Here is a 72,089-nt window from a genome sequence, read left to right as displayed (position 1 = left end):
TTCTAGACACCTGAAGGATGTTGTGTTGCTGACGGCCATTGTCCAGGTTCTCAGCTGCTTTTCACTCTACATCTGGTATTTCTGGCTGCTGGTGAGTTCTGCAGTTGTGCAGCTTCACATTTCATCGCACCGTACATGTCACTTGCTCTTTAACTTGTAGTAACTCTAATAAATTGGATCCAAGTACAGAAATAATAAATATGTAATAAACTTCACAAATCGGACTATTATGTCAGGGAATTGTAATATAACATATGCCATTTCACCAAGAAGTTTTCATGTCTCCTTAAATTTGTTGGTATATATAGGTTATCTTTAACATCCTGACCTCTTTCTAATCTAAGACACAATGGCCAGATTCATCAATCTGTCTCATGAGGGTGGGAAAAAAAAAACTGTATGATTTTCCCATAGCAACCAATCAGAGCTCAGCTTTCATTTTACCAGAGCATTCTGAGAAATGAAAGCCGGGCTCAAACGTTTGCTGAGTACTGTAAATTTTCCATCTCTCTTTCAAGCATGCTACGCCTTTTTCCCCCCTGCTATTGGTAGCTAGGTCCACAGCACACACAAAGCATAACCTAACACCCCTATAAATATAGGGTGACACACTTATGTATAGAGGCATAAAATACAATTTATTATTTATTGTATAAAAAATGGTGTATATGAATCATAAAGAAAGAGCCAAGACACCGAACAGGAGGTAGACTCTGAAAGGCAATGGCAATACACCTATCAGCCTTAACAAAAAAAGGCTTAATTCATATGTAGGGGGTCATATGACTCGTTCATGGCAACACTGCTTACATTTTACTGAAAATGTCCTCGCTTTGTTATGCGGTTGTAGGCCTTGTGGTTTCTTCAAGGGAATACAGCTGTTTAACATATTTCACTGGTAAAACACTGATTATTATCTTGTCAGTGGCACTTCTCAAAGGAGAGTAATATATTACAGAAAAGTCTGGTAGTATGTTACCAGTCTATATTGATATTTACCAAAAGTGGTCCAAGGATTGACCAGTGAACTGGTAACAAGGTCATGGACACAATGAAGGCTAGCTATTGTACTACTACTCCAATCATGGAAGAGTATGTTCCATGTTGAGGGTAGTAGTACAGGGGCTGAGGGATTGATCGCATCGGGTTTCACTTCTGAGACCCACTGCGATCATAAGTTATTAAACAGGGGAGCAGGAGGCATGCCACTCCACTTAGAACTTCATATTCAAATACCTCACCGGGAGCCCTGAATGGCCAGCACCAAGTGGCCATTCACGGCTCTCAGCGGGATTTTTAAAATGATACAGTGCGGCTCAGTGATTTTATAGAGTCGGCCAGGGAATACAGCGCAATGCCGTCCGCTTCCCCGGCAGGAGCCACCCCTTCAGTGTCTGTTCCATGATGGGACCAATAGTAGGAGGGACGGCTCCTGCCAGGGAAGTGGGCGGCATTGCTCTGTGCTCCCCAGCTCTATGTAAAATCACTAAGCTGCACTGTAGAATTTAAAAAACCCAGCTGAGAGCCGTGAATGGCCACTCTATGCTTCCCAGGATATTTGCATATGAAGTTTTGAGTTGAAATATACATCGGGGGGAGCGGAGTGGCATGCCGCCCGCTCTCCTGGTTAATAACTTTTGATCGCATCGGGTCTCAGAAGTGAGACCCGATTCGATCAATCCCTCAGCCCCTGTACTACTACACCTAACATGGAACAGACTCTGTTCCATGATGGGAGTAGTAGCACAAGTGCTACTGTAGTCTCCTCAGCGGAACGCAGACTCCCGCAGCCAGTGGAGCCTACTACTCACATCATGGAAACAAGTCTTTTGTAGTAGTACTGCAGCACTGCAGGAGTCCAGGGCAGCTGCGGAGAAAACTGTAAAAATATGTTCAGAACTGTGCAACTGTGAAAACCATGGCAGACTACAGTTTTGTGCTCGTGTAAAATAAACGCAAAAAAACCCCAAAACGTACATGTACAAAAACACAACCGGATACATCTAGTTTTTGTATGGTAGGTCAGTGTATACAGTTTTCTATAAGGTTTCAAATTGAGAATGTATACTGCAATATCGTGATGTGAATGCACCTTTAAAGTAGCAATTATTACTGAAAACATAGATAGAAAGCTAAAAGAAAACGTGCTGCTCACCACAGCCAACATAGGGAAATCAGGGTTATACGAGATAGCAAAAGAATAATCAGGAGATCCATACATTGTATAAAGAGACAATTGTAGTAGTCTTAAAAAAGCAATTCCTAATTTATTTGATTGAAAATATTACATAAATAAATGGATAAATTGAACTGAACTAGCTAGTAAAATAGTTCAAGGGTCAACCCATTTGTACCTCAGGGCCCTTTTGGATAAAGATTCATGACTGTTGCAGTATATAGGATAGATACAAATAAGGATAAACAGCAATAAAATTATAGATCAGATATCTGCCATTTCAGTTAAATACTATTGTAACGCATCCATGCTGCTTCCTAGATCACACTAATGCTACTTATAAAGTCCAAATGGTATCAAAATCACTCAGTTCATATTTGATATTTTTGGCCCAGAGTAGGTTGTAGTTTGTGGCTGTATATAGATATGTATATATTGTGAGAATGGTTCAAGTCTTTATCCTTAAGTAGATATATAGAAATAATATGTTTCTAAATGATGCTGGTGGTGATCATATTGTTCAATAATAATCCAGGTATTATAGGCAATTAATGGGTGCTATGCACATTTTAGAGAGATAATGATAGTTGTATAGAACATAATGTGGTGCTATAATTATTTCTACTGAAGAAGGGGCCGCTGCCAGCAGGAGACACACCAGACCCCTCTTCAAATCCTTCACCCGTCCCGATATCATAGACAGCCGTAACGCCTGGGGAGAAAGTGTGGCAGAGCATTCCAGCCATATATGAGTAATGGTCACCCGGAGCCGAGCGGCAGCTCAAACACCTTCAACATGGTCGAGTAAAATCGGTGCAACAGGGACCCGATCCCATCTAGACAGGATCTTATAATTGGTCTCTTGTAACTTGACTGAGACAGAGGATTTAGGATTTACTAGTAGTGAAGGAAAGGTCCTGCTTCCAGGACCAGCATTTTTGGTAGGCAAGGGAATCAGTCAAGAGCCACTCGGCAGAAGGATAGCGTAAATCACAGACACCAGGAGGGGGGGCTTTTATCTATACAAAGACTCTCGAAGGGGAGGGGGTCCCTATGCAGATCCAGGTTCTGTTTCCAAGTTTGATAAAAATGGGTAAGCTGGGTAAACTGCCAGGATTGTGCTACAGTGGGGGCAGAGCCCCACAACTCTTAAGACAGGACACCTGGAGGACCCGAGAGAACCCAAATCTCTCAGCGCGCCCTCCCCAGGAAGGTTCCAGCATTTTATCTTCATATGTATTTATCCTATATACAATACTCTCTCCAGCTGACTGAAATAAATAGTCACAATCCTTATTTCACAAGGGCCCTGTGGCCCAAAAGGATTGACCCAGTAATTACCTGCCAGATTAGCTCGATTTACCTCTTCATTTATTTTTTATTTATTAATTTTTTTTAACAAATGTCGAATTGCTTTTTTGAACAATACCTCAGTTTCGTCTTAATATAACATAGATATCTCCTAGAGCACTCGTCTTCTTTTACTTCTACAATAGAAAGCAGTCAAAACACGAGGAGAGATTTATCAGAACCTGTGTAGAGGAAGGGTGATGCTGTTGCCCATAGCAACCAATCTGATTGCTTCTTTCATTTTTCACGGGCCTCTTTAAAAATGAAAGCAGCAATCTGGTTGCCATTGGCAACTACACCACTCTTCCTCTGCACGGTTTTTCATAACTCTCCCCCATAGTACATTGTAGATTGCTGCGTATGGGGCCTTCGTAGCTAAATGCCCATCACCTCTCTAAACCTTTTTTCTGTAGACCAAGTACTTTCCTTGATGGTGGTCTTGTTCAGATGGATACTGCCCCATGCAAAAATTGTTTAGGGATTGTTAGAACATGATAAAGCAGTCATTGAATTTACTTGGCCTTCACATCTCAGTCTGATCAAATATCTGTGTCATGTGATGAAAAAACAATGGATTTTTATGAAATACGTCCTAAGCTATTGAAGTGTTCCCCTATAGGGATGGATGAGAAATGAACTTTTAGTAAGTGGATAGCACTACAGGGGGTCAGGAGTTGTGACATGACTTTGTGCAGCCATTGGCATTGACCCTTTTCCCCTTATTTTACAGGCACCAGGACGAGCTTTTTATTTGCTGTGGGTGAATGTTCTTGGGCCATGGTTCTCAGCAGATTCAGCCGCCCCTGCTGCTCCACAAGAACAGAATGAAAAGCGACAGCGACGACAGGAAAGGCGGCAGATGAAACGCTTCTGAAAACACGAGGAAAAGTGTTAAATAGACAATGTCAGGTTCTGCTCATCATGTTTGAGCTGGTGTGGTGGTTTTTCTATGCAAGACTTCCAGTGGTTATTGGGCGAATCATGAATACACACAGTTCCTGGGAAAAAAAACAAAAAACTACATTTTTGTTGTAATATCTATACATCGGTGATGCTATTCTATGCTGGTGATAATAAAGTGTTAACAACACAGCTCCAAGTGTACATAGTAACCATCTCTGATGTCTTAAGATACAGTTTTTGGGTGCTAACTGTACAAGAAAAAGGGGTCAACAGCACTCTTATCTTTTGGGGGCTAGAGAAGAGAACTTTGGTAATGTTCCACTTTTTTTTTTTTTTTCTTTTTTAGAAAAAGTAATAGGAGGGTAAACATCAAGATCCTTATCAGTAGTACATATTCAATGTGAACCACACAAGAGCAATATAATAAACATGAAAGGCACAAAAAACACTGTCCCATTAAAGTGGTACTCCGCTGAAAAACGTATTTTTTTTTTTTTAATCAACTGGTGCCAGAAAGTTAAACAGATTTGTAAATTATTTAGAAAAATTCACTAGCGCTGAATGGATTTGGATGTGATCAGTGGCTGGACTGCTGCTTGGCCAATAGATGTGCTCTCCTGATAATGCACACCGATATATAATGGATATAACAAAACGTATTATTGAATTGGCAAGCGCTGTCTCAGACACATATCTATTAAAGCTAGGTGGTGGGGACTAACCTGATGCTGCTGTAGGAGGAGGGAAGGATCCTGATGGTATGGAAGAAACTGTAGGTGGTGTGAGGAAGTGCTCACCTGATGACCGAAAAATGGGAATACAGTGACTGGATTACATAAAGATATGCATGTCAATTTGAATGAGCTCTATCTATAAAACATGGTCTACCTTTAAATGATCGGTCGCGCTGCTGCGAGCGATGGTGGTTTGAATGGCTGATGTGGTAAGCTGAAGGGGTGATTTTCCTATGGTATAAAACGGATTAAACAATCTGGTTATGGTGAAAAGAATGATGAATACTTTCAGCAGAGTCGTTCTTATTAATACCTGTTCAAGAGCTGTATTACTGATTCTGTATGGGTATTGTAGAGGAAAATGCTTGATGCTGTGGGCTCTCCCTGAGGGTACTCCAGAGGTTGAAAAAAATGCGAATGAAGCCCCTTTATACCGTTCAACTCTGTATAATTTATAATAATAATATAGTCACAACAGAGTATTGTAAGCTAATGGAATGTCCACAAAGCATAGGAGTATTTTTATAAGTAGATGATTACTATTAAATCACTTAGTGGCGTACCTGGTAAAGCTCCCGCAGGTACCTGTTGCGCGGTCAGCACTGTTGCGGGCCCTCAATGAAGGTATTCCTGGATTAATAAACAGGTGTAGAGTTGGTTGTAATCCGGTTAGTTAAAGGGAGCGTTTGGCGGCAGTGGGAGTGCGCCTATCGACCTTCCAGACGAAGGAAGCCGACAGCCTTCCGAAACGCGTCGATAGGTTTGTGGACCATAGAGGATACCGTAGTGACGTCACTTAGATCCAAATCACCTCCACCTGATTCACCTAACAGCGAGCGGGCAGGTAGGTCGAGACGCCACCGGCCGGGGCGCACTCCCACTGCCGCCAAACGCTCCCTTTAACTAACCGGATTACAACCAACGATTTCCCGGACTGAACTCCAACTCTACACCTGTTTATTAATCCAGGAATACCTTCATTGAGGGCCCGCAACAGTGCTGACCGCGCAACAGGTACGCCACTAAGTGATTTAATAGTAATCATCTACTTATAAAAATACTCCTATGCTTTGTGGACATTCCATTAGCTTACAATACTCTGTTGTGACTATATTATTATTATAAATTATACAGAGTTGAACGGTATAAAGGGGCTTCATTCGCATTTTTTTCAACCTCTGGAGTACCCTCAGGGAGAGCCCACAGCATCAAGCATTTTCCTCTACAATACCCATACAGAATCAGTAATACAGCTCTTGAACAGGTATTAATAAGAACGACTCTGCTGAAAGTATTCATCATTCTTTTCACCATAACCAGATTGTTTAATCAGTTTTATACCATAGGAAAATCACCCCTTCAGCTTACCACATCAGCCATTCAAACCACCATCGCTCGCACCAGCGCGACCGATCATTTAAAGGTAGACCATGTTTTATAGATAGAGCTCATTCAAATTGACATGCATATCTTTATGTAATCCAGTCACTGTATTCCCATTTTTCGGTCATCAGGTGAGCACTTCCTCACACCACCTAAAGTTTCTTCCATACCATCAGGATCCTTCCCTCCTCCTACAGCAGCATCAGGTTAGTCCCCACCACCTAGCTTTAATAGATATGTGTCTGAGACAGCGCTTGCCAATTCAATAATAAGATTTGTAAATTACTTCTATTAAAAAAATCTTAATCCTTCCTGTACTTATTAGCTGCTGAATACTACAGCGGAAATTCTTTTTTTTTGTAAACACAGTTCTCTGCTGACATCATGAGCACAGTGCTCTCTGCTGACATCTCTGTCCATTTTAGGAACTGTCCAGAACAGAATGTTTGCTATGGGGATTTCCTTTTACCCTGGACAGTTCCTAAAATGGACAGAGATGTCAGCAGAGAGCACTGTGCTCATGATGTCAGCAGAGAACTCTGTGTTTACAAAAAAAAAGAATTTCCGCTGTAGTATTCAGCAGCTAATAAGTACAGGAAGGATTAAGATTTTTTAATAGAAGTGATTTACAAATCTGTTTAACTTTCTAGCACCAGTTGATTTAAAAAAAAAAAGTGTTTCACTGGAGTACCCCTTTAAAAAAAAAAAAAAAAAAAAAAAATTAGAAAAAGGGAGGGGGAAAGACATGTCACCACATCCCGGTGTACCAACTGATATTTATTACAAAATAGATGACACACACAGGAAAAAGAAGGGGGGAAATAGGAGGGATGCCCTGACCCCACGGTAAAGAGCTGGACGTGACATTTACGTGGAGAAAGAGGCATGCCACAAGAGAGACGTCTAGTCTGGTGAATCTTTGAATTCCAGCTACTAAAACCATGTCCGAGAAAGCAAATATAAGAGTCCTGGAGTGTGGAGGACAAATTCTCCATGTGCATGATAGCATTGTCTTTAGCAATCTATAGGGAGATCCAGCTGACAGAGCAATGATGTCATGCCTCCAGGCAGTATAGTGCTGAGAGCAAGAAGACAGTCCACTTTCTTTTTTTTTTTAACTAGATAATTCAAATGATATGAGTCTTCCATTAAAACACTCGGGATATGAAAAAAAATTGTGCATTAACCCCTTCCTGTATAATTACGTACCTGGTACGTAGGAAAAGCAAGTGATTTACTGCAACCTTACGGTGAAACCAGCTCAGGAGCAGTGTATGTGTCAGTGTTTCCCAACCAGGGTGCCTCCAGCTGTTGCAAAACAACCCCCAGCATGCTCGGACAGCCAAAGGCTGTCCGAGCATGCTGGGAGTTGTTTTGCAACAGCTGGAGGCACTCTGGCTGGGAAACACTAGTCTGTGTCATCCCTGGCAGGAGCTAGTTGTCACATATTACTTGGTTCTTCTGGAACGGACAAGTGCATTGCTGTTCTATGGTCAGTGCAGCTACAGCACAAAGGAAGAGGGCTCCCTCAATCAGCACATGCGGGGTACTGATGGTAGCCATGGCAACAGGAAATCTCCGAATGGCCTCTGGTCTACTGGCTACAGAAGCCAATCTGACTGTCTATGACGTTTATTAGAAGCAGCATTGCTCTTAATAAATGTGGCGTGTTTGAAACAGAAAATCAAATCTCTGCATACAATGGAGATATTCTCCACTTTTTTTTAGGCTGTCCTCTTTAGAAATTTGACAAAAACTGTGTCTTTTTAGAGCATGTGACTTTTACTAGTGCAGTTTTAACTAAAAAGACTGGCCTAAGCTACTATAGTAAATGTGACTAATATCTCAGTAAACTAATCATGGCTGCTATTAGGCACACATGGTGTCACACAGCGACTTAACCCCTTAAGGACTCAGACCATTTTGGCCTTAAGGACTCAGACAATTTAATTTTTACGTTTTCATTTTTTCCTCCTCGCCTTCTAAAAATCATAACTCTTTTATATTTTCATCCACAGACTAGTATGAGGACTTGTTTTTTGCGCGACCAGTTGTCCTTTGTAATGACATCACTCATTATATCATAAAATGTATGGCGCAACCAAAAAACACTATTTTTGTGGGGAAATTAAAACGAAAAACGCAATTTTGCTAATTTTGGAAGGTTTTGTTTTCATGCCGTACAATTTATGGTAAAAATGACGTGTGTTCTTTATTCTGAGGGTCAATACAATTAAAATGATACCCATTATTATATACTTTTATATTATTGTTGCGCTTAAAAAAAATCACAAACTTTTTAACCAAATTAGTACGTTTATAATCCCTTTATTTTGATGACCTATAACTTTTTTATTTTTCCGTATAAGCAGCGGTATGGGGGCTCATTTTTTGCGCCACGATCTGTACTTTTTTTTGATACCACATTTGCATATAAAAAACTTTTAATACATTTTTTATAATTTTTTTTTTAATAAAATGTATTTAAAAAGTAGGAATTTTGGACTTTTGGACTTGGACTTTTTTTTCGTTCACGCCGTTAACCGTACGGGATCATTAACATTTTATTTTAATAGTTCGGAACTTTACGCACCCGGCGATACCAAATATGTCTATAAAAAAATTTTTTACGCTTTTTGGGGGTAAAATAGGAAAAAACGGACGTTTTACTTTTTTATTGGGGGAGGGTATTTTTCACTTTTTTTTAACTTTTACTTTTACATTTTTTTACATTTTTTTTTACACTTGAATAGTCCCCATAGGGGACTATTCATAGCAATACCATGATTGCTAATACTGATCTGTTCTATGTATAGGACATAGAACAGATCAGTATTATCGGTCATCTTCTGCTCTGGTCTGCTCGATCACAGACCAGAGCAGGAGATGCCGGGAGCCGCACGGAGGAAGGAGAGGGGACCTCCGTGCGGCGTTATGAATGATCGGATCCCCGCAGCAGCGCTGCGGGCGATCCGATCATTCATTTAAATCGCGAACTGCCGCAGATGCCGGGATCTGTATTGATCCCGGCACCTGAGGGGTTAATGGCGGACGCCCGCGAGATCGCGGGCGTCAGCCATTGCCGGCGGGTCCCTGGCTGCGATCAGCAGCCGGGATCAGCCGCGCATGACACGGGCATCGCTCCGATGCCCGCGGTTATGCTTAGGACGTAAATGTACGTCCTGGTGCGTTAAGTACCACCACACCAGGACGTACATTTACGTCCTGCGTCCTTAAGGGGTTAAAGGGGTACTCCGGTGAAAACCTTTTTTCTTTTAAATCAACTGGTGGCAGAAAGTTAAACATATTTGTAAATTACTTCTATTAAAAAATCTTAATCCTTCCAGTACTTATTAGCTGCTGAATGCTACAGAGGAAATTCCTTTCTTTTTGGAACACTGATCACATCACGAGCACAGTGCTCTCTGCTGACATCTCTGTCCATTTTAGGAACCATGCATAGCAGATGTATGCTAAGGGCAGCATGGTGGCTCAGTGGTTAGCACTGCTGCCTTGCAGTGCTAGGGCCTTGGGTTCAAATCCCACTAAGGACAACAATAAATAAAGAGTTATTATTATTATAATAACGTCAGCAGAGAGCACTGTGCTCGTGATGTCATCAGAGAGCATTCCAAAAAGAAAAGAATTTCCTCTGTAGTATTTAGCAGCTAATAAGTACAGGAAGGATTAAGATTTTTTAATAGAAGTAATTTACAAATATGTTTAACTTTCTGCCACCAGTTGATTTAAAAGAAAAAAGGTTTTCACCGGAGTACCCCTTTAACCCCTTAAGGACGCAGGACGTAAATGTACGTCCTGGTGCGGTGGTACTTAACGCACCAGGACGTACATTTACGTCCTGTGCATAACCGCGGGCATCGGAGCGATGCCAGTGTCATGCGCGGCTGATCCCGGCTGCAGATCGCAGCCAGGGACCCGCCGGCAATGGCCGACGCAAGCGATCTCGCGGGCGTCCGCCATTAACCCCTCAGGTGCCGGGATCAATACAGATCCCGGCATCTGCGGCAGTGCACGATTTGAATGAATGATCGGATCGCCCGCAGCGCTGCTGCGGGGATCCGATCATTCATAACGCCGCACGGAGGTCCCCTCTCCATCCTCCGTCCGGCTCCCGGCGTCTCCTGCTCTGGTCTGTGATCGAGCAGACCAGAGCAGAAGATCACCGAAAACACTGATCTGTTCTATGTCCTATACATAGAACAGATCAGTATTAGCAATCATGGTATTGCTATGAATAGTCCCCTATGGGGACCATTCAAGTGTAAAAAAAAATGTAAAAGTAAAAGTAAAAAAAAAGTGAAAAATCCACTCCCCCAATAAAAAAGTAAAACGTCCGTTTTTTCCTATTTTACCCCCAAAAAGCGTAAATTTTTTTTTTATAGACATATTTGGTATCGCCGCGTGCGTAAATATCCGAACTATTAAAATAAAATGTTAATGATCCCGTACGGTGAACGGCGTGAACGAAAAAAAAAAAAAGTCCAAAATTCCTACTTTTTTAATACATTTTATTAACATTTTTTTTATAAAAAATGTATTAAAAGTTTTTTATATGCAAATGTGGTATCAAAAAAAAGTACAGATCATGGCGCAAAAAATGAGCCCCCATACCGCCGCTTATACGGAAAAATAAAAAAGTTATAGGTCATCAAAATAAAGGGATTATAAACGTACTAATTTGGTTCAAAAGTTTGTGATTTTTTTTAAGCGCAACAATAATAGAAAAGTACGTAATAATGGGTATCATTTTAATCGTATTGACCCTCAGAATAAAGAACACACGTCATTTTTACCATAAATTGTACGGTGTGAAAACGAACCCTTCCAAAATTAGCAAAATTGCGTTTTTCGTTTTAATTTCCCCACAAAAATAGTGTTTTTTGGTTGCGCCATACATTTTATGATATAATGAGTAATGTCATTACAAAGGACAACTGGTCGCGCAAAAAACAAGCCCTCATACTAGTCTGTGGATGAAAATATAAAAGAGTTATGATTTTTAGAAGGCGAGGAGGAAAAAATGAAAACGTAAAATTTAAATAGTCTGAGTCCTTAAGGCCAAAATGGGCTGAGTCCTTAAGGGGTTAAACAGCGTTTTAATGGGTATATTTCTTGAATCTGGAATCGGAATTAAAAGTAAAGAGTTTGTGTTTTATGAGACAGTGGATTGTCTATTTCTGCATGTATATTTGGAATGGTATGGTTATGAGACAGTGGATTGTCTTTCTGCATGTACAGCTGCAAGAAAAAGTATGTGAACCCTTTGGAATTATATGGATTTCTGCACAAATTGGTCATAAAATGTGATCTGATCTTCATCTAAGTCACAACAATAGACAATCACAGTCTGATTAAACTAATAACACACACACAGAATTAAATGTTACCATGTTTTTAGTGAACACACCATGTAAACATTCACAGTGCAGGTGGAAAAAGTATGTGAACCCTTGGATTTAATAACTGGTTGTACCTCCTTTGGCAGCAATAACTTCAACCAAACATTTAATGTAGTATCAGATCAGACGTACACAACGGTCGGGAGTAATTCTTGAACATTAGATAGAGCGATATGCGGTATATATTTAATAGATTTTTATATAGATAAAACATTGTTTATGATAAATTACCACTCTGGTGCTTGCTTTATGGATGATTTTGGAATGTCTTCACAGATCCATGAGCAGGATACTACACTTGGTTAAACAAAATCACAGATATATACCAAGGGGCTTTGCAGCTTCAGAGATTTTTTTCCTAAATAGATGTATACAGTGACCCCCCCCCCCCGACATACGATCATTTCAAGATATGGTGGTCTCTCAGAGACCATTGCATGTTGAAGGCAGCATCAACATACGATGCTTTTGTATGTCGAGGCCATCGCATAAACCGCTATCCGGCAGCGCAGACTACTTCAGCTGCTGCCGGATAGCCATTTACGGTGCGCCATGTGCCCCGACGATCACTTACATGTCCTCGGGGCTCCGGCGCATCCTCTTCGGGGTCCCCTGCATCGTCGGCGCTCTCCATCGTCGTCATCACGTCTTCGCGCACGCCGTCCCGTCATCCAATAGGAGCGGCGTGATGGCGGCGACGGAGAGTGAGGATCCCGGGCAGCAGAGACGTTCCGGAGCGACTGGGACACCCCGGTGACACGGCTACAGCGATGGAGGGCCGATATCCAGGGCAGCGGTGACGGGTCTGGAGCGGTGGGGACACGTGAGTATTACCTCCTATGCTTTACATTGCACGGATCCCTCAACATACGATGGTTTCAACAAACGATGGTTCATTTGGAATGGATTACCATCATATGTTGAGGGACCACTGTACATAGATATGAGATGAATAAATAAATATGAGAGATATATATAGATATTTTAAAGATTAAAATTATATCTAGTTATAATATACATTGCGAGATCTATAGCATATGCAAAATATATTTGCATAACATATAACACACTTTTTTTTGTGGGGGGGGGGGAGAATAATTGACAACTCTGTGACCAATATCCTGTACATGTCAGAATTATCTCCTGAGAGGTTTTGAAGCATCCTTTAAAAAAAATAATAAATCTGGTCTCTCCACATTCGCTGCCCACATTGATGTGGACTACGTGCCCTGTTGCGTCCTTGCTACCCCCTCCTCAGCGCAAGTCACTCTGTACGCCCTTTCTCTGTGGCGTCAGGTGAGAGTTAAGTTCCGTATGCAGTCGGTGCCTTCACCTCTTCTACCCTTTCTTTCCAATCCTTCTTTTCCCCCTGGCTTTAATTCTACTTCCTTTCACTGGTGGCTGAGTAAGGGATTGAGGTACCTGCATCATTTTTTAGTAGGCCAAATGTTGCCGTCCTTAGATTCCCTGTGCTTACGACATGAAGTTCCACCGAGGGAGAGGTTCTGGGCCTGTCAGATCGTCTCTTTCTATAAGTCCCATATTCATCGTAATTCTTCAGTTATACCTACCCCGTTTGAGAGACATATGTTATACTCCTCTAACGCACCAGGTCTCCTCTCAATACTTTATTCACACTTTAACGCTCCTCCCCCGGATAAAAAGTTAAAATACATGATTGAATGGGAAGGGGACATTCACTCCACGCTTTCTGCCTCACAATGGAGAGACTGCTGCACTACTATTAGTAAGGGTGGTTGGCAGATCTCCTTGTTGGAAACATCTCTGAAGATACTTCACCGTACCTATAAGGTCCCTACTAGACTCCATCGAATATATCCTTCAGTTTCCCCTCTGTGCTTTAGGGGCTGTGGGGCTAGAGGTACGATGTTTCACACCTGGTGGAGTTGCCCCACTGTATCCGTGTTATGGACTCAAATTTTGGACATACTGACCTCGATGCTGGAGGTCGGGGTGCCTCGTACCCCTGCCTTTTGCCTCTTGAGCCTCAAACCATCGAGGATGCCGTTTAGGGTCTTTAAGTTGTCCCATTATATTCTAATGGCGACAAGGATACATGTTGCAGCGCAGTGGAAACAGCCTGTCCTATCTCTCTCGGTGGTGATAGATAGAATCAATGCCATTATGTTGAATGAAAAGTTGACGGCAATCCGTGAAGACTTGGTAGATAGATTTAACTTAGTATGGGAACCCTGGCTTACTTCCCCACACTGCCCTAATATGACGCATAATTTCTCCTTGTACTGATATTCGGGATGACGGGAGGTGGGGGGGGGGGGAGGGGGGTTGGTTAGTGGGTTGGGGGGGGGGGGTTTCTACTGGGTATGGATAATTTGGTATTCCTGTCTTACGTTGTATGGCTATTACCGCTACATGTATTTTATCTGCATGGATCTCTTTTGTTGATACTTACCTTTTTCCCTTTTTTTTATGTGACCTACTTGTTACTGTTATTCTGAGGTTTTCGAACCTTCTGTTTATATTTTTATGTGCTGATTTTGCCTGTTTCTTTGAGCAATCAATAAAGCTTCATTGTTTGATGGTTAAAAAAAATAATAAAACAAAGATATGATATATCAAATATATTACGGGGGAGAATTATCAAAACCTGTCCAGAGGAAAAGTTGCCCTGTTGCCTGTAACTTTTATTTTGAACAAGGCCTCTGAAAAATTAAAGAAACAATCTGATTGGTTGCTATGGGCAACTTGACAAATTTTAAAAAGAACAGGCTTTGATAAATCTCCCCCTAAATGCAGGGACAAGAAATAACAATAGAGGGCCACAGGCTAAATGTTAGACTAATATATATATATATATATATATATATATATATATATATAAAGATGGCAGCGGAGAGGAGTCCAGCGGGGATCATTGCTAATTTGTTAGGTAGTGCTTGTCCCAGCTTGCGGACTAAAATGTGCAGCGGTGGTGGGGCAGTGACCCGGGCGGACCCTTGTTCGGTGATAAACTTACAAAATAAATTTGTCAACCCACCTTTGGATAGTGAAATAAAGAAACTTACATGCGGAACATCAGGCAGCCAAAGGAAAAAGGTTGTGTGAAAAGAACTTCACTCACTGGCTACACAGCGGCAAACAGTCACATGACAAATGTCTTGCGTACAATACACATGAAATAGAAACCAGTATAAAGGAGCTGAGATGGGCTGGATTCTATTACTGCACTTGATTTACAGAGACTCGTGCGCTAGTTTAGTAAATTCTGTGCAGCAAAATGACAAATACACACAGCAGAAAGGGGTAAAAAACCTCCACCATACTCTGATCTTGATGAATCTCCCCCCTAGTGCTGTGTGTTTCTTCCAAACAACTCAACTTTGGTTTAATCTGTCCACAGAATATTTTGCCAGTACTGCCGTGGAACATCCAGGTGCTCTTGTGCAAACTGTATCATGCAGCAATGTTTTTTTTGGACAGCAGTGGCTTCCTCTGTGGTATCCCCCCATGAAATCCATTCTTGTTTAGTGCTTTATGTATCGTAGATTCGCTATCGGGGATGTTAGCATGTGCCAGAGACTTTTGTAAGTCTTTAGCAGACAATCTAGGATGATTCTTCACCTCATTGAGCAGTCTGCGCTGTGCTCTTGCAGTCATCCTTACAGGATGGCCACTCCTAGGGAGAGTAGCAGCAGTGCTGAACATTCTCCATTTATAGACAATTTGTCTTACCGTGGACTGATGAACAGCAAGGCTTTTGGAGATACTTTTATAACCCTTACCAGCTTTATGCAAGTCAACAATTCTTAATCGTTGGTCTTCTGAGACCTCTTTTGTGCAAGGCATCATTCACATCAGGCAATGCTTCCTGTGAAAAGCAAACCCAGAACTGGTGGTGTTTTTTTTTATAGGGCAGGGCAGCTGTAACCAACACCTCCAATCTCATCTCATTGATTGGACTCCAGTTGGATGACACCTCACTCCAATTAGCTCTTGGAGATGTCATTAGTCTAGGGTTCACATACTTTTTCCAACTGCACTGTGAGTGTTTACATGGTGTGTTCAATAAAAACGTGGTAACGACTTCCGGTTCTGGCGCGGGCATGTAGGCAGCGAGGGGATGGAGCTCCTCACATCCCGGATCCCCTACCCGCACCGAACACCGACCCGGCCACGGTCATCAGCCTGACCCACTCTGAGGTGATCCCGGGAGGTCTCGCGGCAGCTCCGGAGCCCCGACAGGCGCGTCGCAGACACACGCAGCTCCGATATACAGCGCGGCTCCCGCGAGTTAGCGCAGTGCGGCCGCCATCTTCGGCACTGCAGAGGGGACGGAGCACGGACCTGCTGGCCACTCACGGCACGGTGAGCCACCAACAACTACTTCAGTAGGGGGCTGGATTAATCCCCCATTTAGGCAGCAGGTCTGAGGGGCGCAGGGCCTGGAGATAAGGTCATACAGTGGGCAGCAGTGATCCCCACACCTCACTAGTGACTGCCCCCATCTTCTATCATAAGGAGGACACGGCTGAGAGGGGAAAGGACAGGGGAGAGGACTGTTCATTTACTTACCAGCACCTTGTTAACTCCTGCAACACAGGGACAGCATATTATACTCATCCCCCATCAGCTTCATTACCAACACCTGATCGGACGGTGCCTCTTGACCAGGATTGTGTCCATATTACATGTGGTCCCACCCAAACTGTATGGTGCAACCCCTGTGACCGTCTCTCTTCGTCATCCATTACAATGGACAAATTCCTCAATAAGAAAGCCACGAAGCAGAACCAGTCAGCAGGATCCCAGGTCTCTGCTGGGGATCAGACCCATCCTCCGGCACAGCACCCACTGACTGATAATACTCTCATGGCAGACATGGAAATATCGGGGAGCCAACCTCTGTTCACACAAGATGCTGTTCCTCCTCCTGTGCAGCCAGCGACAGCTCCACAGCCGCAGAATCCGGTGGCTAATGTTTCCTTCTCCAATCCTACAGATTTACAGTCACTTGCAATGGCCTTGGTTCAACTAATTACCCCTAAAATCCAACAGACTTTGGAAACCACTATGTACTCCACGCTCACCCGTATACAAACCGAACTCGGTTCACATGCTGTAAGGCTGAAGGAAGCTGAGAAACGGATACTAGCCTTAGAGGATGAAAACAGTGATCTGGCAACTAGATTGAGACGGTCGGAGACGGATGCGATCACCGTCAGCGACAAGCTGGATGATCTGGAAAACCGCTCGCGACGCAATAATCTTCGCCTGGTGGGCTTCAGTGAACTGATTCCAGCGGCTGATTTACAGGAATTTTGCGAAAGCGACCTCCCAAAGGCTCTGGGTCTCCCCCACAAATGCAGGGTGGAAAGGGCACACAGGCTCGGCCGGGTACAAACTACTGATCCCCGCTCCAGTGCTACCTCAGCTAACAGACCGCGCCAAGTAATTTTTAAGCTACAATGACAAGATAGCCATCCTCAAAGCCTTTAGAAAACGCACAACGCCTCTCACATATCGCAATACGAAGATCTTGATATTTGAAGATTTTTCAGCTGAACTTTCGAAAAAAAGGCGAGCTTACGGAAAGATATGTACTGATCTGTTTAAAGCGAAGAGGAGATTTCAGCTGCAATATCCGGCTACCTTAAAGGTTTTTCGGGATGATGGGACTTTTGTGACCTACTAGACTCCGGCTGCTGCGGAGGCTGCCCTCAGAGACACCCTGAAAGAACGCGATTGTCCATCTAGAGTTCGCTCACCGGTGCACAGTGCAGCCTCTCCGCGACCAAGAGGAGAATTGCCCCCGAGACGCAGAGAGGATCTGGAATCCGATAAACGACGTAGAAGCAGGAGCAGCAGATCTTCTTCGCCAGATTGAGTATTATACTAATTTCTTTTTTTTTCCTACAGGGGGGACCTGCTTGAGTCCTGCTAGAGACACTGCTCTGCCTAATAGTAATTGAGACTTTTTGAGAAAGGAGACTAAAATGGAGCGGAGGCTATTCAGTTGTTTTTCCTATAGTTAGTTGGGAAATGTTGTAGTTGATCACAAAGCAGGGGGGCAGAGCAGAGAATTCTATGGTGGCCGAGGTCTCTCTGATATAGCCGCTACTCTGGGATCCGGGAGGGGGGCCCTGGTTCTGCTATGTGCCCGAAAAAAGAGAAGTCACCAACACAAGAGACGGTCTCCTCTCTCCCATCATAGAGACTGTTATGTTCTGATGTTTACTGCTGTTTTTTTTTCTTTTTTACTTTTTCTGTTATTGGTTTGGGGAATTTCCTCACATTGTTTTTGATGGCTGTGTTTCGGAGAGGCCGTAATGTCGCTATGCAATATGCAGGGTTGTTCTCGGAGTCGCATAGACCTCAATATTTGTACGAATCCGTGATTCTCTTAACAATATTGCTTTTACAGCTTACATTCTCCTTCTCCTCTTTCCTACATGCTCTTACCCCTCCCCCCCCCCTCCATGGCCCTCTCTGTTTCCTAGTATCCTTTTCGCTTCCACCCTCCCTTCTATGGGACATATCTACTAGTATGTGTAAAGTTATTACATGGAATGTGAAGGGGCTAAAATCACCACATAAAAGGATGAAAATTTTGCGATTTTTGAAACGTTTGCGGCCTGATGTGGTTCTTCTTCAAGAGACTCACCTTGAGGCAGCGGACTTTTCCAGAATGCAAAAGCTGTGGGTGGGGAAAGTATTGGGCTCACCTGCGGTGGACGGTAAGGCAGGAGTGATGACATTGCTACATAAATCCTTTGCTTGCAAAATTCTTTCTCATGAAGCTGACACGAGTGGTAGGCTGTCTCAATTGCAACTGGAACACAATGGAGATACTTTCAGTATATATAATGTTTATGCCCCGAATACAGATAATCACCCTTTTTTTGCTTCCTTGACAGATATAGTACAACAGACGGCGGGATCCCTCACAATCCTGGGTGGTGACCTCAACTCCGTGGGTGACCCGTCAGTTGACCATAAAGGTACCTCTCACAGGCTCTTATCCACAAGACATAGTGACAAAAAGCTTCCATCTTTTCTTACCAATACTGGACTGACAGATGCTTGGAGACATATGCACCCTGACGATCGTGACTTCACACATTTTTCTCACGTACATAACTCATGGTCCCGTATTGATTATTTCTTGACCAGCCCACTTGTATGTGCCAGACTGAAGTTGACTGATATACTGGACATGGTAATATCTGACCACTCCCCGGTGGTTCTAGAACTCCTGCCGTCATCCCCCAAGGGCACTGACTTTTTATGGCGTTTCCCGTCCTTTTTAACCAAGGATGAATCTTTCCTGGGCCTATTGAGGGGATGGTGGCTGGAGTTTGAGGTGGACAATGCCCAACACAAGTGCGACCCGAAGCTGTATTGGGGGACGGCGAAAGTTGTCTTGCGGGGTAAAATTCTGGCATACACTAGTTCCTTAAAATGCAAGACTTTAGAAGGCCATGCCAGGGCTAGTGCGACCCTGTCAGAAGCTTATGCTGCCTTTCTTGCTTCTCCAACCCCCGCTCATAAACTAAAATGGCAGGAGGCACGTTCCGCCTATGAGTTGTGGTTGGATAGGAGGGAACGCATGTATCGATCGCATTTTGAAGCAGACCTTTTTAGACATGGAAATAAATCAGGGAGACTACTGGCCAGACTAGCGAAGGGAGCGTACACCCCGATGCATGTATTTGAGGGATGACCAGGGACGCTCCTGTACGGATCCTCATACTGTTAACGAGGTTCTTGGATCCTATTACACCAAGTTATACTCGGCTGATCCTGACGCGACGAGGGAAGGGACGGTCTTCTTAACGGGTTTGGAACTCCCTAGTCTGACAGACGAGCAACGTCAGGTGCTAAATGCTGATGTGATGGAGGAGGAGGTGCGGGCGACTATTTGCTCCTTATCTAATGGGAAGGCCCCGGGCCCGGATGGCTATTCTAGCAAATTTTTTAAACCCCTGGTTGAACAGATAGTTCCCACGCTCACAGGATTCTTTAATGCCATCTTACAGTCAGGCACGCTTCCTTCGGCAGCGAAGATAGCGTACATAAAAGTTCTTCCTAAACCAGGGAAGGATCCAATGGATCCTGGCTCCTATAGACCAATCTCCCTCATCGATCAAGACGTGAAACTGCTGTAGAAAATTCTGGCGGATAGGCTGGCCATATTATTACCCATGCTAGTTGGAGATCATCAAGTAGGCTTTGTGAAGTCGTGCTCGGCGGTCACCAATATCCGTAAAGTCCTAGCGGTGATGGATAGTGTTGGCTCTTGCTCTGCTTCCTGTCCTGCACTGCTGACACTTGACGCCGAAAAGGCTTTCGACAATGTGAGATGGGAATGGCTGGACCAGGTGCTAACTAAATTTGGCATTACTGGCTGTTTCGCAGCTTATATCCGAGGCATGTATCAGGACCTGGTAGCGAGGGTTTACACGCCTGGCATTCTCTCCCGACAGATACCAGTCATGAAAGGTACGAGACAGGGGTGTCCGTTGTCACCCTTATTATTTGACCTTGCGATTGAACCCTTGGCGCGTTTTCTGATCTCGTCTAATTTGTATAAAGGCATCATGGTGGGTGGTGAGGAACTTAAATTGTCGTTGTTTGCTGATGATGCCCTCCTTTACCTTAGTAATCCGAGGGAGGAGGTGCCAAGGGTTCTCGATAGCTTATCTAGAATAGGCGACTTCACAGGCTACAGAATAAATGCCTCCAAGAGCGTTTTGTTGCCCCTAGGGCCATCACCTATTAGGGATCGAGAGTCCCTAGGAGGCGGGAGGGTGGAGGTATCTATCACTCACATCACTTATTTGGGCATTAAAATGGGACGTACCCCTGACACACTTTATTCTCTCAATTATATGCCCCTGTTTCACAAAATTATAACTGAGCTGAAGCGTTGAGAAAATCTGCCCTTATCCTTTTTGGGGCGCTGCCACTTGATAAAAATGATAAGTTTCCCGCGCCTGTTGTACCCCTTGCAAACACTCCCTATCTTGCTCAAGCATGTGGATGTGAAAAGACTGTCTTCGGCCTTTACACGTTTTATATGGCAGGGTAAACGCCCAAGGATTGCTCTACAAAAACTGATGTTAGGCAAAACAGAGGGGGGGGGGTGAATTTCCCTAATATTCGGGGATACAATCTGACATGTATTTTTCGACATGTCATGGATTGGCTGCATGATACCACTTATTATTCCAATCTTGTTGTTGAAAAGGCTTTAGCTGCACCATGGTCTCTCCCAGCGCTCCTTCACACTGCTTATGCCAAATTACCTTCTGAAGTGAAAGGCTCGATTATTCCCATGGATACCATTGTTGCCTGGAAAGAAATACGGAAGCTGTTTGGTCTTCCCTTCTTACTCTCGAAGCATATGCCGCTTCTTAATCAACTGGTAACTGGTTACGCCACTGGGGAGACAAAGAGATAAAGACGATAGCATCTTTACTAGATGCTGAGGGACGGAGGTGGTTGACGCCTGACGAAATACTTACCAGACATGGTCTCCCCCGCTCTCACGTGCTGTATGCTAACCAAACTTATACCTTTTGTATGTCGAGACTTAGAGATCCGTCCACGGAAGCGTCCTCTCACGCTTTTGATGACATAGTAGGTGCTGATCCGAGGAGGGCATCTATATCCTCCTTATATCTAGCTTTTCGTTCCCGCTTCTCAAAAATTCATCCTAATGCAGTGTTCAGTACGTGGGAGCAATGGACTAATGACGCTGACATTGCTGCTAAGATCCTGTCGGGATGGGAGGCGGTGCGCAAAAATGTTATTAACGAACGATGGCGGGAGACCTATTTTAAAATGGCTCATGCAGCCATCTATGGCTTTAACATACTCCCCTTGCTGACCTTTCCTGATAGGATCACTCACTGCCCAAAATGCCAGACACCACTTACGAACTTCTACCATGGGGTATGGGACTGTACATTTACTGCGACTTATTGGCGCACTATTTGCTCCTATGTGCATGATCATTGGAAAGTACGACTTCAATTCACTCCACAAACGTTGCTCTTTCATCAACTACGCCCACCGGAGGGGGGAGCTGAGGAGGGGGGAGCTGAGGAGGGGGGGAGGGAGGGGAGAACACCCCAATTTATCCACATTGTGCTTCTGGTTGTATTGAGATGCCTATTACTGACATGGCTCGAATCACATATCCCTGATTTACCTTTACTCATGACACAGTTGAAACATTTTATGGGTATAGACAGAATTGATGCAGAAAATCATATGGACTCAGGGACCAAGAAATTTTTCAAAAAATGGCGAACTTTTATGATATCTCATCTTACTCCTTCAGAGATAATAGCTGTTGTACGCCCATTTAGACACACTTCTTGGTATAACACTGAGATGTTGAAAGGCACACTTGGAGCCCTGCGTTTGCCAGATGAGAATTGAGGATATAATATGTTCTGATACTTGCTGTTCATACGTATTCTTAAATACATTCTGTATCTAACTTGGTTACGAGGTCTGGCCCAGGGCTAGTTATTCTATAGGTTGGATGAAGTATGTACCCTGTGATGATATATTTAATGTATCGGAGAAATATGATGTTGCCTCTCTGTTCTTTTACATGTATCACTTATGTTTTATATGTATAGTTTGAAATGCTTTAATAAAAACTATATTTGAAAAACGTGGTAACATTTAATTCTTTGTGTGTTATTAGTTTAAGCAGACTGTGATTGTCTATTGTTGTGACTTAGATGAAGATCAGATCACATTTTATGATTAATTTGTGCAGAAATCCATATATAATAAAAAAGGGTTCACATACTTTTTCTTGGAACTGTATATGGCTTACTGATGCCCATCCTGGTGATCATGTGATCACTGGGTGTCAGGTAGCTGCAGTGACCTGCTGAGTCTTAGCAGATCCAGATCAGCACAGCAGTGAGTGAGAGGACTGTATTCTCCTTGTTACTAGGGCTAATATGTCATGGGTGAAATCTGCAATAGAAAGAAATGCATTGTACTATCAAATGACCCCCAAAGGCCTATTATGACCTAATACAGTATATAAAAGTAAATAACAAACTAACGTACTTGAATAACCGAAAAAGAAGAAACATATAGCTTTTATTGTATCACTAGGTGAGTACCTGGCGTTACCCGATTTTTCCTACCTTATCCTTGTGGGGGAGATAAAGCAACAAAGGAGGAAGCTTTTTTCCTCATATCCCCATCTCATATCCCGACCCCAAATCCCCTCCTCTTATTTTGTTCTCATATCTCGACCCCTTATCCCAACCTCATATGCCGTCTTCATATCCCTTCCCCATAGCTAATCCTCATATCCCATCCTCAGGTGGGGCTGCGTTGTAGTAAAGATATTGTAAACTGAAAGTAAAAGGGGCGTGGTTTAAAAGGTGGGCATGTCTTTGTGAGATGGGACATGGCATGCAGGGAGGGTGTGGCTTACCAGCCGGATTCATGCATTCACCAGGAGATGCAGAGCGGAGCTTGTGGAGTAAGGCACCAGAAGTCCTATATACTTGCATGGGACTTGAAACAAAAACCCCATCCTTCACATATGGGGGCAGGTTAGGGGTTAATTTAACTATTATATATTTTTATTTGACATATAAGTAACATATTTTATCGAAATATCTCCAGCCGTTTGGAAGTTATGCAGTAACATATATTTCCCATAGACTTGTATGGGACTTTAAATAAAAACCCCAACTCTCGCAAATGGGGGTGAGTAAGGGTTAAATCACCTATCCTATGTTTGTTGTTGACATAACGAACATGTGTGCCAAGTTTCATGTTAATATCTTTAGCAGTTTGGACGTGATGCTGGAACATACAAACTCATATACACACATTGAGTTATATATCTATCTATCTATCTATCTATATATATATATATATATAGATTTATAGCTTTTACATTTTTATGTAGTAAAACAATGAAAATCTGTCTGGTAAGGAAGGAGGGTAATGACCCCGGTTAAAACTTATGGGTATATATCAGTGTTTCCCAACAAGGGTGCCTCCATGTTGCAAAACTACAACTCTTTCGGCTGTCCAGGCATGCTGGGAGTTGTAGTTTTGCAACACCTGGATGCACCCTTGTTGGGAAACACTGATATATACACTCTCTGGTCACTTTATTAGGTACTCCTGTCCAATTCCTAAACGGAAAGAGCTAATTAGCCAATCAAATGGCAGCAACTTGATCCATATAAATGTGGTCAAGATAACTTGCTGAAGTTCAGAAAGAGCATCAGAACTGGGAAGAAAGGTGATTTAAGTTACTTTGAACCCGACATGGTCTGAGTATTTCAGAAACTGCTGATCTACCGGCATTCACGCACACACAACCATCTCTAGGGTTTACAGAGAACGGTTCTAAAAAAAAAATATTCAGTGAAAGGCACAATCACCTTTTGATATTGTACCCCATATAAATATGGGAGGAGTGTGTCACTTGCTTATGCTTGAAAAAGACCGTGGTGACGGTCGAAACGTTGTATCTTACCTTGAGGTAATAAACCTATTTTGATCACTACTGGAGTGCTGCGGGACACTTTATTCTACTATACAACACTGCTGCTGCCAGTGACCCGGGCTGCGATTGGGCCCGCTTGCACCCGCTACACCTTTGCATCCCTGGTGTGCTGCTCCTCCTTGCTATCTGGATATATTGAAGGGGTCTTGGAGCCTGCACCCCATATCCATCTGGACTCCTTTCCAAAGGACAAGGATGGAACATTCAACTTCTTCACATGCCTCTCCAGAGCCTCAGGTATTTGCTTATACTGAGAGTGAGATCGGCAGGATCATTGGAGCTGTGGATGAGGACGCTTCTTTCCTACATGCTCCCTCAGCCCTGGATCTCCAGAGGCAATACGAAACAGAGACTAAGAGACTATTATCTTTGAAACTTCACCTCTCTACATTAAGCGAGTACTACAAATCCCAGCGGATCCCCAGAGGCATGCGGGTGGTCCCACCGGACAACGCATACAAAGGGGACAAGGATTTCCGCACCAAGTTTGAACATATAGCTAACAAATACGCTGCCGATGTGATTATTTTGAACATTGAATTTCTTCAAAGAGACATTGCTGCTACAAGTGACAAAGTAAAGACACTGGAATCTACCTTGGAAACAATACTGTCTAGCGATGATTACACCAAATTATGTTCCAAACAATCTTCCTTCTTGGCAAAACTCAAAACAGAACAAGAAAACATCAAACGTCACAAATGGTACCGTGATGTGCAAGACTACCAAAATGGCCGCATATACAATTGGGGCGACTTGTCCACCAACATCAGGAGGACAAGACGTTTGAAGGACCAACCGGGGACCTCACGCCAGAACGCTCGTCCTACTGAACCAGCATCCAGTTCACCTACTGCCCCCCAGGATTTTTTAGGGGCACGCCAGACTCATACCAGCGACCCACCAGAAGGGGAGGTCACAAATGGAAACGATCCCTCAAGAACCAGAAGCCGGGGCGTGAGGACGACACAGTTGAAGACCAAACCACCAAAAAAATAGTGGTAAATATATCTTCTACCCCTTTATCTGATTCACAATGTTTATTACTTGCTAGGGGCTTGAACTTTTGTCCTATTAACCATACTAATTGGTTCCAGCTTGAATTGGACTTTATTCAGTTCTTTAGAAAATTGAAACTTAAAATGTGGTTTATGAACAATTCTAGTTCGTCTAATGTTGACACTAATGTTAATAATGTACAATTTCGTGCCTGTAACTATGACATTAGTGTGCCCAGCAATTTTTCTCCACAGGTACACGTACCTGCCATCGATACATTTTGTACTCTTGTTAAAAATGATACTGACAAACTGCGCACCTCTGGAAGTGTTAGTGCAGCTCACAACATTTCACAGAAACAATTGAGAGCAATCAATGATTTGGTCCATGATCACAGCCTGATCATAAAACCCGCTGACAAAGGGGGATCGGTTGTGATCATGGACCGCTCAAAATACATTGCTGAGGCTATGAGACAATTGGGGGATGCCTCTACATATACACTACTGAACAAAGACCCTAAATTTGACATACAAAGGAAGATCAATATAGTCTTGGTAGATGCCCTGACTATGGAGATCATTGACCGCCCTCTCTTTAATTTTTTGACTGTCCTGTGTCCTTCAACACCCATGATATATTTCCTTCCCAAGGTACATAAAGATTTGGTGAACCCTCCCGGGAGACCAATTGTCTCCGGGAGAGACTCACTCACGAGCCATATATCCGTATTTTTGGACCAAATACTACGTCCTTATGTACACAGGGCCAAATCCTACATCCAAGACACCTCGGACTTCCTCAAAAAAATCGAACAAGTCACACTTCCAAAGAACAGTATATTGGCATCCCTAGATGTCACCAGTTTATACACCTCAATTCCACACGAGCTAGGCATTCAGACCATTCGCAGAACGATCTCTACAGATTTTTCTCCTGTGCAAACTTCATTCATTATCCAACTTCTTGAATTAGTCCTACAATGTAACTACTTTCTATTCAATGACAAATTTTACCTACAAACAGCTGGGACCGCTATGGGGACCAACGTGGCGCCCAGCTACGCCAATTTGGTCATGACAGAGATTGAGGAGGGGTCTGTCTATGTATCCCACCATGCCAGTCATGTACTGGCATGGTGGCGATACATAGATGATATCTTCCTCATCTGGACAGGCACGGTCATTCAACTACACGAATTTCTGACATTCCTCAACAACATAAATGACCATATAAAATTCACTCTCACTCATTCTACAGAATCAGTCCAGTTCTTAGACACATTAGTCATTTCACAAAATGGTAAACTACATACAGACCTTTATACCAAGCCCACTGATAGCAACTCCATGCTACGCTATAACAGTCACCATCCTCGCCCCATGGTTAGATCCCTACCCAAAAGCCAGATGCTCAGAGCACGACGGATAGTTAGCCTTGACGAAAGAGTAGAACCTGCACTCGACAAAATGGCCAAGAACTTCATACAGAGGGGATACCCCAAATCATTGGTTGAGAGAAGTAAACAGGAGACACTTACTCTCAGACGACAGTCACTATTGCACCAGACAAAAGTAGCCCAATCCAACAAACGCATTAGTTTTGTGTCAACATACTGTGACAGATCCACAACAATTGCCAGAATTATCAAACGACACTGGCATATTCTCCGAGACAGTTTTCCACAGGTAGAGGAATTCCAAAACAACCCCATTATGGCTTACCGGCGCCCCCCGAACTTGAGAGACAAACTTGTGAAAACAGATGTCTCTACAAGTTTAGGGGGCCAACAAAGATACCTCACTGTACAAAATAAAGGCAGCTACCCATGTCGGAACTGCATTAACTGCACCCGCATGGACAAGGGCCCACACTTTAAACATCCAACCACGAACAGACAATACAGGATAAGATGGTACCTGACCTGTACATCTGAATTTGTGGTGTATGTTCTCACATGCCCTTGCCAACTGCTATATGTAGGCGAAACCACATTGGAGTTCCGAACGAGGTTCAACCAACACAGGTACTCAATCCGTAAGAAGCGCCTGGACCTACCCGTAGCTAAACATTTTACGGAATCTGGACATCATGAAAATGACCTCAGATTTACTTTGCTAGATCATGTTCCCATATCTAAGAAAGGCGGCGACCGAGTTAGCATACTCAAAAGGTGCGAATTGCGTTGGATCCATGAGTTGGGCACACTACGCCCCCATGGACTTAACGTAGATTTCACTGTAACCACAGGTATCTACAAATTATCCCGATGACTTGACCTGCCAGTTGAACTTGATTGTATATATAAATTGTGACACACACACTGAGCAGTATACTAACTCATCTATCATTCACTGTATATGAATCCTAATGATCAATTCTATACCGTGTTCTTCTTTCAACATGCTAATTATTCTTGCTTTGTTTTTATGCAGATGATCAGGGGACACGTCGGTCAAACACCACTGACCATCATCTATCTGACCACTCTACCAGTTCTAGACCCTTACCACCCGAGTGCAGCCAACCAAGAATGAAATTGCTCTCATCTACGTTTATTTTATTTTATTCCTCTATACACATCTTTATGTGAGCCAGATCAACTGACAAACACAGCTATACACTGATGCATGTGTATACATACGTGCATGTACAAAATCATGTTCCTATGTATATACTATACAGGTGCTTCACACAGCTTGCCTTCACAGCCACACCTTGCCACCACCCTCACACCTACATATGTATACCCGTACACTTCTTACATTCTTATTTTTTCTTTTTTTCTTATTTTCATTTGTATCTGTAATTCCCCATTTTTAATTTCCTTATATACTAAGGATTCATTCACTCATGCACATCCATCTCCCGTTATTCACTCACACACCTATCATTTTCTACATACACTCCTGTTTTCACCACACCAATACACATTTCTCATCTTCCGTAGTTACTTACATACATTCATCCACATTATTATATTACATATGTTTTGACAGATCAAGTACGGGAACTTTGCCCGCACTACACATGGCTTCATTGACAACTACACACATCTATACGCATGCGCCAAACAGGACACTACTTTCCCTGAAGTGTCATGGCACCCGCGGCATCCGGAAGCACAGTGAGTGTGCGCGGACCGCGAGCTACAGTCGTTGCCTAGCAACGCGCGACGCCCCCTTGTGATTGGCTGTACTCCGGCTGGTCTGCGGAATTCCCTAGAGCCGTGTGCACACACGGCGTCAGGGAATGGCCGCCATTACCACAGATGGGTGAGTGTTTGACCTCGTGGCATGTTACCCTGATTACTTTTAATGTCCACACACCTGTACACTAATTGTCACTTACACATGATGCGATATATGTCAGGTTGTATATACTGTACAGCACTAATTACACTGTCTTGTTAAAAGTATGCATTTTTTTCATGTATCATTATGTTCCTCTTCTAAACAATTGTCACATTATTCACTGTAATACATGTTTTTTCTTTATTGAGCACAATCACCTTTTGATATTGTACCCCATATAAATATGGGAGGAGTGTGTCACTTGCTTATGCTTGAAAAAGACCGTGGTGACGGTCGAAACGTTGTATCTTACCTTGAGGTAATAAACCTATTTTGATCACTACTGGAGTGCTGCGGGACACTTTATTCTACTATACAACACTGCTGCTGCCAGTGACCCGGGCTGCGATTGGGCCCGCTTGCACCCGCTACACCTTTGCATCCCTGGTGTGCTGCTCCTCCTTGCTATCTGGATATATCTATCTATCTATCTATCTATATATATATATATATATATATATATATATAGATTTATAGCTTTTACATTTTTATGTAGTAAAACAATGAAAATCTGTCTGGTAAGGAAGGAGGGTAATGACCCCGGTTAAAACTTATGGGTATATATCAGTGTTTCCCAACAAGGGTGCCTCCATGTTGCAAAACTACAACTCTTTCGGCTGTCCAGGCATGCTGGGAGTTGTAGTTTTGCAACACCTGGATGCACCCTTGTTGGGAAACACTGATATATACACTCTCTGGTCACTTTATTAGGTACTCCTGTCCAATTCCTAAACGGAAAGAGCTAATTAGCCAATCAAATGGCAGCAACTTGATCCATATAAATGTGGTCAAGATAACTTGCTGAAGTTCAGAAAGAGCATCAGAACTGGGAAGAAAGGTGATTTAAGTTACTTTGAACCCGACATGGTCTGAGTATTTCAGAAACTGCTGATCTACCGGCATTCACGCACACACAACCATCTCTAGGGTTTACAGAGAACGGTTCTAAAAAAAAAATATTCAGTGAAAGGCAATTGCGTGGACAAAAATGCCTTGTGGATGTCAGAGCTCAGAGGAGATTGGGCAAACTGGTTTAGGATGACAGAAAGGCAACAGTAATTCAAGTAATTCAAATAACCTCTCATGACAACCAAAGTATTCAGAATACCATCTTTAAATGCACAATGCATCAAACCTTGAAGCAGATGGGCTACAACAACCAGAAAATCGCCTCATCTCAGTGTTAAGGGGGGGTTTTGGAGGTAGTACACAGCAGACAAGAGTATGGAGACTTGGGTGAGCATACATGGAGGGGCTCATACATGTTGCAGGAAGGAAGGAAGGAAGACACAAGGTAGCTTGCAGAGGAGAATCATATACAGTCATGGTCGTAAATGTTGGCACCCCTGAAATTTTTCTAGAAAACGAAGTATTTCTCACAGGAAAGGATTGCAGTAACACATGTTTTGCTATACACTTGTTTATTCCCTTTGTGTGTATTGGAACTAAACAAAAAAGGGAGGAAAAAAAGAAAATTGGACATAATGTCACACCAAACTCCAAAAATGGGCTGGAGAAAATTATTGGCACCCTTAACTTAATATTTGGTAGCACACCCTTTGGAGAAACTAACTGAAATCAATCGCTTCCTATAACCATCAATAAGCTTCTTACACCTCTCAGCCGGCAAGTTGGACCACTCTTCCTTTGCAAACTGCTCCAGTTCTCTCTTAGGGTGCGTTCACACTGAGGAATAGGAGAGGAATCGTCACGTAAAAATTCTGCCGCGGAATTTACGTTTCCGCTGAGATTTTCCACGCGGAATATAGGAGGAAACTTTTTTTTTTTTTCTTGCTGGACTACAACCACCAATTGGAATTTCCCTTTTTATTTATCATTTTTTGCGTGCGGAATTTCCATACAAATTCCATGCGAATTCAGTGCGGAAACGATTTCAAGCGGAATTTTTTTTTACCATTGATTTCAATGGCCTTCTGCTCATGTATTCCGCAAGAATAATGAACATGTTCTTTCAAACCCAAAATCCATTGGTAATCCTCAGATTTCATGATGCCTTGCACACATTCAAGGCACCCAGTGCCAGAGGCAGCAAAACAACCCCAAAACATCATTGAACCTTCACCATATTTCACTGTAGGTACTGTGTTCTTTTCTTTGTAGGCCTCATTTCGTTTTCAGTAAACAATAGAAAGATGTGCTTTACCAAAAAGCTCTATCTTGGTCTCATCTGTCCACAAGACATTTTCCCAGAAGGATTTTGGCTTACTCAAGTTCATTTTGGCAAAATGTAGTCTTGCTTTTTTATGTCTCTGTGTCAGCAGTGGGGTCCTCCCGGGTCTCCTGCCATAGCGGTTCATTTCATTTAAATGTCGACGGATAGTTCGCGCTGACACTGATGCTCCCTGCTCATCCATGAGTTGCAAACTTCTGGATGATGTTGCGCATTGTGGGCAAAGGCAAATCTAGATCTCTGGAGATGGACTTGTAACCTTGAGATTGTTGATATTTTTCCACAATTTTGGTTCTCAAGTCCTCAGACAGTTCTCCTCTTTTTGTTGTCCATGCTTAGGGTGGCACACACAGACACACAATGCAAAGACTAAGTGAACATCTCTCCTTTTTATCTACTTTCAGGTGTGATTTTTATATTGCCCACACCTGTTATTTGTCCCATGTGAGTTTAAAGGAGCATCACATTCTTGAAACAATCTTATTTTTCCAATTTTGAAAGGGTGCCAATAATTTTGTCCAGACCATTTTTTGGACCTCATACCCAGCATGTATATCAGGGTGAAAATGCCCAAATAACAATCTGAAGCAAGGCACAGTCTGCAAACGTGGTGCCACATTTGTAACTCAAGGTAACTCCTAAAATGTCTTTTTCATGATTAAGGTCTCCATGACCTGTAACCTTTTCATGGCCAGGTCCAGTTATAATTCGTGTTACTGTGACTTTCAAAAAAAATGTTGACATGTCAAATGTTTAGATTGGTTGGGGTTGTTTTAATCAATAAGCCCATAATGCAGACATTAAAAAATTAAAAGGGGTATTCCAGGAAAAACTTTTTTATATATATCAACTGGTTCCAGAAAGTTAAACAGATTTGTAAATTACTTCTATTAAAAAGTCTTAATCCTTTCAGTACTTATGAGCTTCTGAAGTTAAGGTTGTTCTTTTCTGTCTAAGTAATCTCTGATGACACGTGTCTCGGGAAACGCCCAGTTTAGAAGCAAATTCCCATAGCAAACCTCTTCTAAACTGGGCGGTTCCCGAGACACGTGTCATCAGAGAGCACTTAGACAGAAAAGAACAACCTAAACTTCAGAAGCTCATAAGTACTGAAAGGATTAAGATTTTTTAATAGAAGTAATTTACAAATCTGTTTAACTTTCTGGAGCCAGTTGATATATATAAAAAAGTTTTTTCCTGGATAACCCCTTTAAATCACAACTTACCTCCTGCCACTTCCCTGGTTCCTTGGCCTAATATGTCATGAGAAACGCGTCCGGCGACCCCCCTAAGAGACGTATGAGACCACTTGTTTAACCATCACTATTTGCAGTCCATAGAAACCACCAGCTATCACAAGGACATTTCTTGAGCGCACGGTCAGAGACCGGGAGCGCGCGCTACCTGCACGAGGACGCCACCTGGAATACCTGCCTTTGCAAGCGCTGCAGCCCGTGTACATTGCCCACCATCCAATAGCACCGCGTAAATAGGAGTCGGCAGAGACTCCAGCGGTGCTCTCTCACTGCAGCCCCTGTGTACATTGCCCACCATCCGATAGCACCGCTTAAATAGGAGTCGGCAGAGACTCCAGCGGTGCGCTCTCAGGCCAGAGAGCGGGCACAGACGGCTGCCTAACATTGCTGAGGATAAGCAAGGAGCGGTAACTATACATCCGAAAATTGCATCCGGACCGGTGAGATAAATCCACTTTAATACTATGCGCATAGTTTGAATGAATTGCCGGTATTTGAGTATACTAACCAGTGCTACTGAACTAAAGAATACAGTATCCTACAATTGCTCTGTATGATATACAGAGCAGTATCAAAGTCTGAGGTCACAGACACCTGAGTATTACACAATTGCCACTTAACTGTTACAATCAAAAGGACATTCTATAAGTGTGAAAGACTGTGATGTTCTTCTAGGACTGCAATGGCACTTTAATGGACATTTACCTATAACCAATTGCTATCCAGAGTGCCGATTTGAATTAGCTGCTACCATTTCCAGTGGTCTTATACATATATATTTTTTTATTTCTATATTTATGAACTTCTATATATGAATTTTTTTATGATTTTATATGTCATATTTATATCTAAATATATCTGACTCCATGGACTTACAAGGGCCCTGTGATCCCGGATTGTCAGTTTGATATAAATTAATTAATAAATATCTGATATTAACAAACAAGTGTATTCCTTATCCAGAGACCTTGAGCCTCAACTATCTTTATTGTTTAGATTTGTAAATTACTTCTATTAAAAAATCTTAATCCTTTCAGTACTTATGAGCTTCTGAAGTTGAGTTGTTCTTTTCTGTCTAAGGGCTCTCTGATGACACGTGTCTCGGGAACCGCCCAGTTTAGAAGCAAATCCCCATAGCAAACCTCTTCTAAACTGGGTGGTTCCCGAGACACGTGTCATCAGAGAGCACTTAGACAGAAAAGAACAACTCAACTTCAGAAGCTCATAAGTACTGAAAGGATTAAAAAAAATTAATAGAAGTAATTTACAAATCTGTTTAACTTTCTGGAGCCAGTTGATATTAAAAAAAGTTATGGATAACCCCTTTAACGATGAAAAAAGTTTTGGCCCGGAGTACCCCTTTACGTGACGATAAGCTTCTGCTTTTTCCTGGTTCTGGTGGTGGGCCAAAGGCTGTCCGGGCATACTGGGAATTGTAGTTTTGCAACAGCTGGAGGCACCCTGGTTGGGAGACACTGTATTAGATATTTATGGTATAGCATTTGGATTATACCCCTGTAAGGCTGGGTTCACATCACGTTTTGTCCCATACGGGACCGCATACGGCAGTGGCAGCTGAAAACCTGCGCTCCCGTATGCCTTCGTGTGTGGTCCCGTATGTAATTCATTTCAATGTGCCGGCCGGAGTGAAACGCTGACTCCGGTTAGCTCATTTTTGCCCTGTATGCGGTTTTCCACCGGACCTAAAATCGTAGTTAACCACGATTTTAGGTGCGGTGGGAAAACCGCATACGGGGCAATAATGAGCTAACCGGAGTCAGCGTTTCACTCCGGCCGGCACATTGAAATGAATTACATACGGGACCGCATACAAGAGCGCAAGTTTTCAGCTGCCACTGCCGTATGCGGTCCCGTATGGGACAAAACATGATGGGAACCCAGCCTAAGGCTGGGTTCACATCACGTTTTTCCCCATACGGGAGCGCATACGGCAGGGGAGAGCTAAAAACTTGCGCTCCTATATCCTGCTGTATGCGGTCCCGTATGTAATTCATTTCAATGACCCGGCCGGAGTGAACTGGTCAGCTCATTTTTCCCCGTATGCTGTTTTCTACCGGACCTAAAACCGAGGTTGACTACGGGGAAAAATAAGCCGACCGGTTACATCCCGTATGGAGAAAAACATGATGTGAACCAAGCCTAAGGCTGGGCTGGTTCACATTAATACCACAGCAGTTCATAGTTTTTCATATTAACAAAACAAAACGTATACAGTCCTATACAGATGTATACGTTTTACCAGAAACTATAAAAACGTATGTGACATTGCACCAAATTGGCCTTGTTTTGGTACATACGTTTGTGGTATACATGAGACATATGTGTGTGGTACCAGCCTCGGCCTGAGGCACATGACCACTCCGTATAGACCCTGAACTCTCATACTTATTTAGTGTTTCCCAATCAGGGTGCTATGAGCTGTTGCAAAACTACAACTCCCAGCATGCCCAGTCGGACTGCTTTTGGCTGTTTGGGCATTCAGGAATTTGTAATTTTGCAACAGCTGGAGGCACGCTGGCAGTTCGTAGTTTTGTAACAGGTAGAAGCACCCCGGTTGGGAAACACTGCTCTAGATGTTTGCATTTAAAATAGCTGGCGCTACCTCCCATGATGCCTTGCACAACGGACACTCTCTTTCCCATAGCGATCATGTGACAATGGTATGATTTCAATGTGACAACGACCCACCCTTCACGTTGCTCACATGTTAACTCAATCGACGCCGTTAAACTCTCAATACGCATGCGCCTTGAGCTCCACCTCCACTTAGACGGCGAACTCCAGTTGGTCACAAAACAAGAAAAACGAGGTGTTGGCGGAAGTGACGTGGCATGAGCCCTACTCCTGGCGGAAGGGCCCGGTGTTAGGCGGAAGTACCGAGTGCTCTTGTCGTTCCTGAGGATGGAAGAAGAGAGTCTGGAAGCCAGGATCAGTAAGTGCAGGGGTTGAAAGCTGCGGACATGGAGCGGAACACTTCAGCCGAAACATGACACTGTGCTATAACTTTGACACAGTTGTTTCGTCAGAGGATCTTCATCATATCTGTTATGACATCATTAAACTATATATCGTGACATCACACTGCATTGACAGGGTAGGAAATGTAAATATAGCACAGTATAATGACAGGGTAGATCATGGGTCAGTGACAGATGGGTTTAATAGTCTGTGTCACACAACAACCATGAAGGGTGACAGGTCTTTGGTACAGTATCACAAAACAGTGAGTGATCTATATCGTGATATTACAGAGCAGTGACAGGTCTATGGTACAGTATCACAGGGCCAGTGACAGGTCTATATCGTGATATCACAGAGCAGTGACAGATCTGTGTCACATGATCACATAGCAGTGACAGGTCTATAGTACAGTATTACAGATCAGTGTCAGGTCTACGGTACAGTATCACAGATCAGTGACAGGTCTATGGTACAGTATCACAGATCAGTGACAGGTCTATGGTACAGTATCACAGATCAGTGACAGGTCTATGGTACAGTATCACAGATCAGTGACAGGTCTATGGTACAGTATCAGAGATCAGTGACAGGTCTATGGTACAGTATCACAGCTGTGACAGGTCTATGGTACAGTATTACAGATCAGTGTCAGGTCTACGGTACAGTATCACAGATCAGTGACAGATCTATGGTACAGTATCACAGCTGTGACAGGTCTATGGTACAGTATCACAGCTGTGACAGGTCTATGGTACAGTATCACAGATCAGTGACAGGTCTATGGTACAGTATCACAGCTGTGACAGGTCTATGGTACAGTATCACAGATCAGTGACAGGTCTATGGTACAGTATCACAGCTGTGACAGGTCTATAGTACAGTATCACAGCTGTGACAGGTCTATGGTACAGTATCACAGATCAGTGACAGGTCTATAGTACAGTATCACAGATCAGTGACAGGTCTATAGTACAGTATCACAGATCGGTGACAGGTCTATAGTACAGTATCACAGCTGTGACAGGTCTTTGGTACAGTATCACAGATCAGTGACAGGTCTATAGTACAGTATCACAGATCAGTGACAGGTCTATAGTACAGTATCACAGATCAGTGACAGGTCTATGGTACAGTATCACAGATCAGTGACAGGTCTATGGTACAGTATCACAGATCAGTGACAGGTCTATGGTACAGTATCACAGATCAGTGACAGGTCTATGGTACAGTATCAGAGATCAGTGACAGGTCTATGGTACAGTATCACAGCTGTGACAGGTCTATGGTACAGTATTACAGATCAGTGTCAGGTCTACGGTACAGTATCACAGATCAGTGACAGATCTATGGTACAGTATCACAGCTGTGACAGGTCTATGGTACAGTATCACAGCTGTGACAGGTCTATGGTACAGTATCACAGATCAGTGACAGGTCTATGGTACAGTATCACAGCTGTGACAGGTCTATGGTACAGTATCACAGATCAGTGACAGGTCTATGGTACAGTATCACAGCTGTGACAGGTCTATAGTACAGTATCACAGCTGTGACAGGTCTATGGTACAGTATCACAGATCAGTGACAGGTCTATAGTACAGTATCACAGATCAGTGACAGGTCTATAGTACAGTATCACAGATCGGTGACAGGTCTATAGTACAGTATCACAGCTGTGACAGGTCTTTGGTACAGTATCACAGATCAGTGACAGGTCTATAGTACAGTATCACAGATCAGTGACAGGTCTATGGTACAGTATCACAGATCAGTGACAGGTCTATAGTACAGTATCACAGATCAGTGACAGGTCTATAGTACAGTATCACAAATCAGTGACAGGTCTATGGTACAGTATCACAGCTGTGACAGGTCTATGGTACAGTATCACAGATCAGTGACAGGTCTATGGTACAGTATCACAGCTGTGACAGGTCTATGGTACAGTATCACAGATCAGTGACAGGTCTATGGTACAGTATCACAGCTGTGACAGGTCTATAGTACAGTATCACAGCTGTGACAGGTCTATGGTACAGTATCACAGATCAGTGACAGGTCTATAGTACAGTATCACAGATCAGTGACAGGTCTATAGTACAGTATCACAGATCGGTGACAGGTCTATAGTACAGTATCACAGCTGTGACAGGTCTTTGGTACAGTATCACAGATCAGTGACAGGTCTATAGTACAGTATCACAGATCAGTGACAGGTCTATGGTACAGTATCACAGATCAGTGACAGGTCTATAGTACAGTATCACAGATCAGTGACAGGTCTATAGTACAGTATCACAAATCAGTGACAGGTCTATGGTACAGTATCACAGCTGTGACAGGTCTATAGTACAGTATCACAGATCGGTGACAGGTCTATGGTACAGTATCACAGATCGGTGACAGGTCTATGGTACAGTATCACAGATCGGTGACAGGTCTATGGTACAATAAATTGCTCAATAACAATGACAGAGTTTATAAGACATTGGGGGAGATGTATCAAAACCTGTGTAGAGCAAGAGTGATGCAGTTGCCAATAACAACAAATTAGATTGCTTTTTTAAGGGCTTTTTAAAAATGAAAGAAGCAATCTGATTGGTTGCTATTGGCAATTGCACAAGTCTGCCTTTGAACAGGTTTTGATAAGTCTCCCCCGTGTTAATATATCACAGTACAGTTATAGGGAAGGAGATGGGTCTGTGTTGAGGTAATAGATCTTTATTGCAATATCACAGGACAATTACACAGCCATAGTATACGATTATATGACAAATCACTATTACCAAACCAATATATGAACTAATAAACAATTCTAAATAAAAAAAAAAAAGAACAGAACACCTTTGGGTGGATACAAGGGGAGATTCATCAAGAACTGTGCTGAGGAAAAGTTGACCAGTTGCCCATAGCAGCCATTCAGATCGCTTCTTTCATTTTTGAAAAGGCCTCTGAAAAATGAAAGAAGCAATCTGATTGGTTGCTATGGACAACTGGTCAACTTTTCCTCAGCACAGTTCTTGATGACTCTCCCCCAAAGTGTTTTATAAAGTTCCCAATATTAATGATTTGTCGAATGTTACAAATCAAAACATCAGTTAATTTATGAAAACTTTAAACCAATGGCTAAGCCATAAGCTCAGCCTATACTACACATTCAGGAAACTTAAAGTAGTCATGCCTAGACCACTGGGTATGCTCCCCATATATGCTACCCCACTTAGGAAAGCCAGTGTCCCTTCTAAAATCCTGGCATGTTGCTAGGCAAATCTTCTCCCGATGACAGACTACCATTGGAGCATCTAACTACCAATGGGCTGCCTCCAGGCAGAAGGGGAACTCCCTATCATTCCGCTGGGAAACCAAGATCTCATATGGGTGCGGGATTCATTAATACAAGTAAAATGATATCTTATTCTTTGTCTTTCCACAGACCGGGCGACAAACCCACTAAACAAAGAACAGGACTGGGAAGATGTTCAAGCCTTTTGTGATCAGCTTAATCGAGACCTGGAAGGGTACGTGGTTCCCTAGATTCTGCCTCATATAAAACCATGTTCACACCACCATTGGAGCCTCTGTCTGCAACAATGTCAGATCTGACAGAAAGAATAGCACAGAAAGTGTGTGGTCCGTAGCGTCATGATCTTTTTTGGACGGTGTTCCAGAGCAGTGCCGTTGTTTTTAGGCTGGTGGTCTATAGCAGAACAGGTATTTCAGGATGATGGTCCTGTCATGATTGTGGTCAGTGCAAGGAGGTCATTTCAAAAGGATAGGACATAGCAGTCCTTTTTTAGGATGGGGGTTCAGAGCAGTGTGTTCATATATTGATAAATAATTTTGGAATTGGCCAAGTGAATAGGAGAAAGGAGTTGCACCTGACATAGATGTGGAGGTATGAATGCATACCCCTTCTATGAAAAGAAAGTGACGCATGGCTAAACAGTGAAATGAGGGTTTGGTTATTTTTGTTTGCTTGTTCTAAAGAATAATTTACTTGTTCTCATTTTTTACTAGGCCTCAGCTTGCAACACGACTTTTAGCGCACAAAATACAGTCTCCTCAAGAATGGGAAGCAATGCAAGCCCTGACGGTAAGAGGAACACTTGGATATCACTTCCTTTACCAGTTGCTTTTGTTATTAGTCTTTCTCTCTGAGAACTAGCAGAGACATAGGGAGCACAATATTTCCATAGATTTTTGGATTATTACTTAAAATACTTCTTGATCCAATTTTGATATCCATGCGCTTATAAAGGTTTCTTATTGGCTATACTGTCAATTGTCAGAACAGGTAAAGGCATAAAGTTGTACCGATGTTAGAAGTAATGAATAAATGTCTTGATTGCCTAATCTGTTAGTATGGAAGGTATATAGGTCTTCCTTATTATGTTAGGAACTGCTAAGTAAGCTCCACAACCCAGGAGGTGTTTGCATTCTTTGTTTAGTCTTTGTGTGTATAGGGCCTCTCTTAAGCTAAGTTTCTACTTGTTTTTTTGTAGTAGTACCTGTACTAATAGACATATCGCCCCGGGTGTTAGTCGTGACACCCGATGCTCTGTACTCTGGCCAGTGATGTGAATAGAACATCACTCGTTCATATTTTCTGCCCAGAATGGTGATTGGCCGAATGGTCACAGCTCTCAGAGGGAAATATGAATGAGTATGTGGCCGGCCGGAGTATAGTGCAGAGATGCGCGCGCTGTTTAGAGCCGCTCCGCATCTCTGCTATAGACAGGACGATCGCAGCGGGTGTCAGTAGTGATACCCGCTGTGATCTGTTCTTACCTGCAGGTACTACTACTCCCAACATGGAGCACACTCTGCTCCATGATGGGAGCTGTAGTACCTACATTAATAGACAGATCGCAGCAAGTGTCATTTCTGACACCCGTTGCGATCTGTCTATTAATACAGGTACTACAGCTCCCAGCATTGAGCAGTGTGCTCTCCATGTTGGGAGCAGTAGTACCTGCAGTTAAGGAAAGATCACAGTGGATATCACTCCTGACACCCGCTGTGATCCTCCTGTATAATGTGTAGATGCGGCGGACGCTCTTCTATGGTCCCCTGCACTGACGTATATATACACATATTCATATTTCCCACAAAGAGCTGTGATTGGCTGGAACCATCTGGAGAATCACAACTCTCTGCGGGAAATATGAATAGGTGTATATATACGGCAATGCAGGGGTCCATAGAAGAGCGGCCGGCCGCATCTATACATTATACAGGAGGATTGCAACGGGCGATCTGTCAATTAGTACAGGTACTACTACTCCCATCATGGAACAGTGTATTCCATGCTGGGAGTAGTAGTTCTACCTAAAAAAATAAAGAAAAAAAAGAGAAAAACACACACACTACATTTTTATTATTGTCGGCTACATTTTTAGGTCCCTGCCTGCCCACATAAATTGATCCCTATTTAAAAATTAAAAGAAATTTTGTAATAAAAAAGAAAAATTTTCATTAGATACAATTTTTTCCATCACTACTGTATCTTTTTTTTTATAATTTTTTTTTAAATGGTACCCTAGGAAATTTCCAAAAGAGAATAAAAACCGCCTGAAAAAACGCCAAAGTTAAAACCCACATGGAGCTTTTCTTGGCGTTTGTTTTACACCCATAGACTTCTATGGGAGAAAAACGCCACGATTGCAGGGAAAAAACGCCAGTGGCTCAACATGTTGCGATTTTGCAAAACTGCCAAGGAGCTGAAAAATGCCAAAAAAAGAGCAAAAAAACGGCAAAAGGATAAAAAAAAATGGCAAACTGAAAAACCCCAAGTGGAAAAAGAATTTTGCGATTTCTCATTTACAGCTAACATTTGGCCGCAGTGTTTTTTGGCCGAAAAAACGCCATGCGGCAGAATTGGCATTTTTCTTAGCGTTTAAAAAAAAAAAAAAAAAAACAAGTAGAAACTTAGCCTTAGTCTCTTCATCTGTTTCAGGTACTAGAAGCATGTATGAAGAACTGTGGCAAAAGATTCCACAGTGAAGTTGGAAAGTTCCGATTCCTTAATGAGCTGATAAAAGTTGTGTCTCCAAAGGTAAGTGCTCCAAGTCATTATAAGGAATGTGTCATCTGAATTGACCTTAGGTGGTACTCCAGGGAAGTATATACATATATATATATATATATATATATATATATATATATATGCATGGCTCCTGTGGCCTCTGTAGTCTTCTCTGGCTTCTTGATATTCTTTACTTTTTGATGCAGAATATACAGGTTTCACAACTGGCAATAGATGTTGGTCACAGCACTCCTCCTCCCCTTCTTTGCTGAGTAAACTCACAATCATGATCCATCTTACTGCTCTTAAAGGGGTATTCCAGGAAAAAACTTTTTTTTATATATCAACTGGCTCCAGAAAGTTAAACAGATTTGTAAATTAAAACAAAGATTAACCACACCTCAAGAATACTACCCTAGGGTACACAGTGAATAATTGTTTGAGACATAAAGTTTTGAAAAAAAGTGCAGATTTTATTAAAACAATAAAAACCTAAATGGTTAAAAATATCAGAGCAATGTCAATGTTATCTTAAACTGTCATTCGCTTACTGAGGAAGGGGTCGTTTTTAGCACCCTGAAACGTGTCTAGGCTGATATCTAATCTGAACAGAGCACAATTTGCACGCACCACCTAGACTGAAGCCGGACCAGAACTTTGTGCACCACTTGCTGCATTCATCAAACATCCTCTCCTACTGAGCGCATTACCAACCTGCTGCCTGCACTACCAGAACCCAGCCACGATCTCTCCAGCGAAGGTCCGATACACATCCAGGTATTTGCCGATACCACGGACCGTTCCCGAGAGAGTCTCCTGCCGGAGCCCATATCCATCCAGGCTCTCACGCCAGGATTGCTGCAGCCAACACAAGAATTTCAACTATCGGCCCGTCGCAGTACGGGACCAGCAGCCAGGGTGAGGTTGAACTTTGCATTTGTCTAACAACTGTGGGCAGCTTTTTATACACCTGTACATCAGTCCATCAGGTGACTTTGCCTTTTCCATTACAAGTGCCGGACTATCAGCCCTTTTTTATTCATCATAGGTGCCGGACTAATAGTCGACTCCGGATCATTATATATCGTTGAAAAATTGCATTTGTTTTTTACATCTATAGATTATTCTATATTAGGTGGTTGCTATACATATATTCATATTTTCTAAATCTGTCATTAGGGCCCAATGACAGTTTAAGATAACATTGACATTGCTCTGATATTTTTAACCATTTAGGTTTTTATTGTTTTAATAAAATCTGCACTTTTTTTCAAAACTTTATGTCTCAAACAATTATTCACTGTGTACCCTAGAGTAGTATTCTTGAGGTGTGGTTAATCTTTGTTTTAGTTTTTACCCATTTGGATTGGTGGGGATCAATCCTTTAACCACAATAACCTCGAATACCTGGTTGTGAGCTGCACACATTTTTCAGATTTGTAAATTACTTCTATTAAAAAGTCTTAATCCTTTCAGTACTTATGAGCTTCTGAAGTTAAGGTTGTTGTTTTCTGTCTAAGTGCTCTCTGATGACACCTGTCTCTGGAAACGCCCAGTTTAGAAGCAAATCCCCATAGCAAACCTCTTCTAAACTGGGCGTTTCCCGAGACACGTGTCATCAGAGAGGACTTAGACAGAAAACAACAACCTTAACTTTAGAAGCTCATAAGTACTGAAAGGATTAAGATTTTTTAATAGAAGTAATTTACAAATCTGTTTAACTTTCTGGAGCCAGTTGATATATATAAAAAGTTTTTTCCTGGAATACCCCTTTAAGCATTTCTTTAAAAGAGATTCTGTGGAAAATGATATATTATTCATATCAATTTGTATGTTATACATATTTTTTAAAGAATTTTGGGGATGTTTTTTTTTCTAATTTTCCATTTTGCAATCTATACAGTATTATAATTTAATCTGAAATCTTGCTGTTTGCACTTTTACCACTGATATATCACCAAACATAAAATTATGAATATATGTTGCTGAAATTTCAAATGATATAACAACCAATAAGTAAATTCAGCAATGCACAAAGATGTACAAAAATATGCAAGACTTTATTAGAAATACAGATACTTGTTAAAATCAAATGCATAAGCACCGTGCACAGGACTGAAAGGATACAGGAGGTATAGGCAAAAACACTGGAGTAAAGCAAATACAAGTGCATACATGTAGTCATATGAGATATATTTCTGAGGGTACATATAAACCCTTATCAGAAAAATTCAGACAATAAACATGGACAGGGAAAAAGAAGAGAAAATGATAAACCAATGTAGAGCCATATGCCACCTGCACTTACCCCAACGTACGTTTCACGCTACTACGCTTCGTCAGGGGGCCTGCCACGCCCCCTGATGAAGCACAGTAGCGGGAAACGTACATTGGTGTAAGTGCAGGTATTGCAGATCAATACAAAAATGGTACCGATAAAAACTTCAAATCACGGCGCAAAAAATGAGCCCTCATATCGCCCCATATGTGGAAAAAATGAAAAAGTTATAGGGGTCAGAAGATGACAATTTTAAATTTAAAAATTTTCCTGCATGTAGTTATGATTTTTTCCAGAAGTACAACAAAACCAAACCTATATAAGTAGGGTATCATTTTAACCGTATAGAACTACGGAATAAATAAAACGTGTAATTTTTACCGAAAAATGTACTGCGCAGAAACGGAAGCCCCCAAAAGTTACAAAATTGAGGTTTTTTTTCTTCAATTTTGTCGCACAGTGATTTTTTTTTCCATTTCGTCGTAGATTTTTGGGTAAAATGACCGATGTTATCACAAAGCAGATTTGGTGGCACAAAAAATTTAGGTGCTAAACTGAAAGAGTTATGATTTTTTAAAGGTAAGGAGGAAAAAACTAAAATGCAAAAAGGAAAAACCCCGGGTCCTTAAGGGGTTATTGTCTGAATTGTTCTGATAAGGGTTTATATGTACCCTCAGAAATATATCTCATATGACTACATGTATGCACTTGTATTTGCTTTACTCCAGTGTTTTTGCCTATACCTCCTGTATCCTTTCAGTCCTGTGCACGGTGCTTATGCATTTGATTTTAACATGTATTTATTCTCTAATAAAGTCTTGCATATTTTTGTACATCTTTGCTGATTTTACTTATTGGGTGTTATATCACTTTTACCACTGAGCTGAGCTGATACTTCCTCTTCTGTGATGGGGACGAGGCTGCTGGAATGTGTCGTGAGTATATAGAGAAGACAATAGGAGCTCAGCCTCTCCTGCCCTATAGAATGACCAGATCACGTACTTACAGACCTGCTGTATACAAAGAATAGGGGGGTCTGGAGATGTCCATGAGGATTTCAGGAAAACATATATTTTAATGCAGTTAATACAGCGCAAGCAAGATGGCTGCCTCCATAATAATGTACTAAAAAACACATTTAAAATTTTTTAAATAGAAATAGATTAGGAAAAAAAAATACATATGTCAGTATCTGAGTCTAATAATTAAAAAAAAATAAAAAAAAGTTTGGCCTCTTCTGACTTCCCCATACACATGAACGTTCATCACAACAGACTTATCTTTCCCAGTACAAGCACACATCTGACAGTGGCGAGTCAATTGGCCACATACACTTTAGACAGTCTTCAGAAGGGGTTGGGTTTAACGGACTTTAGGCTAAGGTGTATGGGCACATGTTAAACTGTTAAAACAGCAGTTTTAGCAGCTCAGTGAAGATGGCTGACTACATAATGCACAGAAAATAAAACATTTCAACCAAAAATAAAACCAGATTAGATAATACGTCTTAGAAGTGGTCGCTGCAAATACAGTGAAGGAGTTTAAGCACGCATTGGATAGGCAAAATGCTATCCTTCAAATAAGATAGGGAAAGGTTTAAGGCTATCCTTCATATAAGATAGGGACAAGGACTATTCATAAGTATTCAGATTATTGGGCAGACTAGATGAGACAAATGATTCTTATCTGCCGACACATTCTATGTTTCTATTATTAAACATTTATATGTACTGTTATTCACCTCCTTTAAATGGCACCTATCATTAGTAATACAAATTAATATGTTATAGATTAGCCTATTTTAATTACTGTACTAAAATTTTGTAGCTTTATGTGTTTCATTAACCCCTATAAGTTTGGCCTCCAGGGGTCCTCCTTCTGGTCTTGTATGCAGATTGTCTTCTGCAGCATCCTGGCAGGGACTAAAGTCAGGAAATGCAGATGGGACCTCAGCTCAGCACAATGTATAGAGTGTATAATGCTAAATATTTCTGCTCCCTTTCCCTTTGAGCTGAGCTAGACTGTAGAGTCATGATGCCTTCAGTGCATAGTGCTGAATATTGTGCTAAATACTGTGCTTTATATTTGAGCTCGCTTTTTCAGCTGCAGGCATACGGTAGAGTTCAGTACAGGCCTGGGGGTGGGGGGCTCACTGCCCATCTCATACTAAACTGCTCATGGCTGTGTGTAGCAGAGTGAGGGCTGAAGTTCTCCCCAGCAGGGCTTCAGATATCATGTTTGCTGGGTAACGCCTCTTCCCAGTCTGTGGAGTTCGCCAAGATTGAGCTGAAGATTCATAACAATATCAAGGTAGAAAATGAAAAAAAATATAAAAATAGAGACCAGGGGTGGTTTATCATGATGGGGGAGTGAACTGGAATGAATAAATGTATCAAGCACATGGCAGGTACTCTTTAACCCCTTCCCAACCTATGACCTACCAGTACGTCATGGGTTGGGTGAGGAGCATATGACGCGGGTCCACGAGTCAGGTCTGCGTCATAACCGACAGATCCCTGCTGCTATCAGCAGCTGACATCTGCCGGTAATGACGGACATCGGAGCTGGCTCCAATGTCCGTCATTGAAATGGTTAAATGCCTTGATCAATAGCGATCACGGGATTTAAACATTAAATGCCAGTAATCCCTGGGGCCTATGGGACTCATCTGCAGCACCTCTTTGTAAGGACTTAACTGTCCTTCCTGGTCCTCGGTAGATCGACGATTGCTTGAGGCTGCAGCCCTAAGCAATCGAGCACCGAAAACCTAGATCAATGTAATGCAATAGCATTACATTGATCTATGTAAGCCATCTAATGATGGCTTATGATAGGCCCCTAGTGGGGCCAAAAAACGTAATAAAGAGTGATCAAAAAGTCATATTTAGGAAGAGGGGTACCGTTAAAAACTACAGCTCATTGTGCAAAAAATAAACCCTAACATAGCTCCATAGGTGGAAAAATAAAGTTATAGGGGTCAGAACATGGCATTCAACAACCCTTTATTTATTTTTTATTTTTCAGGTTTTCAATTTATTTAACAAAAATTACCCAAGTTTTTTTATCGTTGGAATCTTACTGACGAATAGAATAATGATAGCATGTCAGATTTACCATACTGTGAACCCTGAAAAAATGTTGCCCCTCAAAATTGCGCAATTCCATATTTTTTTTTCAATTTTGCCTTGCATATATATATTTTTTCTGGCTCTGTAATACATTATATGATAAAATAAAGTGGCCAATTAAAAGAACAACTTGTCCCACAAAAAAGAAGCCCTAATACAACTTTGTCAGTGAAAAAATACAAAAGTTATGGGTCTTAGAATGTGAGTAGCAAAAAAACGTGAGCCAAAAATAAAAAAATTGCTGGGTCATGAAGGGGTAAATTATATGGCAGTGGCTAAATGAGATATTTTTGTCGGTCATGCCTGGATTTTCAATAATAACTACTTTACACGATTCATCCCTACTTTATTGTTTAGTACCTAGGGGCCCGCTCTCCAGAGAAAGTGAAGTTAAAAGTTCTAGAGCTTTTGTACAGCTGGACTGTTGGCCTTCCCGGTGAAGTGAAAATCGGAGAGGCCTACCAGATGTTGAAGAAACAAGGTGAGTTTCTCGGATATCTGGGTAAAAAGTATTTGATTGCATCCTTCCTTACATTAAATTTTACCATGTTTATAGGAATTATAAAGGAAGACCCAAAACTGCCAGCAGAAGCCATGATGCCCCTTCCTCCACCTCGACCGAAAAATGCTATATTTGATGATGATGAGAAATCTAAGGTAGATGTTTTTTTAACTTATTGCTTCCTGTACAGTCTCCCTAGAGAACCGTTCACCAATCTTTCCTCTGAAATAAGTATACATTGGAGCTCCTGTCAATAGGTTAGTTCTGTACCTGTAGTAGGGATCGACCGTTTATCGGTTTGGCCGATATTATCGGCCGATATTCACGATTTTGGACGTTATCGGTATCGGCAATTACCTTGCCGGAATATCGATATAAGTTATCGGCTATCGGCCCTAACCTCCACAGAGTATCGGTATCGGCCCTAAAAAATCGATATCGATCGATCCCTACCTTGTAGACATTGCCTTTCGCTTGTTATACATAGTTATCTGGTTTTTGGTCCAAGTCTAGGAGGTTGTAGATAAAATGGCGCGGAGAGCTCTTGGTATTACCAGCATTGTGTACGGAGGGGCAGTTTCAGACAGTAGCTGTAGTAAAATGATTCAGCTCTCTGGTTTATTGAAGGTACACCGTGCTGAGTGTTTACGGGGGTGCCCTCATATTTGCACCAAAAGCTTAGTAACACGCAGCAGTATTGTAGAATATCTAATATATATTGTAGTATCTAGAATAAAAGAAGCCCTGATATGTTACACATCTGCCATATTCTGCCATGGAGTTGTCCTTTGCTAGAAAGTTTCTCCAAAAGGTTAAGGATCTACATTCTGTGTGTAGAAGTTCTATTTTATAAATTCAAGTTTTCCCTGTTATATACAAATTTAAAGGGGTACTCCGCCCCTAGACATCTTATCCCCTATCCAAAGGATAGGGGATAAGATGTCAGATCGCCGGGGTCCCGCCGCTGGGGACCCCCGCAATATAGCAAGCAGCACCCACCTGTAACTGCTTCCGGAAGTGCTGGAGGCTCTCAGGCTAATTCCTCCCGACCACGGGGATGGAAAATCGGGACGTCATGACTCCACTCCCGTGTGACTCCGCCCCCTCAATGCAAGTCTATAGGAGGGGGCGTGACGGCCGTCACGCCCCCTCCCATAGACTTGCATTGAGGGGGAGGGGCGTGACATCACGATCTTCCGTCCCCGTGCCTCCAGCGCTTCCGGAAGCAGTTACAGGTGGGTGCTGCTTGCTATATTGCGAGGGTCCCACGCGGCGGGACCCCGGCGATCTGACATCTTATCCCCTATCATTTTGGATAGGGGATAAGATGTCTAGGGGCGGAGTACCCCTTTAAGGATCCAGTGAATTGATGCAACAGGTAAAACCTACAGCCAGATATGTAGATGTGTGTACCAAGTTCCTGGATGGATTGATGGACAGGGTGTACACACTGAGCCACTGAAAATCTGACAGAGCAATATGAATCCCTATTAGCTAATGACTTTCCTTGCTGTTGATATTGTAATATGTCAGGTATCAAGCTCTTCTAAGGGGTAGATACAGTTTTGAAGAACTAATAGTTTTTAAGGAAGCCATACCAGTTTAAACAGGATTCGTTACTTTGCAGATCTTTTACTTTGTTCTCTGAAATGTTCCAAATTTTTAGTAAAGCCCAAATGAGGTGACCCACCAGTCATGGTTCCCTACAATCCAATGGTCTTACTGCAAGGAGAGGTCTTCTATGGTTTAATATGTTCTTCCTTTTTTAAAGTTTGTCCCCCATGTGGCAAAGAGCAAGAAAAGAGGAAATATTTTCTCTATGCTCTTTATTTTAATTTTATTTAATATATTTTATTATAATAAGAACATTTTAGCCAAGAAACTAACTTTCCTCTATGTTCCTTGGTGGACAAAGATCCCACCGAATTTCCTTTCGTCTTGTTCATAGTATTCCCCGTCTTGTGCTCCCTAATGTCATTTGTCATTTGCTCAGGTGGGATACAGCTTGTGCAGGCGGCTCCTACATTTTCTGTTTGCTGTCAGCCTTCTATAAGCCTTCACCTGTCACCAATTAAAATGTTTGATATAGTGTTCCTTGTGTAATTAGCAGACACTTTCCCATTCACTTGCTTTTAAAATTATCAACATAAATATGTTTAAAATGTAATATAAAAAATGGCCACTAGGTGGCACTGTTCTGTTCCCTGCCACAATTAATACAGTGAGTTTGGTCACCTCCCGACCTGGCAGGAGTCCAAACTCAGAAAGTGTTTCTCTGCACTGAGATTGATTGACAGCTGCACAGTAAGTGAAAGCTCCACAGATTCTCCCAGAAAGCTGCACAGACTAGAAAGCTGCAGGAGAGTCTCACTGATAGCAACAGAGACTGAAACATGCACAGAGCCTGAGGTCTTGTATTCATCACAGCACTGCAACCATGTGAGGGCGTAAGTTGTCCCCCAGCAGGCTTCAGTAATGTCATGCCTGCTGGGAAACGCACACTTTCTCCTGCTGGGAAATTACAGGAAGAAATGTATGATACACAGCTTTTGAAAGCTCTGATTTTTTTTTTAAGGGCTGGAATGGTGTTAGGTAGGGATGTACTGAAACTTCAGCTGCCGAAAATTATCGGCTGAAAATGCCCCTTTCGGCATTTTCAGCTGATGCATTTTCGTGGGGCGTGGCCTAAATGAAGCAGAGCGTACAGGTATGCTCTGGGCGCCAGGGACTAAGCGCACCAGAACGCGCCTGTACGCCCTGAGTCCTGCTGTGCAGGAGCTGCGCTCACATCATAGCCCGTGGGTCCCGGCTGCTTTTAGCAGCCAGGGACCCGCCAAAAATGGTAGAAATTGGAGGCGGCTGATGTTGTCATGCTGATGTCATGAGCTGCGCCGCGTGAACCGCGTCTGATAACCGTGGTAACCCGGGCCAAGAAGGAGCTGTCTGCTTCTGAGCTATGTACGGGACCATGAGCTTTGTGGATGTGGTGGCCGAGGAGGTCGCAGGTGGGTGCGCTGTGACTCTGAGTTATCCGCCATAGTGCATCAGCTGCTCCAGATCATACCCAGTGGCCATCTTCATAAGAGGAAGTCTGGGAATATATAGTGCAGTGTTTCCCATCCAGGGTGCCTCCAGCTGTTGCAAAGCTACAACTCCAAGCATGCCTCGACAGCCTTCGGCTGTTATGGGGGTACTCCGGTGGAAAACTTTTTTTTTTTTTTTTTAAATCAACTGGTGCCAGAAAGTTAAACCGATTTGTAAATTACTTTTATTAAAAAATCTTAATCCTTCCAGTACTTATTAGCTGCTGAATACTACAGAGGAAATTCTTTCCTTTTTGGAACACAGTGCTCTCTGTTGACATCGTGCTCTCTGCTGACATCTCTGTCCATTTTAAGAACTATCCAGAGTAGGAGAAAATCCCCATAGCAAACATATGCTGCTCTGGACATTTTCCTCAATCACTGTGCTCGTGATGTCAACAGAGAGCTCTGTGTTCCAAAAAGGAAAAAAAAGAATTTCCTCTGTAGTATTCAGCAGCTAATAAGTACTGGAAGGATTAAGATTTTTTAATAGCCCTAATTTACAAATTTGTTTAACTCTCTGGCACCAGTTCATAAAAATAAAAAAATAAGTTTTCCACCAGAGTACCCCTTTAATCACTGTTATAAGGCATATACTGTTATGGGGGTACCCCCATAACAGTGAGAGTACCCCCATACCAGTATAGGGCTTAGAACAGTTATAGAGTAATAGCCTAAACATTAAAAAAAAAATTGAAGTAAAAAAATATGGGGTTTTATCAGAAAAAAATTATTTAAAAGTATTAAAAAAAATAAAAATAAATAAACAACCTCAGAACTAGAATGGTACCAATAAAAACTACAGATCACGGCGCAAAAAATAAGCCCTCATACATCCCCGTATATGGAAAAATAAAAAAGTTTTATATAAAAACTATATTTAAAAAAAAAAAGTGGGCAGGGCAATGCATTTTCGGTTTCAGTTTTCGGCCAAGCACAGCCTACATTTTCGGACCGAAATTTCCCTTTTGGTGTATCCCTAGTGTTAGGAGTAGTTAGGGAACATGAATTAGTTTAGAACTGTTTATTTATTTTTGCAGGAATTTTTCTGATTCAATGTGACCTTTTAGTTTTTTGTCCACATATTCTTTTTTTACTCTAGATGTTAGCCCGTCTGCTGAAGAGCACACATCCGGAAGACTTACGGGCTGCAAATAAACTTATTAAAGAAATGGTCCAGGAGGTAAGAGAATTCTGTCCTTGTTTACTGACCAAGCCAGTCACAGTCTTCATCTTCCCATTCCTTTGTGCTGTAATTTCTTCCTCAGGACCAAAAGCGCATGGAGAAAATTTCCAAACGAGTAAATGCTATAGAAGAGGTGAATAACAATGTGAAACTCCTAAATGAAATGTTGAGTGCATTTAGAACGGGGCAATCTTCTGAAGGCAGTGAGGACTTAATGAAGGTTAGTGCATTGCTGTAGGCATTCACATGGCATTGAATGAAAAAAGAATCCATCAATGAATTGTGTCTCTTGGGTGGCAGGAGTTGTATCAGCGCTGTGAGAAGATGAGGCCTACACTTTTCCGCTTGGCCAGTGATACAGAAGACAATGATGAGGCTTTAGGTAAGAAAAGGAACATTCTTGCTGTAGTTAAAGGAGAACTGAAGTGCAATATAATTTATTCCGACCGCTGGGGCCCCCCGCGATCTCCTGTACGGGGTTGCGGTAGTCTGCTGGAAGTGCTGTGTCATCCCCAGCAGGAAACCGCGGCATATATGGGATACATGAAGGGGGCGTGTTGTCCGCTGCATCATGTGGGGACGGAACACCCCCTTCCAGCATACTGCCACAGCCCAGTACAGGAGTCGCGATAAGTTATATTAGGGGATGACTTATATTGCACTACAATTCTCCTTTAATTCATATTTCTGAAGTAAATCCCCCTATGGCTTTTTTTTGGCCTAGAGAGGAAGAAAGTTTTAGTGTTACTTTTTACTGTGTTTACATGTATTTTATTTTTTTTTGTCATTATTTGGTCCTCATTTTGGTCAGTATTTTTAGACAAATCCAGTAGGTGGTCCAAAACAAAGAAATTATTGAAATCTTAAATTAGGACCAAATATTGACCAAAATAATGCATGAAACCAACCATCAGGGACTTTTACAATTGGTGTTTTTTGACTGGACAGAACAATCTTTGCCCAGTGAAAATGGCGAGATTTTAGGTGATGATGATCGGACAAACACTTGTTTAGTGGGATCATGCAACCTTAAAAATCATCATTGGTCGGCTAGCCCTCTACCTGTGTAAATGCCATGTACAGTATATATAGCAGTGGGTACACACCACACATTTTAGAAAATATTTTATTTTAGATTTTCATGTGAAGAAATGAAACTCTACTACAATGGAAAGCAGTAAGTGCACAGCCTGTATAACAGTGTTTAATGATGTGTCCTCTCAAAATAACTCAACACACAGACATTAATGTCTAAACCTTGGCAACAAAAGTGAGTGCACCCCTAAGAAGAAGTTTTCAAATGGGTCCCAAATTGTCCATTACTACCTTAAAACTCTTGGGCATGGAATTCACCAGAGCTTCACAGGTTACCATTGGAGTCCTCTTCCACTTCTCTATGGCGACATCACTGAGTTGGCGAATGTTCGAGACCTTGCACTCCCCCACCTTCCATTTGAGGATGCTCAATAGGGTTTAGGTCTGGAGACATTCTTGGCCAGTCCATCACCTTTACCCTCAGCTGCTTTAGCAAGGCAGTGGTCGTCTTGGGGGTGTGCTTGGGGTCTTGATCATGTTGGAATTACTGCCCTGCAGCTCAGTCCCCTAAGGGGTAGGCAAGAACTTGTTTTTGTACTCTTCACCTGGTTACCACCACTTACGCTTGAAACTATCTAAACCAAATAAGTTTATCTTGGTCTCATCGGACCACAGGACATGGTTCCAGTAATTAATATCCTTAGTCTGCTGTCTTCAGCAAACTTTTGCAGGCTTTATTGTACATCGTCTTTAGAAGAGGCTTCCTTCTGGGACCACAGCTATGCAGACCAACTAGATGCAGTGTGCGGCATATGGTCTGAGCAGGACAGGCTGACCCCCACCCCTCCAACCTCCGCAGCAATGCTGGCAGTACTGATACGCCTGTTTCCGAAAGACAACCTTTGTATATGAAGCTGAGCGCGTGCAATCTTCTGGCAATAGTTCTGGCAATCTTCTTATAGCCTAGGCCATCTTTATGTAGAGCAACTATTTTTTTTTTTGTTTTCAGATTCTCAGACAGTTTTTTGCCATAAGGTGTCATTTTACACTTCTAGTGGCCAATATTAGAGTGTAAGAGCTATAACACCAAACAGAATTTCCTCACTGAATTTCCTTACTGAAAACAATCCTCATCAGGAACTTCTATTCTTTACTAGGAACTTTTATTCCACAATGATTCCTGGCAGAATTTCCACATGGAAATTCTGTTTCGATCTGCCTCAAATTACTTGTGTGCCATTGGTTTTTGCATGGACAGGAAGAGGAAATTCAATGGGGAAATTCTACCTTGTGAACCCAGCCTTGTTGCTAAGATTTAGACATTAAAGCTGTACTCCGGTGGGAAACATTTTTTTTCGAATTAACTGGTACCTAAAAGTTTAAGATATTTGTAAATGACTTCTATATAAAAATCTTAATCTTAGATTTTTATATAGAAGAAATTTACAAATCTTTAACTTTTTGGCACCAGTCGATTTAAAAAATGTTTTTTTCCACTGGAGTACCCCTTTAATGGCTGTGTTTTGAGTTATATTGAGTGTCATTTGTTCAGAGTTATCACATAAAAAGATGTTAAAAAAAATTACAAAAATGGGAGGGGTGTAACAATGTAAGATATTGTAAAAGGCTTAAGGAGATCAGAACTCTTATTGGGTGTCTGCCCATCTAAAGGGGATCTTAGGAATCATTCACATCTGCGTCGGAGACCCCGTTTAGGACCTCCGCCACAGACTCAGTTTGGGGCTAGAAATTAGAGCCAGACGGTCTGTTGCACAATGGATCACAACAAAACCCATTGACTTTAATGTCTGGTTTTAGCTTGGTGTCCATCTAATAAAAAATGTCTGCTTACAGCATAGATTTTGCCCTCTTAGGCTCCCTCTAATTAAATAGATTCTGCAACAGAGCAGATGTATTAAAGGAGTACTCCACTGGAAAACTTTTTTTTTTTTATCAACTGGTGCCAGAAAGTTAAACAGATTTGTAAATGACTTCCTTCCAGTACTTATCTGCTATATACTGCATAGTAAACCTCCCCTGCTCTGGACAGTTCCTGACATGGACAGAGGTGTCAGCAGAGAGCACTGTGGTCAGACAGAAAATAAATTAAAAAAGCATACAGCAGCTGTGGAGCATACAGCAGCTGATAAGTACTGGAATGATTAAGATTTTTATATAGAAGTAATTTACAAATCTGTTTAACTTTCTGGCACCAGTTGATTTAAAAAAACAAAAAAAACAAATGTACACCTTCCAGGTAGGGCACAGCATTCGAACTCTGTGCCCATAAGTTTCCTCTGGTGACAAATTCCTTTTTATGTCTTTTTCCAGCTGAAATTCTGCAGGCCAATGATAGTTTAACGCAAGTCATCAACACATACCGACAGCTGGTGAAAGGAGAAGAAGTTAATGGAGACTCTGCCTCTAGTAGCATGCCAAGTGAGTCTAAACATCTGGGTTTTTCAAACTATCTTTTAGTTCTAAAATTGTTGGTTTAATCTCCTTTTTGTTATTTCCTCAGCTAGCAGTTCTGCTTTGCTGGATCTTTCAGGATTAGACATGACTCCGTCATATCCTGCTGTTCCTTCTCAGCCCTGTAATTTAACCCAGTTGTCCTCATCTACATCTCTTCTTGATGATGAGCTCATGTCCTTAGGTAAGAAGCTACTTGAAATGTAATGTCAAAGCAAAATATATAGGGTGGCATAGTGGCTCAGTGATTGGCCTTGCCTCGCTGGTGTCCTGTGTTGAGTTTGAACATGGCTATCATCTGCTGGGACCCCCTGCAATCTCCTGCCTAGCACCCCTGCTCCATGCATGAATGACGTGTGTTAACCATGACACGAAGCTGCAGCACCTTCCATCTATCTCTAATGGAGAGCTGGAGACACCTGAATGCTGTATCTCCGGCTCTCCCAAAGAGATGCATGGATAGGACGTGTGGGCCGCAGCTTCCTGCCATGGTCGACACCCCCCCCCCCTTATGCAGGGAGCCGGGGCAGGAGATCGTGGGGGGTCCCAGCGGTTGGGGGTGTTTTTTTTTTTTTTTTTAAAGTGCATTACTCCTTTAACCCCTTCCCGACCTATGACATACCTGTACGTCATGGGTGGCAAGGTGTTCCCGACCCATGACATACAGGTACGTCATGAACATTACTGCCGCTACTCGCGGCATCCCGTAGCACCCGGTAAGATGGTGGCTATCACTGATAGCCAGCCATCTTACCATGCGACCACGGGGGGTTTCGTCCCCCACCGCCCCCAGCGATCGCTGCTATCAGCTGGTCAAATCTGACTAGCTGATAGCAGCGTTTCGCTATGAAAATACTTAGCAGCGCGGTGTGTGAGTCCCGATCACAGGGATCAGGACACACACCGCTCTGCTAAGTGTCCCTGATCCGTCCCCCGGCATCACTTACCTGTCCGAGTGGTGTCCCGAGCGGTCCCGGCGGTCCCGGCGTCCTCCATGCGGTCCCGGCGGCGCTGCGTCCCGGAGGTGAGTTTGCAGCAGCAGTGCGGCATCTTCATTGGCAGCAGTGAGATCGCCGTAAAGCGATCTCACTGCTGCCTTTGGCTTTCTGGGCATGCTGGGAGTTGTAGTTTTGCAACATCTGGAGGTCCACAGTTTGGAGACCACTGTATAATGGTCTCCAATCTGTGCTCTTCCAGATGTTGCAAAACTACAAATCTCAGCATGCTCAGTCTGTCCAGGCATGCTGGGAGTTGTAGTTCTCTAACATCTGGAAGAGCACAGATTGGAGACCATTATACAGTGGTCTCCAAACTGTGGACCTCCAGATGTTGCAAAACTACAACTCCCAGCATGCTCGAAGTTGTAGTTCGGCAACATCTGATCCTTCAGATATTGCCGAACTACAACTTCCAGCATGCCTGGGCAGTCTGGGCATGCTGGGAGTTGTAGTTTTGCAACAGCTGGAGGCACACTGGTTTGGAAACACTAGGTTTGGTTGCAAAACACTTGAAAGTTTATTACTTAACTTAGTGTTTCCAAACCAGTGTTCCTCCAGCTGTTGCAAAACTACAACTCCCAGCATGCACGGACAGCCAAAGGGCATGCTCGGAGTTTGCAACAGCTGGATGTTTGCCCCCTCCCCCCAATGTGAATGTACAGGGTACACTCACATGGGCGGAGGTTTACAGTGAGTGCTGCAAGTTTGAGATGGCGCAAATTTTGCGCTGCAGCTCAAACTTCCAGCGGCAAACTTGCTGTGAACCTCTGCCCATGTGACTGTACCCTAAAAACACTACACTACACTTACACTAACCTAAAATAAAAAGTAAAAAACACTACATATACACATACCCCTACACAGCCCCCCTCCCCCCCAAAAATGAAAAACGTCTGGTACGCTACTGTTTCCAAAACGGAGCCTCCAGCTGTTGCAAAATAATAACTCCCAGTATTGCCGGACAGCCATTGACTGTCCAGGCATGCTGGGAGTTTTGCAACAGCTGGAGGCACCCTGTTTGGGAATCATTGGCATAGAATACCCCTATGTCCACCCCTATGCAAATCCCTAATTCAGGCCTCAAATGCGCATGGCGCTCTCTCACTTTGGAGCCCTGTCGTATTTCAGGGCAACAGTTTTGGGACACATATGGGGTATCGCCGTACTCGGGAGAAATTGCCTTACAAATTTTGGGGGGCTTTTTCTTCTTTAACCCCTTATGAAAAGGGGAAGTTGGGGTCTACGCCAGCATGTTAGTGTAAAAAATTTTATTTTTTACACTGACATGCTGGTGTTGCCCTATACTTCTCATTTTCACAAGAGGTAAAAGGGAAAAAAGACCCTCTAAATTTGTAACGCAATTTCTCGTGAGTACGGAGATACCCCATATGTGGGCGCAAAGTGCTCTGGGGGCGCACAACAAGGCCCAGAAGGGAGAGTGCACCATGTACATTTGAGGCGATTTGCACAGGGGTGGCTGATTGTTACAGCAGTTCTGACAAACGCAAAACAATAAATATCCATATGTGACCCCATTTTGGAACCTACACCCCTTACGGAATGTAATAAGGGGTGCAGTGAGCATTTACACCCCACTGGCGTATGACAGATTTTTGGAACAGTGGTCTGTGAAAATGAAAAAAAATTTTTTTGATTTACACAGTCCACTGTTTCAAATATCTGTCAAACGCCAGTGGGGTGTAAGTACTCACTGCCAGTGGCGTTGCTAGGGTTGGTGTCACCCAGTGCGGTAGAAAATGGTGTCACCCCCATACCTCCCCCTCCCCCCAGTAAGTTTTTAGCCTGTTGTGACAGACACCACTGTTGTAGCGCATTGTGAGAAATTCCAGTATAATAATCAGATATACCAGTTGCCACAGAATGGGAAAGTGTTAAAGAAGTTTTCACCATTTAAATATACAGCTCCCAGAATTACTTAAAGGGGTACTCCACTGGAAAACATTTACTTTTATATCAACTGGTGCCAGAAAGTTAAACAGATTTTTAAATTACTTCTATTTAAAATCTTTATACTTACAGTACTTATAAGCTGGTGTATGCTCCACAGGAAGTTGCGTAGTTCTTTCCAATCTGACCACAGTGCTATTTGCTGACACCTCTGTCCATGTCAGGAACTGTCCAGAGCAGGATAGGTTTGCTATGGGGATTTGCTCCTACTATGGACAGTTCTTAACATGGACAGACGTGTCAGCACAGAGCACTGTGGTCAGACAGAAAAGAAATTAAAAAAGAAAATAACTTCCTGTGAATCGCTTATACAGCAGCTAATAAGTACTGGAAGGATTAAGATTTTTAAATAGAAGTAATTTACAAATCTGTTTAACTTTGTAGCACCAGTTGATTAAAAAAAATGTACCCCTTTATGCAGTGGTGAGGTTATGCTGGGAGTTGTAGTTTCACTGACCATAACTGTAGAACTGACAAGCGACTACAGCTCTGATAGGACATAGAGAGGAGAATGTACAATGATATCAGTGACGTCTTCTCTATAGTCTTCCCTTATCTAATTCAGATGGTACATACCGCCTGGTCCAGCTAAAACTTCTGTCTGTAGAATGTGACGCCCAGACGTCTCCTCACTATGTCAGCGCATTCTCATCCTCTATATGAAAACAATTATTATTATAAACCTGCCAGACACTGTATCCTCTAAATATAATACTACTATACACTATACTCTTTGATTATAAACCTTCCATACACCATACCCACTGAATATAATAATACCACACACTGTACATTCTGAATATAATACCATCACATACTGTACGCTCTGAATATAAATCTGCCACATACTGTACCCCTGAATATAATACTATCACATACTGTACCCTCTGAATATAATACTACCATATACTGTACCCTCTGAATATAAATCTGCCACATACTGTACCCCTGAATATAATACTATCACATACTGTACCCTCTGAATATAATACCAACACATACTGTACACTCTGAATATATTACTACCACCCACTGCGCCCTCTGAATATAATACTTAGAGATGAGCAAACTACAGTAAATTCAACTCGTCACAAACTTATCGGCTCGGCAGTTGATGGCTTTTCCTGCATAAATTAGTTCAGCTTTCAGGTGCTCCCGTGGGCTGGAAAAGGTGGATATTGTCCTAGGAGAATCTTTCCTATGAATGTATCCACCTTTTCCAGCCCACCGGAGCACCTGAAGGCTGAACTAATTTACGCAGGATAAGTCATCAACTGCTGAGCCGACAAGTTCGTGACGAATCGAATTTACTGTAAGTTCGCTCATCTCTAATAATACTACCACAAACTGCGCCCTCTGAATATAATACTACCACCCACTGTGCCCTCTGAATATAACACTACCACAAACTGCGCCCTCTGAATATAACATTGCCATACAGTGCACCCTCTGAATATAATACCACAACCGCAGTAACACCCCTCAACATCCGTTAGCTGATGCTATTACCACGGGAGGGGGGTATTGGTGGTGTTGCTAGTGGATGATCGGGGTGCTACTACTGGGGGGGGGGGTGTTGCTGAAGGATGATGAGGGTGCTACTGGCCATCCCCCCTGGCAGTATCACCCCCATCATCCATCGGCAGGATCATCCTCCTGGCAGGAGCACCGCCATCATCCACCATCAGGATCTGCTGATGGAGGTGCTGCTGGGGGGGGAGGGTAGTTGCTGGCGGATGATGAGGGTGCTACTGCCAGGGGGGGGAGCATTAGGTAGGCAGCAGTTCCCCCACATTAGGTAGGTAGCAGTTTCCCCACATTAGGTAGCATCTTTTCCCCACATTAGGTAGCATCTTTTCCCCACATTAGGCAGCATAGATTCCCCACATTTGGTACCAGTTTCCCCACATTAGGTAGGTACCAGTTACCCCACATTAGGTAGCAATTTCCCCATATTAGGTAGCACAGATTCCCCACATTAGGTAGCAGTTTCCCCACATTCGGTAGCACAGATTCCCCACATTAGCTAGCATAGACTCCCCACATTAGGTAGCATAGACTCCGCACATTAGGTATCATAGACTCTGCACATTAGGTAGCATATACTCCGCACATTAGGTAGCATAGACTCCCCACATTAGGTAGCATAGACTCCCCACATTAGGTAGCATAGACTCCCCACATTAGGCCGCAGGTTCCCTTGCAGGTTCCCCACAATGCGTCAAAGTCTCCCCACACACACACACACACACACACACACACATGCACACACACAAAAAAAAAACACACACAACACAGAGAGACACACACACAAACAACACAGTCAGAGAGACACACACTCACAGACAGACACACAGAGTCACACAGTCACACACACACAGAGTCACACACAGAGTCACACACACACACACACACACACACAGAGTCACACAAACACACAGTCACACACAGAGTCACACAAATACACAGAGTCACACACACACTCAGAGAGTCACACAAACACACACAGTCACACACACACACACACAGAGTCACACACACAAACATAGATAGAGACAGACACACATACTCACCCATCCAGCGCAGCGATCCTTCTCACCGGGCGCAATGCGAGTGACGTAACTGACGTCCCCCTGCGCGGCCATGCGGTGTGACGTCAGGCCGGCGCAGACGTGGGAGTGGAGGCCGGGCACAGTACTGGTGAAGGTGAGAGGGGGGGGCGTGATGACGGACGGGCGCACTGAAATGGGGGGGGTTGCTAACGGACGGGCGCACCGCACACACAGCACAGGGGGGGTTGCTGACGGATGGGAGGCCGGTCGGGCACATAGGGGGGTGTCAGTGTAGCTGGGGAGGGGGTGTGGGTGCTGCGGAGCGTCTTGGTGTCACCCCATTAGGTTGGTGTCACCCGGTGCGGGCCGCACCCCCCGCACCCGGGTCGCAACGCCACTGCTCACTGCACCCCTTATTAAATTCCATAAGGGGTATAGTTTCCAAAATGGGGTCACATGTGGGGGGGTCCACTGTTCTGGCACCATAGAGGCTTCCTAAATGGGACATGCCCCCCAAAAACCCTTTCAGAAAAACTCACTCTCCAAAATCCCATTGTCGCTCCTTCCCTTCTGAGCCCTCTACTGCGCCCGCCGAACACTTTACATACACATATGAGGTATTTCCTTACTTGAGAGAAATTGGGTTACAAATTTTAGGGTGATTTCTCTCCTTTTACCCCTTGTAAAAATTCAAAAATTGGGTCTACAAGAAAATGCGAGTGTAAAAAATGAAGATTTAGAATTTTCTCCTTCACTTTGCTGCTATTCCTGTGAAACACCTAAAGGGTTAAAACACTTACTGAATGTCATTTTGAATACTTTGGGGGTGCAGTTTTTATAATGGGGTCATTTATGGGGTATTTCTAATATGAAGACCCTTAAAATCCACTTCCAACCTGAACTGGGCCCTGAAAAATTCCGATTTTGAAAATCTTGAGAAAAATTGGAAAATTGCTGCGGAACTTTGAAGCCCTCTGGTGTCTTTCAAAAGTAATAACACAAAGTAGACATATTGTATATGTGAATCAATATGTAATTTATTTGGAATATCCATTTTCCTTTCAAGCAGAGACTTTCAAAGTTAGAAAAATGCTAAATTTTCAAAATTTTCATGAAATTTTTAGATTTTTTACCAAGAAAGGATGCAAATATCTGTGAAATTTTACCAATAACATAAAGTAGAATATGTCACGAAAAAAAAAACTCGGAATCAGAATTATAAGTAAAAGCATTCCGGAGTTATTAATGTTTAAAGTGACAGTGATCAGATTTTCAAAAAATGCCCAGGTCCTGAAGGTGAAAATGGGCTGGGTCATGAAGGGGTTAAGAGACAGGATGTTGTATTCTTCATAAACTCAGCTGGTTACTAGACATCACTATTGTGGAGTGTGTGGGTATGTACAGGCATTAGCACAGCCTGTTCACATTAGTCACCAGTGAGGAAGCTGCAGCACTTTAACAGGTTAGGGTTAGTTTAAGATGACCATTATACTTAAAATCCTAACCCTTTGCGCCAATTAGCAGACATTAAAGGGAATATATTAGCTGTATTGGCTAGTATGAACTACAGACACCATTAGATAGCTGTTAGGGTAGAAGAGAAAACCATATCTTTTACTGGAGCTGATGGTGGTTGGCAAAATAAAATAGCATTTTTATTTCTCAGCGTCAAGGAGGTGGTGCTGAGCTGCTCAAGTGCCACAGTCTAACAGCCCAGTCCATCACTAAAGGAGGGGCTGGGTGGTGGGGGCGAGCAATGTGGTATGCCAGACTGTGGCACTTGAGCAAGCAGCACCACCTCTTTGAAACTTCGCTGAAAAATAAAAAGGAGATTTTATGAATTTGACAACCACTATCAGATCCAGGAAAGGTACACTTTGCATTTATACTATTCAGTGGTGTCTGAAGCTCTATGATCTTTTATCACAACTGTCTGAAACTGACCTCAGTGTTACATTTACCCTCTAATGTATTTTGCTCGATGTGGCATCCGACACGCTCCTCCATGTATCTCTATGGGAGAGCCGGAGAAACAGCATTTGTGTATCTCCAGCTCTCCCATAGAGATACATGGAGGAGCGTGTTGGCCACCGCTTCGTACCGTGGTTGACAGAAATCCCTGCACAGAGTGGAGATCGCTTCGTGCATGGAGAGAGCCAGGGTGGGGGTTCCATCGGCCGGCCCCCGGTAATCAGACACTTATCCCCTATCCACAGGATCCTATGTACCGGAGTTCCCCTTAAACAATTTTCCTTCATTGACAGCTGAGTTTCCATCCATCTTCACCTCAGCACATAACACAATTCACTTGTCTGTTCTTGTCTCTCCTCTGCAAGCCTCTGGACATTCTGGCCATCTTTGTTAAGTTGTATCAATGAGAAGTTTATTCTTACACATGTGTTAAGGTCAGGGCTACACCGAGACTTTTTAAGGCAGACATGACTTTTTTAACCCCTTAAGGACTCAGCGTTTTTCCGTTTTTGCATTTTCATTTTTTCCTCATCACCTTCTAAAAATCATAACGCTTTCAATTTTGCACCTAAAAATCCATATGATTACTTATTTTTTGCGCCACCAATTCTACTTTGCAGTGACATTAGTCATTTTACCAAAAAATCCACGGCGAAACGGAGAAAAAAATCATTGTGCGACAAAATTGAAGAAAAAATTTCATTTTGTAATTTTTGGGGCTTCCGTTTCTACGCAGTGCATTTTTCGGTAAAAATAACACCTGATCTTTATTCTGTAGGTCCATACGGTTAAAATGATACCCTACTTATATAGGTTGGATGTTGTCGTACTTCGGAAAAAAATCAGAACTACATGCAGGAAAATGTATATGTTAAAAATTATCATCTTCTAACCCCTACAACTTTTTTATTTTTCCGCGTACGAGCCGGTATGAGGACTCATTTTTTGCGCAGTGTTCTGAAGTTTTTATCAGTACCATTTTTGTTTTGATCGCTTTTTATTCATTTTTTCATGATATAAAAAGTGACCAAAAATACACTATTTTGGACTCTGGAATTTTTTGCGCGCACGCCATTGACCGTGCAATTTAATTAATGATATATTTTTATAGTTCGGACATTTTTGCACGCGGCGATACCACATATGTTTATTTTTATTTACACCGATTTTTTTTTTTATGGGAAAAGGGGGGTGATTCAAACTTTTAATAGGGAAGGGGTTAAATGACCTTTGTTAACTTTTTTTTAAAACTTTTTTTTTTGCAGTGTTATAGCTCCCATAGGGACCTATAACACATGCTGATCGATGCCGCGCGCTGTTAGCCCAGGGTCCCGGCTACCGTTAGCAGCCGGGACCGACCCGGTGTGATGCGGGGTCACGGCGTGACCCCGTTTTTCACACCGGGACCGGGCTTAGGGCGTACAGGTATGCCCTAAGTCCTTAAGAGGTTAAAATAAATCACTTACAAATTCTTGAACCTTTCAGTTCCTTTTCTTAGACCTCTGTCATGTGTCACTACTCTGTTTTTGTTTTTTTCTGGAAATGTATAAATAAACTGTAACTTTTTACTATAAGAGTATGTTCACAAGGGAAAAAAATCAGCTGAAAAATCCACCTCTAAATCAGGCTTTTCATGCAGTTTTTTTTTTTTTGTTTTTTTTTTTTAAACGCTCTCTCACTGATTTCATTGGGAGCTTTCATGTAGAACTTTACTGAGCTTTTACATGCAACCACATGTAAAAAATGCACTGTTTTTTAAAAGGACTCCATACCTGCTATGGAGCTCCTGATCCTGATGGATAGGTGCTTTGGGTTAAGTAGCTAATATATATGGCTAGCAATTTCCTTGAATCCAGAGATTTTCCATTGACTCCCTGAATTCCTTTGGCTCACGACTTCTAACCATTTGTTTTTGAAGTAGAGGATGAAGAAATGAGAAGTCTCAGTGCAGCTCCGATCCAGTCATGAAGGACAGTGGAGCTGCACATGATCTCCACATATTCATTGGATTGCTTTTATGCCAGGGTTAGAACCGATTTGGCAGGGATCTATGGAAAGCAATTACTGTGTGTCATTCATTATACTGTATTCTCTAATTCTAGGATTAAATGACCCCGTCCCCCCTGCACAGACTCTGGAATCATCTTCGTGGAATAGCTTTCAGGTAATAAGTAGCTGCCATCTGTTGAAATCTGTAAAAATGGACGCACCAGAGAGCCAACATGTTCACACATGTGGATAATTGTTCTTGGCTCCAGCACAGCTTTTCTTTCACTACATGTATCTGCTGGAATACAGGGTGGTTTACTGTGGAAGTATCAGGACTTGTTGAACAGGCATTGACATGGAATCTTCCACTTAGATTCTTCTCTGAATCTTATATTAGGGTTGACTGGGTGTTCACCTAGAATGTCACCATGCTGTCTTTTGCTGCTTTGTTGCTTTTGGTGATTACTTTTTGGAGGGTGTCCATTTCTGTTCTCACACAAGGCCTTTACCAACATAAATAACCTTTTGGGTCTTGTTTTTTTTCAGTCTTCAGAAACAGAAACTGAAGCTCCCACTTCTGAGAAGGTGTCATTACCTGTGCATCATACACAGTCTACACCACAGTCTAACAAAGCTTTAGAGGACCTAGACCTACTTGGAAAGACACTGCTGCAGCAGTCCCTGCCACCCAGTGCAGTGCAGATGCGATGGTGAGATTTAAGAGCAATTCATGTCTACCAGAAATAATTGTGTTGAGTAATCTAGCACTAAGTGGGGAAGGGTGGGGTTACACTTCAGCCAAGATTTCCAAACATATGTCCTTCAAGTTCAGCTGGTGGAGGAAATTAACATAAAAATGGTGAAGAAAAGGGGGGAATTTTAGTTTATCCTTATTTCCCCCCCCCCCCAAAAAAAAAACAGTAAGCATGTGAAGATTCGCCCTAACAGTGATAAAAATGTACCCAAGTATCAATGTTGTTTCAACAAATCTAGCAAGAACTGTTAAGGTACATTCACACAGACAGGTTAGGTCACCCGTGAGTTTCCCACAGTGGAATTTCCACAGTGGAAAATCTGAAGCAGATCCCATTGAGGTCAATGTAATCTTCTGCAGATTTTTGGCTACAGAGATTCCAAGGTGGAATATCTGCAGTGGGAAACTCAAACCCGTAGTGCGAAAATCGCGAGTAACCTGCCTGTGTGAACATAGCCTTATCAGCTTTGCCCTTTTTTTTTAAACTTTTTTCCATCTTAATGAACTACATATTGTAGATGAGGCAACGCTTATACTTTTTAAAGGAAAACTGTCAGCCTGTTCACCCACACTAAACCCAATGTACTGGGTTATAGTGTGGATGAACAGGAGTCACTTGGGTTCTATGGGTCACTTACCAAAATCCATCCTGTAGGTCCTGAGATATGTCCCCTATAAGATCCTCTTCTTTATTCCCTGAATCTCGCACAGGAGGCAAAGCCCTGCCTACTCAATTTACATATGCATGTTTTGTGTCTCAACGTCCTAGTGCGTCCTGTCACTGGTCATGTGAGCGCCAAACTTAACATTTATACAGTTGAATTTAATTTGCCAAGTGAATGACCAAAAGTCAGTTTGACTAAGCATTAGTTTTAGGGCACTTTACATATGCTTGGGGTTAAAATGCATAACACAAAAACAAGTACAATAAACATAAATTAAGTAAATGACAGCCTGGTACAGAGGAGAGAGGATCCTGCCTGTGAGGGCTTACAATCTGCAAGGTTAAAGTAGCAGCTGTTCATAGGGCAGTACAGGGGCAGTAGGAATCTTGTGTGATGTAGGCTTTTCTGCAGTTACACTTTGAATCACTGCACTCAGAATAACTATTTAAAGGTAACCAAGCATTAGATTCTACCATATGTAACGCAATATTTATGGTAAAATCTTTATCCTTACCATCCCCGGGGAATGTTTTTGCACCCAGGTATGGTGAGGTTATTAAGTTTGTAAGTTACCCCCGTCGGCCCATTAGTAGTCGTCTGAGTTGGGAGCTGTACTTGCCTAGTCCAGTCGCTCTGGCTGTAGTGATGACCCATAAAAGTGATTGACTGCCTACGTCACCGCTCTGCTCTGTCTGCTCAGGGAGCAGAGCGATGACACGGGGCCGTCAATCACGCCGAGGGAGCGTCACTATAGCTAGAGTGACGGGACTAGGTAAACATAACTTTTACCAAGGGGAATACTTACCGGCCAGGGGAGTAACTTACAAATTTCATATCCTCACTATCCTTGGGGGCAAAAATGTCCCCCGGGGATGGTGAGGATAAAGATTTTACCATATATAATGCATTGTCATTCGCTGTATATGGTAAAATGTAATGATTGGTTCCCTTCAAAGATACAACTTCTGTAGACTTCTTAACATTCAAGCAAAGATTTATCTTCTATATCCTTTATTACATTACAGCAAAAAAATGCATCTTCTGTAGGCTTTATTACATGCTGCTTGGACCATATTAACCCAGTTAAGTGAGTTAGAAGCGGTGTTAAGTTCTCTACAGTAAGATGCTGTTCTTGTAGGTAGATGATGGTAGAGACTGCAGGAACAGACAATTTTCTTGTATTATGTAACTACAGAGACACATAAGAAATGTACATATACTGTACTTCATGCTTTCTATTAGACATCATTGCTCAAGTGTGGGCGTCCTGTCTCTACGTAAGGAATTTTTTTTAAATTATGGTATCCAATGAAAATATGAAAACGTGTCTGAGTCAAACTTTGATTTTAGCCTTTCAGACCTCCAGATAATAACCAGTACATGCCATATAACCTCTACACTCCCTTATATATCAATATACTGCCTTATAATAACCAGTATAAGTCTATATAACAGCCAGTATACCCCTATATAGCCACTACTGCTCTATATAACATGTATACCTACATTAAATTCCATATACGGATCATACAACCAGTGAACACCCATATAAGCCATACATCTCCAATATGATCAATATGCCACCTTATAACTAGTTTACTATCTTGTAACCTCTGACACTTTCATATTAGGAAGAGTAAAGATAGGCCATGCTTTGCTTCAGTCTAAATAATAAGTGATCAGGGCTCGTGGGCTATTATTTTTACATGTCTGATTTGTCTCGTTTCAGGGAAAAAACCCAGCTTAAACCTACTTTACGAGATCTGCAGAGTAAAGCTCCTCCATCTGCACCTCTGCTTCCGCAGCCACCTGTAGTAGGAGAGCTGCCATTTATTACTCCAGGGCAATCTTCCCCTGCGAAAACAGAGATTTCCCTTACTGCTGTCACTGTGCCTCTGGAGTCAATCAAACCAAGTACGGATCAGTAAGCGGTGGAGGAGGGGATTGTAACTTATTTCTACAATTTATGCCCTATATTTAGATATTCTAAATGTGCCACTCTCTGTGAGCCAGCATGGGAAGCCTTTAACAAGTAGAAACTTCTGCTTAAGTGGATATGAGCCAGCTGTTTACATGGCGGTCATGTAATACTACATTCTTTCCCCAGGGGCCATTGCTTCTCCCAATGAAAAATATCTGTTTGCTAAGGCTATAATTTGCCAGACATGCAGATGACCACAATCTCCCTTTTTCTGTTAACATTGTATTTTAGCCTGTAAACAGTCTCACAAGGTTCTTGTTGCCTCATTATCTTGTTTTGCCTGCAGGTAACATCCTCCCCGTCACTGTGTATGACCAGCGCAGTTTCCGTGTTCTCTTCCATTTTGCTCAGGACACTCCTGCAGGGAGACCAGACATATTGGTGGTTGTGATCTCCATGCTAAGTACAGCTCCACTCCCTGTCACTGGAATTAGTTTTCAGGCTGCTGTTCCTAAGGTTAGATAGGGTGGGGTGTCTCATAAATTATTGTTGCCACACAGGCAAACCTTGTGTCATCTCTGATACTTCTTTCTTGTTATAGACCATGAGGGTAAAGTTGCAGCCAGCATCTGGCACTGAACTTCCGGCATTCAACCCAATTCTGCCTCCATCTGCTGTCACTCAGGTGCTGCTGCTGGCCAATCCCACACAGGTATAATGCTGCCTCCACCCTGGTAGCTCAAAGAGGGAAAACAATAATGACCCAGACAAAGTCCGTCATTGTCTGCGTAGACACGTCTCCCCCTCCCCCCTCCACATTATTCTTTATGTATATAACTAGTTGTAAAACATGTCATAATATTTTCATTTTTCTTTCACACACAGGAAAAAGTTCGCTTACGATACAAACTAACCTACACCCAAGGAGAGGAGTCCTTTGATGAAATGGGAGATGTGGATGATTTTCCTCCTGTGGAGAAGTGGGGGAATCTGTAGGTAAACTCTGGAAGGATATGAAGGAGAAAAATGTTGTGCTGGCACTTGATGGTGGCTGGAGACCCAACATGAACTGCACTACCCATCAATCTTCATGACTAGTTTGGCTGCTCCTTAGTGTCCCCTTCCTGCTGTTACAGACCCCTGGGACATTGTAAGATCTCTTTCTTTACCCCTTCTTTCTTTTTCTTTATCCCACTATCTGTGCAGGAATGGTCCTTCTGGCCTTTTTGTTATGGGGTAAGTCTCAGCTGTTCCCCCTGTGTATAGTAAATGAGCTCAGCTGTCACCAGGTTCTCACCCTTCCTCTATATGTTATATTGTCTTCATCGAATATACTTTGATTTCTATGATTTTGTGGAATCATCAGATGATCTTGTTGAATATCCGTCTCCTTGGTTTATTCTTCAAAGTGCTGGCGCCATCGTTGGCGTTGTGGCGTTGCCTCTTACAGGGTTCATGTAATATTTTATTCCTGTGTAGCTAAATAAGCCTTGAGATAAACCTACTGTGTGACTTGAAAAGCTGTCACTACCTGTCCCTAAAGTCCCTGCCTTTCAGGGAACTTTCTCTGCCATCCTTTAATTTGTTGCATCTATTACAAATTTTTAGTATAATTTTAGCTTTTGCTTCTTATAATTCTTCACCAACATGACAGATATTTTCTGTGCTGAGCTATGTGTATCCCAGGACAATGACAGTATCTGAAGCCTGGAAAGATAAAAAGAACTACAGCAAGAAGACATTGGGCAATGGGTTTCAGATAGGAAATCCTACTAACCCTAAGCTCATGATCACTTACATACTGAATCTTTTCCAAATGATTTGCTGCTATCTGACGTTAGTGTTGGCTGCACAAGTGGCCATGGATGTATGAGCTTTAATTGGCCATAACAACAAGGGTCACCTATTTTTATTAAAGGCAAATTAAGTTTTTCTTTCATGTCGATTTCATCTACACATTTCTTAAGCGTTGTAACTACAGCATCCTGTGCACAGGTTCCTACTCAGCCGGCTGCTCGATGTGGTCTTATGAAATGACTCTTGCGGCTTCTGGGTGCTGCTGCATCGTGCTGACCACTTCCCCTCTTTTACTGAGTCAGTCTGTTCAGTTCCCTTCTATGAGTTAAAGCCACTTGCACATGAATGAAGATTGATGTGGCAGACTTCATCCTCCCTCTATATTTACTGCTGCCAGGCCTCTTGATGCTGTGTAGTATATGTTATGTCTGTACTCGCAGTCCTGCAGTATTCTGTATCCCAACCAGGGCAATCCTTACCCCCAGCAAACAATCCAAGTGACATCTCTGTCAGGCCTGCAGATGCTGTGTAGTAAGTGTTGCAGGATTGGGTTCTGTATGAGCAATATCTGTGCTCTCTGTCCCCACCTAACCTAGTGTATTTGTAACCACAATTGCCCTAGCTATATAAAGGCAGGTACCTCTACTTTTACTGTACAAAACTAGACAAATGTCCAGTATAGCGTACTATAACTGACAAGCGGGCCAGGCCTCACTGCTGCATGAACATGCTTTATAGAGGTAAACACAGTTTCACTGTCTAGTCTAAGCACATGATGAAGACACACTAAGTTTCTCTCTATCATCCAGGGGGCGGTATCTGTAGAATAGGGAAGTTATCAGGAACACATGCTGCAGCTCAGTTATCTTATGTGTTTTAAGATCCTTAACAATAAACATTATTATCACTTGTTTCTGAAAGCAGAAGTTTCCCAAACAACCAATGCAGTGGCTTATGTTACAGCATATTTAGGCTGTGCTTCTGAATAATCCTTCCACCGTGTCCTTTATTCCACACTAAATCCTGGAAGGTTTGATACATTCATTTAAAGCAGCCTGTGTACTAGTTATACAGATGGAGTTCATGTGTTTGCGTCGTAGAGGATAACATGGCAGCGAGCTCTTCTCTACATCTGAAGTCTAAGATCTGGCACAATGTCTTCATAACTGAATGTAATAAAGGAAACCATTCCATTGTGGGTCTGCTGTGAAGTGTTAACTGTTTGCTGATTAGATCTGTTCACACAAATTTATATTAAAAACATGGGCAACCCAGTCTGATGCTTTCATCTGCCATGGTCAACATCTTCCATTCAATGTCCTGTGTAATAGGCCCAGCGATCAGCTGACTAATGAACAAATGCTTGTTCTTTAGTTGATGCCATAGTTTTGGCCGGTTTAAAAATCCTTGCGCGATGCCTGCTCATTTCCCCGTATAATAGGGCATGTGCAGAAGACGAATGATAGAAGTAAAGGACCGCACAAATCCAGTCATGATTTATGCAGCCAAACCTGGCTCAGACTGTGTAAAGGCTTTTTTAACTAGCATGGTTCAAGAAGATTGGAGCTTGCTATTGTCCTGCAGCTAGCCCATCTAAAAAGGGCCTTTATGTGGCAGAAAAATAATTCTCTAGACTAACAGGTAATAGAATTGTAGGTAAAAATAAAAATCCATTTTACTGGGAAGATGCCTATATATCAGATTGTGTCAGATAGAAGTGTCCTCCTTCCCTGATGTGTTGATGGCAGATCCCAGGGGCTGCAGATTGAAAACTGACCAGTGTCTTTGGAGGGTGGGGGGGGGGTCATGATAATTTATTTTCTAGTGTTGTTACCTCTAATGCAAACAAAACATAAATGTATAACAGAAACATGCAATTGTAATAAAGCTGATCATACTGAGTCAATAATTGGAACTGTAGGAGGGAGAAGGTCATGCTCAGTTTCATGACCCCTGTTAAGCTGCTGCATACAAAAAATCTAGATGGGAACAATAGGGCTGTGTGAATAACTGCAGTGACACACTTATATGGACATAACAGCAATCGCAAGGTAGATTTCATTACTATTAGAGTATGTAACCCACCAGCAGCTAAATGGCAGGATGACGACTGCAGGGACCCTCACTGATCAAAAGAATGCAGGGAAATTGTTAGCCTAAATTAACAAGAGTGCATGCACAGTCGGTGCTCAGTTCATTCTCTATAGGGCTTTCAAGCAGTGTGGAGCTCAGCACTTCGCAATGTTTGGAAGCTCCATAGAGAGTAAATGGAATGCTGGCCATGCATGCTTGGTGCCCTCCATTCATTCATTTTATTTTTTTTATTTTCTTCTTAAAGCTTCTGCTCCACTGGCTCCTGGTCCCCACGGCTCACCGTTGCTTCCCAGCAGTAACTGCATGCTCAGCCAATTACTGGCCACTGCGGTGACAATTTTAGTCAGTGATTAACTGTGCAAGCAGTTCCATTTGGA

General features: G+C 42.5%; 2 protein-coding genes across 3 annotated transcripts in view; both read left to right on the top strand.

Annotated features, from left to right (window-relative positions):
- TMEM208 (transmembrane protein 208) overlaps positions 1-4,619 on the top strand; it is a 9,839-nt gene extending 5,220 nt beyond the window's left edge. For both annotated transcript variants that reach the window (XM_056525302.1, XM_056525303.1), the window contains 2 exons: positions 7-91; positions 4,257-4,619. In XM_056525302.1, the coding sequence (XP_056381277.1) occupies positions 7-91; positions 4,257-4,400 (229 nt within the window). In that variant the 3' untranslated portion in view covers positions 4,401-4,619. The remainder of the gene's footprint in view (positions 1-6; positions 92-4,256) is intronic.
- Positions 4,620-35,108: 30,489 nt separating this feature from the next.
- GGA1 (golgi associated, gamma adaptin ear containing, ARF binding protein 1) lies at positions 35,109-71,307 on the top strand. The gene is made up of 17 exons (XM_056525300.1): positions 35,109-35,265; positions 38,728-38,812; positions 39,312-39,387; positions 41,251-41,349; positions 47,083-47,206; positions 47,282-47,382; positions 51,413-51,493; positions 51,579-51,716; positions 51,797-51,878; positions 54,863-54,970; positions 55,053-55,187; positions 64,595-64,656; positions 65,028-65,191; positions 67,630-67,814; positions 68,168-68,337; positions 68,423-68,533; positions 68,707-71,307. The coding sequence occupies exons 1-17, from the start codon at positions 35,235-35,237 to the stop codon at positions 68,815-68,817; spliced, it is 1,863 nt and encodes a 620-aa protein (XP_056381275.1). The 5' UTR covers positions 35,109-35,234; the 3' UTR covers positions 68,818-71,307.
- Positions 71,308-72,089: the final 782 nt, after the last annotated feature.

The sequence above is a fragment of the Hyla sarda genome, chromosome 6 (genome assembly GCF_029499605.1).
Source record: "Hyla sarda isolate aHylSar1 chromosome 6, aHylSar1.hap1, whole genome shotgun sequence".
In the NCBI taxonomy this organism is placed as follows: domain Eukaryota; kingdom Metazoa; phylum Chordata; class Amphibia; order Anura; family Hylidae; genus Hyla; species Hyla sarda.
The sequence above is the reverse complement of the archived record's forward strand: the minus strand, read 5'-3'. Positions and strand labels throughout refer to the sequence as shown.

Excerpts from the sequence above, each read along its gene's own strand:
- GGA1 (XM_056525300.1), top strand. The coding sequence starts at position 35,235 with ATGGAAGAAGAGAGTCTGGAAGCCAGGATCA. Across the intron at positions 39,388-41,250 it reads AAGCAATGCAAGCCCTGACG|GTACTAGAAGCATGTATGAA; the intron begins GTAAGAGGAACA and ends CATCTGTTTCAG. Across the intron at positions 54,971-55,052 it reads TGCCTCTAGTAGCATGCCAA|CTAGCAGTTCTGCTTTGCTG; the intron begins GTGAGTCTAAAC and ends TTATTTCCTCAG.